General features: G+C 37.8%; 2 protein-coding genes, 1 long non-coding RNA gene and 1 other non-coding gene across 9 annotated transcripts in view; all 4 read right to left on the bottom strand.

Moving 5' to 3' along the window:
* The window catches only part of LOC113880052, a 96,597-nt gene extending 89,911 nt beyond the window's left edge, over positions 1-6,686 (bottom strand). For all 4 annotated transcript variants that reach the window (XR_003507575.1, XR_003507573.1, XR_003507574.1 and 1 more), the window contains exons 1-3: positions 3,997-6,686; positions 3,281-3,519; positions 1-486 (exon numbers count right to left, since the gene is read on the bottom strand). The exon at positions 1-486 is cut by the window's left edge and continues 1,103 nt beyond it. This is a non-coding gene — a long non-coding RNA (uncharacterized LOC113880052). The remainder of the gene's footprint in view (positions 487-3,280; positions 3,520-3,996) is intronic.
* A 9,198-nt stretch (positions 6,687-15,884) lies between these two features.
* On the bottom strand, positions 15,885-15,958 carry LOC113880206. Its single transcript, XR_003507669.1, has one exon. It is a non-coding gene; the product is annotated as a small nucleolar RNA SNORD107 (small nucleolar RNA).
* Positions 15,959-19,319: 3,361 nt separating this feature from the next.
* On the bottom strand, positions 19,320-25,528 carry SNRPN (small nuclear ribonucleoprotein polypeptide N). The gene is made up of 7 exons (XM_027522063.1): positions 25,383-25,528; positions 24,011-24,162; positions 21,268-21,379; positions 20,657-20,809; positions 20,090-20,228; positions 19,597-19,722; positions 19,320-19,490 (listed from the first exon to the last, which is right to left on the bottom strand). The coding sequence occupies exons 1-7, from the start codon at positions 25,383-25,385 to the stop codon at positions 19,453-19,455; spliced, it is 723 nt and encodes a 240-aa protein (XP_027377864.1). The 5' UTR covers positions 25,386-25,528; the 3' UTR covers positions 19,320-19,452.
* SNURF (SNRPN upstream reading frame) lies at positions 19,326-42,754 on the bottom strand. Of its 3 annotated transcripts, XR_003507571.1 has the most exons (8): positions 42,609-42,708; positions 36,654-36,749; positions 33,282-33,407; positions 21,268-21,379; positions 20,657-20,809; positions 20,090-20,228; positions 19,597-19,722; positions 19,326-19,490 (listed from the first exon to the last, which is right to left on the bottom strand). XR_003507571.1 is itself a non-coding variant. In XM_027522064.1 (3 exons), the coding sequence occupies exons 1-3, from the start codon at positions 42,620-42,622 to the stop codon at positions 33,302-33,304; spliced, it is 216 nt and encodes a 71-aa protein (XP_027377865.1). In that variant the 5' UTR covers positions 42,623-42,754; the 3' UTR covers positions 31,231-33,301. The 3 variants fall into 3 exon arrangements, 1 of the variants encoding a protein (XP_027377865.1); XR_003507572.1 differs by lacking the exons at positions 19,326-19,490; positions 19,597-19,722; positions 20,090-20,228; positions 20,657-20,809 and adding exons at positions 24,011-24,162; positions 25,383-25,528 and having other exon boundaries at positions 21,315-21,379; XM_027522064.1 differs by lacking the exons at positions 19,326-19,490; positions 19,597-19,722; positions 20,090-20,228; positions 20,657-20,809; positions 21,268-21,379 and having other exon boundaries at positions 31,231-33,407; positions 42,609-42,754.
* Positions 42,755-72,089: the final 29,335 nt, after the last annotated feature.

The following is a 72,089-nucleotide window of genomic DNA, read 5'->3' as shown; positions in this document are numbered from 1 at the left end:
ACACAGAGGTGGGAGAATCAGAGGAGGAAAAACAGCATTTAAGAAGTAAAATGTTACACTTAAAATTTTCCATATCCTTTGAAATCTTGAAAATTGTGTTTTTTATGAATCAATTTTAAATTTCCCTGTGATAAATGAAAATTTTAAATATATGCACTAATACTTCTGGGAGCAATGAAATGAAGCTTTGACATTACAAAGTCCTGAGCGTCTTTGTGTAACAATGTCTCCATCATTCAAGCTCCTGAGATTCAGTCCAATAGCAACAATGAAAACAGTCCACATGCCTGGTTACAATTCTCTCCAATATCACCCTTTAAATTTGAGCCTTCTCAGCCTGTTTTTATGATCTACAGGGAGTGTCTGTTGCAATACAATAATGAGGAATTGCCATACGTTATGAAGACTATTTTCTGGTTTTATGGAAGATGGTGGCAGAATCAACAGTATCAGTTTTCCTACGTAGTCATCACTTGAGAGGACACACTGGGGAAAAAAATGGGTAAAGGTTAGTAGCACACTTCATTTCATTACATAAAATGAAATGCAATAAATAGCTATTCTAATATGAAAAAACAACAAGTCAATCAAAATTTGCTTTGGAATTCTTTTAACAATGAGAAAGCCAGGTATTGGTAGTCTTATATCTTGCTTCTTATGTTGTCTCCTCACATTGTCTATGCTTCCTTTTTATTACTCTTTCATCTACAGATCACTCACTCATGATATCATGCAATCTACATGGCTTTCTGTATAAGAAACATACCAATACCTAAATATTGCAATGAAAATAACCAAGAAACTTAGTCCATTTGATAAGAAAAATAGTAACTATATTAAAGATATAGAGGCTACAATGGAACTTAGGAAACATTTAGTTCCTAATCCATTACTCTGCTGCTGCATCGCTTCAGTCGTGTCCGACTCTGTGCAACCCCATAGATGGCAGCCCACCAGGCTCCCCCGTCCCTGGGATTCTCCAGGCAAGAACACTGGAGTGGGTTGCCATTTCCTTCTCCAATGCATGAAAGTGAAAAGTGAAAGTGAAGTCGCTCAGTCATGTCCAACTCTAGCGACCCCATGGACTGCAGCCTACCAGGCTCCTCCGTCCATGGGATTTTCCAGGCAAGAGTACTGCAGTGGGGTGCCATTGCCTTCTCCGCCCATTACTCTAGTTCCCATTAAAATGGCTGAGCAGGTACCTCTCAAAAAACCATTAATCTTCTCTTTGAAAAAATGAAAGAAAATGGAAGGACAATGGGTCTGTCATGTCCGACTCTTTGTGACCTCATGGACTATACAGTCCATAGAATTCTCCAGGCCAGAATACTGGAGTGGGTAGCCTCTCTCTCTCCAGAGGATCTTCCCAACCCAGATATCGAACCCAGGTCTCCTGCAATGCAGGCGGATTTTTCACCAGCTAAGCCACAAGGGAAGGCCAAGAATACTGGAGGGGGTAACCTATCCCTTCTCCAGTGCATCTTCTTTACCAACTGAGCTATGAGGGAAGCCTGTAATCTTCTCTTTAGTTATGATTTATGCCTGAGGAAAAAGGCAACATTTTCTGATTAAAACCGTTACTTTCAAGGTTATCCCATGGACAGCAGATGGGCAATAAGGCTTTCTGAGAAAGAATGTTTAACAATTTGTCAGTATTCAGTTCTTGCCCGCCCATCCCATGAAGTAATCTTACAGCAAGGTAGAATGGGAAATGAAGGAAAAGCTCCTGGAGTGTCAAGGGCAGGAATTCCGCATCTGTTACAACATTACTGACTTCATCAACAGCTGTCCCCTCTCATTCTTCCCATAGTTCCACAGCTTCAGGAGTTCTAAGATTCTACATTTCAGTATCTACATACTGGACCTCAATCTTTTCTATTTTGCATTTCCCAAGTGACTAAATCCAAAAATCATGTACTTTTTTTTCTAATTTCTTATCTTTTGCCTAATTAATTCCCCAAATCACAAAACAATTCAGTATGACTTTATGTCAGGCAATGAGTAAGATATTTGCCAAAAATTATCTGCAAGAGATTCTGAGTGTGAGAAAAGTGGAATTGTGAAAATCAAGGACCCCTTCAAAAACAAAACAAAAAACTACTGAAGCTCCACATCTGTAGCTCTTAACCTGTTGTACTGTCTTCAATCTGGTCTTACAAGCTACCTGTGCCTACAGTCACCTTGGCAGTATCCCACCATGCTATGAAATTCTGGTTGGCCATATGATAAGGTTAGCCAACAGAATATGGCAGAAATGATGTTACATGACCTCTGAAACCAGATCAAAAAAGGCCATGCCACTTCAAACACTTATTTTTATGATTGAAGTGAGAACCTGTGTGATGGTTAAAAGCCTTTTAGCTAAGCCCAACCTTCCAAGTCATCTAAAACCAGTGCCAGATTTGAGTGAAGAAGTATCCAGAAGACTCTAGTGGTTTGAATCACTCTCAAGCATTGAACTGGGTCTTCCCAGTTGATTCTAAATACATTCTGGCACTCTCAGAAATCTTCACCCACAGAATCTGTAGAAATAGCACAAGAATGTATTATATATCACCAAATTTAGGATAATTTGTTACCTATATGTTATCTGAACAATGAACACTAGCTGCCACCAAAATTCTATCAAATTTAAGAAAAGCAGAATATCAGTTCCTGTCTAACCAAAGTGCCCTGCCCTGAATCAAATGAGCACTCAGACTGCCCTTACAATCACTATCACCAAGAGGTTTTCCTGAGCCCAGAGATGGGAGTCAAGAAAACCTGGAATGAGCAATAATGCAACTGGTCTGGTGACAACAATTATTGACATTAAAACAAAGATGGCAAAAGTATCTTTTCTTAAACTACTACCTCCCTACAGGGAAAAAGAAGAAACATAGTAAGGTAAAACACACAGCATTCTGACCAAACACTGAAGCAGCAGCTTAAGTGGAGGCTAATGTCGAACTAACACTTAGAAACAGTTCCTCATTAATCAACCCTGTAGCTGATTCAACTCTCCAACTTCAACATGACTTTGCTACTATTATTCTATATTAGCACCTTTTTTAGGCTGCCATCCACCTCTACCATTATACCACCAAACTACACATGCAAAAATAGCTGGTCTATTCCCTAATTTATAATTAGTAAAATATTGATCATCATTTGTTTTGCAATATTAGTTATGTTATTGTATTTGGTGTTGAGTAAATTAATTGAAGGCCGGCCATTGACTACATTATTCATGGACTCCATCTTTAATACAATTATATTTTTAAATAACTGGCTTACTTACTGATTCTCAGGAATATCGGATAATTCCAAGCTGCACAAGAACAAAGTCTGCACCAGTGTTATTTTCCTGAGCCTAGCCAAAATCTTGTCCTAATACAGCATTTCTTGATCCCGAACCTTCTTACTTGTGGTTTACAGTTGAGATTTATAAATTAAGGAACTCCATAGGAAGAATGTTCCTGATGATGTCAGATATCCTCAGATTATCTGCATGTTATGTTTTTCTTTCACCATATTTACCTGAGAAGCAAGAATACAATAAAGCCAAGGTCAGATACAAATAAAACTCCAGGAGACACTAATTATGATAACTTTAGAAGTGACAGGAATAGTGAATGCAAATTGAAAAACTAGCAAATATGACTGGCCCAAACAGAATTTTTTTTTTTTTTTTTACTTACACCTTCTCAGAGTACTTTCAGCATGAATGTTGAGACTACTGAAATTTTTCTTACCAATTCTGAATACTCTAAAAAGCCATAAAAGACCTATGATCAATCCATTTAACAGACTCAAACTACTGTAAAAGACAATAATCCATTCTCCTATTAGGCCCATTAATTAAGAGTAATTCCCAAGCTATTCCAAGAGACTTTCCTTCAACAATTAGCCATAAATATGGCACTGTCTTATAAAATTACCCTTTATAGAAACTTTCAATGACTATTTTTATCATTCATGTGTTTGTCAACCCAAATATAACTGTATAGCACCTACCTCAAATCCCATCTTCTCCCTTCTTTCCGAGGGTAATCAAATTCTCTTTGTTTCACTGTTTAAAACTCTCTGCAGCACTAGTATCTAAGTCACACGTTCTTCATGATCACTCAAAACTATGCGTGACAGTCACTGGGAACATAAAGCTGGATACAACAGCCCAACACTCCCAAAACGTCAACAGGTAACGATGAAGACAAGCACAAACTGGCTGTATCTTTTAAGTTCCTTTGGTTGTTAGATGTTGCTTTTGAAATACATTTAAAAATTTAAAGGCAGTAAATAGCAGCTGTCCCTTTTTTCTGGTATGTTTATATAGTAATGTTAATTTTTTGGTATGATTTCCCAGACAACTTTCTATTCCATAATGCACATTTGCACTTTTACATTGTCATATAGCAACATATGTTTTAGTATTGAACTTACACATGTGCAAAAGTTTCAAAAAGAATGCTAAAATAATCACCATTATAGTTAACACTACTGAGAAAGCATTATTTAACTCTATTATCATGTCAGAATAAACCCATTCCTTAGGAATAGTAACCATTAATATTTCAAATAGAAAAAACAGAGGCATATGGACACATCTCAGCATACACATTTAGTTGTTATCTGTTCAAAAATGACAATTAAAAGAATCAACTTGAAACATTCTTCTATATCAGAATATTTTTTCAGTGTCTGAATGACAGTCAAACAAATAAGCTATCATTACAATTCCTCTTTTAATGATGTATATTTCAGACATTCAAATTATGTTACAATCTGTAACATATTTTCTTCTTTATGAATTTGAGAACAGTAATAGGTAAAATCCCATCAGCAAGTTTTATCATTTCAAAAGTTTTACATATTCAAATTTTGATTGTCACTGCCAAAATTCTACACAAAATAAGATATACTAATGATACCTCTAACAAATTTTCATTATTTACATTATAAGCAACTGAGAATACTCCTGACATTAGTTACTGATTATACTATAAAAATTTAAATACCCACCAGAAAACTTTCAAAAGCTCTCAGAAAAAAACCCTCAAAATCACATAAATTATGTTCTCACAAAAGTATATATGGAAACATTAAAAAAAATACATAGCCACTTAAACATTTTACATAAAAATTAACATTAGTTTAGATATAAATGAAGCAGGTTTCTACACATTTAAGCTTATAACTGAAATTCCATTTTCATTTTTTTCCTAAAAAGAAAAAAAGCAAGGCATGAATAGATGTTTAAAAAGAAATTATCCCTAAAACTAATTTTACATATGTATGTGTATATACATTTACAGTATGTTTGTATATGCATATAAATTCTCAACCAGTATGTGTATATAGTATAGCAAAATAACCATTACTTGATATTAGCTATGAGAATAGCTATGACTTAAATGACAATTCCTTTAATGTCTTCCTTTCTTCCTAAAGATAAAAATAAAATCCTTTGGTCATTTTTCTTTGTTAAAAGTATACAATCTAATCTTTTCCTATGAGAATCTAACAATCTGAAGACATGGAGACAATCTAGGTATCCCTATGCCCAAAAAAATCACTGCATAAACACCAACTGTAATGACAGACCCAAGATGGAAGAGCAGATGGTCAGGTGCTCATCTTCTCAACTCCAAAATTACAACTTGCTGCTGCACAACCACTGATGGGAGAATGAAGGATCCCACCAAAAAAGGAAACTCCACGTCCAAGGGCAAAGGAGAAGCTCCAGCAAGATGGCTGGACTGGCGAAATTGTGTTTAGAATCAAGCCCCATATCCGCCAGAGATGCTCGAAGGTCTCAAACAAAACCTTGGGCTCACCGGGGATGCCAGAGTCTGAGCCAGACCTGCCTTTGCATTTGAGTGTCTCCTGTGGAGGCATGGATCAGCAGGGGCCTACCGCTGGGGCAGGGGCTCTGGATGCAGCAGACCTGGGTATAGCATAAGCACTCCTGGAGAAGGTCACTATTAACCCCACAACAGAGCCGCCAGAACTTACACAGGACTGGGGAAACAGACTCTTGGAGGGCACAAAGAAAACCTTGTGTGCACCGGGACCCAAGAAAAACGACCAGTGGCCCCAAAAGAAACTGACTCAGGCTTGCTGGTGAGTGTCCAGGAGTCTCTGGTGGACGCCTGGGTCAGCAGTGGCCTGCTACAGAGTCGGGGCACTGAGTAAAGCAATGCATACACAGGACCTTTTGAAGGAGGTCGCCATTATCTTCATTACCTCCACCATAGTTTGGCCTCAGATCAAACAACAAAGCGGTAACATAGCCCCACCCATCAACAGAAAATCAGATTAAAGATGTACTGGGTATGGCCCAGCCCATCAGAAGAAGACCCAGTTTCCCCTCAGTCAGTCTCTCGCATCAGGAAGCTTCCATAAGCCTCTTAGCCTTCTCCATAAGAGGGCAAACAGAATGAAAACCACAATCACAGAAAACTAATCACATGGACCACAGCCTTGTCTAACTCAATGAAACCACGAGCCATGCTGTGTAGGGCCACCCAAGATGGACGGGTCATGGTGGAGAGTTATGGAAAAATGTGCTCCACTGGAAAAGTAAAAAGCAACAGTTAGAACTGGACATGGAACAACAGACTGGTTCCAAGTAGGAAAAGGAGTACGTCAAGGCTGTATATTGTCACCCTGCTTATTTAACTTATATGCAGAGTACATCATGAGAAATGCTGGGCTGGAGAAAGCACAAGCTGGAATCAAGATTGCCGGGAGAAATATCAATAACCTCAGATATGCAGATGACACCACCCTTATGACAGAAAGCAAAGAACTAAAGAGCCTCTTGATGAAAGTCAAAGAGGAGAGTCAAAAAGTTGGCTTCAAACTGGACATTCAGAAAATGAAGATCATGGCATCTGGTCCCATCACTTCATGGCAAATATATGGGGAAACAGTGGAAACCAAGCCTGACTTTATTTTTCTGGGCTCCAAATTCACTGCAGATGGTGACTGCAGCCATGAAGTTAAAAGACGCTTGCTCCTTGGAAGAAAAGTTATGACCAACCAAGACAGCATATTGAAAAGCAGAGACACTACTTTGCCAACAAAAGTCCTTTCTAATCAAAGCTATGATTTTTTCCAGTAGTCATGTATGATGTGAGAGTTGGACTATAAAGAAAGCTGAGCGCCAAAGAATTGATGCTTTAGAACTGTGGTGTTCGAGGAGACTCTTAAAGAGTCCCTTGGACTCCAAGGGACCAGTCCATCCTAAAGGAAATCAGTCCTGAACATTCACTGGAAAGACAGATGCTGAAGCTGAAACTCCAATATTTTGGCTACCTGATGCAAAAAACTGACTCATTTAAAAAGACCCTGATGCTGGGAAAGATTGAAGGCAGGAGAAGGGGATTAAAGAGGATGAGATGGTTGGAGGGCCATCACCCACTCAAAGGACATGAGTTTGAGTAAGTTCCAGGAGTTGGTACTTGACAGGGAAGCCTGGCATGCTGCCATGGGGTCGCAAAGAGTCGGACATGACTGAGCAACTGAACACCAAAATATTACACAGTCCTAAAAGCCAATTATGAGTTGTATTCCACTGCTAATACATTCATAGAAGCCACCTCATGATATTGTTATATTTACAAATTTATACTTAGTGAAATCCCATGCACCTAGAAAAACTAGATTTTTTAATGATTCTTTTACTGCTATTTACAATGTTGTCTTGTATGTTGTCATGCATTCCAATTAAATACAACACTGTATAATTCAAAGACAATAAAATCTTATAAGATACAACTTCCTTTGATTAAAATATATAATGCCCTATCAGCAGTACAACTACAAATTATGACTTGACTTTTTTAATGTACAAAAACCTAAGCACTAAACAATGATTAAAATATAAAACTTTCTTTTAGATGAGAATCCAAAAATGAAAAAGTACCATTTTAACTCTTGCTTTTCCATAAATCAGAAAGCAGATCCCTGAACAGGTATATAGCTCAAGAAACCCACAACAGCATCAATTTCACTGCTGAGATTTCTAAAGAAAACAATGGAGCTTTACAATGAATTATTTACAAAATTATACTTTATGAGACTCTATACATCTAGAACGTCTAGATGTTAAAAATTAAAACCTTATATCTGCCTATTTACAAAGCTGTCTTGAATATTGTCATGCAACCAAGGGAACACATACAGAACTGTGTATTGTTCCAAGAGGTAGTATAAAATATCTTTGACAAAGTCATTTTTTAATTTGAATGTTAAGAGGAAAAAAATAAAGATTAAAAAAGATAAGAAGGGTGAGTAGTTAGAGTACAGACGCTTTTTAGGGCCACTACAATATGATGATGATTAATACATGTCATTATACATTTTTCCAAACTCACAGAATGTACAAAAGCAAGAGTTAATCCTAATGTATATAAACTACTGACACTGGGTGATTGTGTCAATGTGGGCTCATCCATTTTAACAAATGTACCACTCTCACAGGGCATTTGATCATGGAGGTGGATTTTCATATGTGTACTAGGTTGATAATGGGGGGAATTATGCAAGTATTCAGGTAGAAGGTACATGGAAAATCTTTTGTGCCTTCCTCTCAAGTTTTCTGTGAACCTGAAACTGCTCTTAATAAAAATAATATAAATGAAATATATCAGGAATCTTGGTTTGAATTAGATATAGCAAAAGAATTTACATGGTGTAAGTTTTAAATATACGTACTTGATACAATGGCCAATTCTTCTACATGAGAACAGGGTAAATGTGTAATCTTGTCAGTGTTTCCACTTAACCACCAATTTGCATAGCTCCAAGGGCCTGTTTGTCAACTTCGTTGCTATGCTGATTTTAAAAGACAACAGTACTAACACATTTACAATGAAATAAAGTTAAACTTTTTAGATTCTCAGTACATTTAGAAATATTACATGTTTAAAACTAAATATTACTTTTGTTCCTTATTTACAAAATTGGTTATTGTCATGTTAGCAAGTGAACACAAACATTTCTATAAAATTTTCTTTAGAAAAATGAATTGCATCAGGAACCTTAGCACATCTGGGAAAATAAGTTACACATACATGTCCCACAATTAGAGGTAAAATTATATAAGAAATGCATGTATCTAGAAAGAACACATGTTTTTAACTGCATATACAGCATTGCTGTATACAGTGACATAAGAGTCACTCAAGAACAGTGAGAGTTAATGTACCATTCCATTTTGACAAGCATAAAGCTTATGTGCTATGAATTTTAGGTAAATATGTATTCAAAATTATGACAGAAATTTGTGAACATCTAGTGATATATGGATAAGAAACAAAAATCTGATCACAGGCACACAACCACCTAATACTGTTCCCCCCATACAGACTAAGTATAAACACATAATGGTCATACAACACTTCTATTCATAATATATATATTTCACCATTAGTTTAACATTAATATATTGATTCCATGTGTGTATGTGCGTGCGTGCGGTTTCAGAACACCTAGGAACTTGTTAAAGAAGAGCTTGCCTGCTAGACAAGTGTGGAATGTGTCCTTACTCTGTTCCAATATTTAAAACTCAAAATTTAGATGGAAATACAAGTCTATGTATTTAAAAATATGAATGATGATTTCTACACTCTAACAAATAATGTCTAATGGAAAAAACCTCAAGAACACAATAAACAGAAAACCATCAAAATTCAAGCCTAATTCATGAAGATGCTCACTCTGCTATATCTAAGATCAAACAATGACTGTAACTTTAAAGTTTCAATGAAAAGGTATTCCAAAATTATTGACAGAAATTAAAAATATTTTATGAAATAGCATGTATCTTCAATATACAAAGCAAAGTAAGAGATCAATCCCTAGCAACCAAAAATATCCCAAATACAAGTAGTTTAGCAATTCGTCAAAACAGTGTTTTAACTTTAGTCTGTCAGTTTGGTACTCACAAAATACATGCCTACCAGGCAAATCCTAAGTAGATGTCATTTTAAAAAACTAACATTTGCTTCCCACATATCTAACAGCCTCACTATATTCTCCAGCAATACATAAAGTTCATAAACTAAAGCCTCCTGTATTATCTGCCCTCAAACAACCCAAAGAACCTAAGACTAAAGCCAAATGATAACTCGCCCCCAAAATATTGCCATTCTATGACTTTTAGTATCACTAGTTTTATACACACATATGTGCATGTATTCATATGTGTTGATATGTATACATGGATATGTATGTAAAAACATCCCTACAAAACATGGACTAAATGTTTAGAGCAAACGACTACATATTCTATTTTATTGACCACCATCTAAAAAAATCCCTTAATTGCCCAATTATTTATTCAGATAGTCTGAAAATAGGCAAAATTTTCACTCTCTGCATAGTTAATATTTTATAAAACCTGCATAAATTATAGCTCATATGCCTAAAAACATATAATAATGCTATTAAATACACATAATATAAAAAAATTCCTTTCATCAGCCCACTATTTAATCAACTTAGGTCTGATATACTATCACTAACATCACCCATAAAAACTTACATATTGTCTATACAACTATAAATAAATACTTTAAAACAATAATTCACTATTTTCATTAAAAGTCAAATGCCACTGGCAAATGAAAACTTTTCTAGCCTATGCTGTTTTATTACCAAATCTGAAGATTTCTCTAAGTTATATAAAGAGTTGTGTTCTTTTTGTATACAAATATATCTGAAAAACATAAAAGCAGTCCAGTGATGTTTCCACCATGATGAATCCTGTCATAAAATGATATATTTACATTAGATACTCCACACTATGTACTCCACACTATGTATTTCTCACAACCTAAAAATTGTGTCTAATGATCCAATGAACATACTGAGAGGGTGGAAGGAACATTTCTTTTGGCAAACAAAAATATTTGTATCCTATTAGGTTGATATGAATTTACAATGATATAGACAATTACAAGTTAAACAAAAAATTTAACATTGCTTGTAACAAACTGTTTAACAACTTTTACCAGAAATGAATTAATATTGGTTGGAAATTAGAATATTGATCAAATATATTTAGATTCCCAACATCTGATCATGGAGCAAAGTCTGGATGCTATTTGAGAACGCTCTTCATGCATATACATATACATACACAATCTTCCAAAAATCCCTATTCTCTGTCTCCTAAATTCAGCTTTTATTTGCCTAAGACAAAGTGGTCTAGAAATACCTCAGTAACCAACATTATATTCTACTAACTGAAATGTCAGCCATCTCTATGCATGACAGGATGGTAAAGAACAGTACTTTTTCTATTATGTACAAAGCAATAAAAAATCCCCACTCAATTCTGATTATGTAAGCATTGAGAAGCTCTTCTCTGGTGCAAAAATTTCATCTTAATAAGGCAATCTCATACCATAAAAAACTGTAACATAAATGTCATTACAGGATAACATCTACATCCAGATAGAGCACCCTTAATAGCATTTCTTAGGTGACAGTTGAATACAAAACAATCTCTCTCATCTCAAAAAGCCATTGCAATAATCCAATCAAATGATTTCAAATGTATACATCATTCAGAGGTATTCTAACAATCCTTATTTCTATAATCATGTATTAAAAATAATTCTTCTATATATATTAACAAACTCTGTTAATATTTGCAACACACTGAGAAATGTCACGAAGCAATTATATTTGGTTATGTCATACATAGTATTTTTAAAATGCATATAAACAATAGCAGTGCCTTCTTTTGCTTTTATGATAGAGTAATATTAGACATTTCCATGTCCTTCTCTTTTTGCCAGCCATAAACAATACAAAATTCTGTACAGCTTACAAAATGTCCTCAGAATCCCTTTCTAAAAGTCTTTTCCAGAAGACACTTTTACCAAATGTATTTTTAGAAACTTTCTTAGGAAACAAGCTGTATTATCTTATATAAAAATAATATATTGATGATTATAAATGTAGACCTATCTACTTCAATATTAGATTCCAAAAGATTAAGCAAAGAAAGAATACAATTAAGCTCTTACATGCTGAATTTCATTCTCTTCACCTCCCAACATTCAATGAACAATTCATCATTCAGAGTATTTTGTATCTCAATACCATTACCCAAACACAATTTTCCTAAGTATTTAAAAACATTCATAAGCTACAAATGTCAAATTAATTAATGGGATTAGATTTAGAGTAAATGCAATTAAGATCTATTTATCATAAATGTACACAAATGCCATATATATAGGGCTTTGACTGGTAACTGTGATAATCCACAGCAAGGCAATTACTATTCCTCACCAATCCAAAGACTGCTAATGAAATATCAATATTTCAGAACCAAGACGAAGTTCAGGCCAGTACTAAACTCTTATTTTGTCTATAATTTGTGTATATGGTAAAGCTTCTAACTGAAATCAAGAAGCACTGTCCTTCCCTTCCTAGCCTCATATTCCTATAGGGTTAGCTTACATGTACTTGATATTGTCCAGACTAGCCAATACTTGGAAGTTTTACCGAGTTGAAATAATTTTCAATTCAGTGGACACCCTTCACATACTTGAATCTTGGAGAGAAATCTGGAATGAGAGTTGCTGTCCTGATGCTGCTGGATCAGGCAAATCAATGCAGAGTTAAAGATCTAGAAAGTATCTATACAGAAGTGCCCCGGCAAAAGACGCTTTAAATTGGCAAGAGGTGTAGAATTCCTTATCAGTCAATAAGTAAAATTGCTCAGAATACTCCAGAAAAATCTGCTCATCTATGTTAATACAAAAAAAAAGTTTCCACAACTACCCTAACACCATCCTGAGTTGCACATTGTATCTTGCTGTGCAAAGTTATCTTGAGACTCTTGTGGACCAAAGGGTAAGAGGAAAGGAGTTTGAAATTTATGAATCCAAATGTTCAGTAACTAGAACTGGAAAATTTCCAATTTTCACAGTGGCAAAAAAATACTCAAAATATTATCAGTTTATATAAACCTTTGTCCTCTTTTCCAATTATTGCTTATTTCTAACACTTCTGAAACATGTCAATTGCAGATTTATGAAGAACACGACGTGGTTTCATCATCTTTCTCAAAGATTGTTCTGGCCAACAGATAAATTACAGAATCTGAAGCTGGAAGTAAGGGGACCAGTTAGAAGTTTCAGTATGAAAAGCAGCTCCAAAACAGCCATCTATGTAACACAGTAGCTACTGTGCAAAAAAGATTCTAAGTTTCTGGATGAAATCCTTGTCCATCTTTCTTAGGCCCCATTCATGTCCATGAATGACAGCCAATCACCTTCAAGTTGACATCATGTTTCAAATCTCTGTAAAATTGATAGTTAAATATATATTACACAATGATTTTAAAAGGATGTTTATGAATTATTTCCTGCTTATTTGCCACTATTTGCTTTGAATTATCTGTACATGTGTTTGCAATTTTAAAAGCAACTATTCAAAGTCTTTTCTTTTACAATGAGTTGTAGAATGATGTTTATGGCACATTATAAAAACCAAGAGAATAATCAATATACTCTGCTAACCTAACAGCCTCCACATGCCTAAAGCCTGAGCTCTGCAACAAGGAAACCACTGCAGTGAGAAGCCCAACCACCACAAGGAGAGCAGCCCCTGCTCGCCACAACTGGAGAAAGCCCACGCACAGCACCAAAAGCCCAGTGCAGCCATAAATAACATCTTTATGTTTTTGTTTTTAGCATTTTTTTAAAAAGCATTTTTTTTTTTAAACACAGAAGTTTTATTCCCCAGTGAGCCAGAATGAAATAGATAAAGGCATTCAGTAAGAGATACACATTTCTCTCTTCACCAAAGCCCCAAATCAAAATTTGGAACTCTCACATAAGTGAGTTTAAGATAGTATAGTATTACCCAGGGAATTCCCTGGCAGTCCAGCGATTGGGAGTCCACACTTTGACTACTGAGGGCCTGGGTTCAATCTCTGGTTTGGGAACTAAGATCCCACAAGCTACAAGGTGCAGAACTGTACTACACAACTCCCTGATCTTAGATTCTGGCTGGCACAATAAATCTTCTTACTTCTTGACTCAATCCTTACAAAAAAACAATCAGAAAATAAACGTTAAACTGAAAGCCAAATTTTGCCTATAAGGCCAACTTTTTGTACTTACCAATAATTAAGACAATAGTGTAACAAAAATTACTATCAAAAACCTATTAGATGCCAATTTTTATTATAGGCTTTGGTGAAAGAAAAGTCATAATGACACCAAGGCCTCCAGTGAACCATTAATGTTTCATTCTAATAAAGGAAGAATATTAGAAAAATCTATCTTTCCAGTATTAGAAATATTTCCAATATTAGAAAAACCATCTTTCCAAAACCTGCCATGTTATAATCTTAGACAACAAAAATATTATTCTGTAACAAGACTTTCATAAGTTTCTTCTTTGTGACTTCAGCAGTTCTGGCGGATGGAATATTTGTATTGTTACTTTGACATCACTTAGGGCCACAATTCACTTAGTCAAAAAAACTGCTCAGTCTATTTAAAATTCAAAGCCAGTGTCCAGCCAAGTTCAACAGACCGGGTAAAGTGAAAGTGAAGTCACTCAGTTGTGTCCCACTCTTTGCGACCCCATGGACTGTAGCCTACCAGGCTCCTCCCTCCATGGGATTCTCCAGGCAAGAGCACTAGAGTGGGTTGCCACTGAAGGTAGAAATTACCATGTCTAAGAAAACATACTACTCACTGAGATTGTTTCTATTCTTAGAAATATTTCTTAAAACACTTACTATTTCTTTGAAATTTTTATTTATTAGTCATTTTTATGACTGAAGGGCAGACGTAACAGAAACAAGACTCTTCATCTACCATTTAAAAAGCTGAATTAAGTATCCTGTAGCAATAAAGGAGCAGCTCCCCTGTACTAACTGCCCCTATGCACTGTTTGCAAAGGTACACTGGCTGTGTGAATATCTGATGCTACTTAACAACATTCAAATCTAGAACAAGCAAAACTAGATTTCAAATACTGCTCTTCTAGTAGAACTTCATCATCTTACTAAGCAACAAAGATATGCTCACTCCTATGAACTCAAATTGCAGGTATTTCCACTTTTGACAAAAAATGACTAAAATGTATCCCTATGAATACCCTGTAAACTTCATGACAAAGTACTTAGGTTCTCTACAATAAATCCTGATATTTACTAAACAGCTATTCCCAGAGAGGAGCCTAACTTAATGACTACTGAGTATTAAGAGTATAACATTAGATATCAGATAGCCCTAGATTCTAATCTGTCACTAATACAAGTTAATATTCACTAATATAAGTATCTAATAACATTTTTAAAAATCAGTAATGGCATCTCTCTTAAACATTTACTGTGATAGGCTCTGATCCCATTGATCAACTGCAGACAACTGAAGAGAAATAAACTGTCCTTAAACACCAACATTCGTGTGACAGCACTTACCACACTCACAGCATTTCATAAAATATATTCCATAAACATTCCTTCTGGACATCACTTAGACACCTAGAACTGGTTTCCAATGTTTGATCCAAGATGTGGTAGTTTCCTTTATTTTGATCTTGTTTCTGTCTTTGTTTCCACCTTGTCACATATGTGCCTTCTGAGATCCAAAGATGAGCTTCCATTTTTGCTTTGAACAGTGTTTGTGGTATACATACATATATATATATATATATGTGTGTGTGCACATATAAAAAAGGAAGAAAAAAAGAAAATAATTACAAAAATCTACAAAAAGAAAACAAGGGATGTCTGAAGAATTGGCACAAAGTGTACTACTACACCTGCCAATTCTAGCTATTCAGCTTTCACATGTCAAGAACAACATTTTTTGCCAAGAATAATGTTGTCTGAAAAGTCTATTGAGGCACATTGACTAGATTTCAGAGTGTCCTTTTAAGCTCAAACTTTGAAATCATCATGTTCAGACAAGGTCCTATGTCATCATAAATCTAGCCAAGGCCTCTGCAATATGATTTTTTTTTAAAAACAAGATTATTTTACCTGGTGTGGTTTGTTCTGTCCTAAAGGTAGTTAAGTAATATTTTTAGCCTGTTGCAACATTACTGGGTAGGATCCACATTGACACATCAGAAAATTCAGTAACCAAATTTTCTCTTCCTTTCAGAGGCATCAATTATGTGGGCAAAAAGGCACTGCATATGACTAAAAAAGTTTCAAGACAAAAAAAAAAAAAAAAGCCATGATGATTTGCTTTATCTAAGAAAATTCAAATTCTGAACATTTTTATATTTATGGCCCATCCCAAAGGAGTTAGAATGTATCTGAACATTTCATAATACAATACAGGTTTGTAACTGACTACTTGCTGAAATGAGTAATAAGTCTTATTTGAAATTAACACAAGCAAGTGTTTTTTTCTGATATTAGCAGGATTTTGAAAATTCTCCCATTTTCACACAATCCCATAAAGTACTCCCATAAGTAAATGAATGAAAAAAATGATTTCATTTACTTATGGGAGTACTTTATGGGATTGTGTGAAAATGGGAGAATTTTCAAAATGCTGCAAATATCAGAAAAAAACGCTTGTGTTAATTTCAAATAAGACTTATTACTCATTTCAGCAAGTAGTCAGTTACAAACCTGTATTGTATTATGAAATGTTCAGATACATGTTGAGTTTTGTTTACAAAAGTTAAAAATTTTTTATCTCACTTAAATGCGGAATCTAAAAAATCTGAAGACTAGAATGGTGATTGTTGCCAGGGGCTTAGGGGGTAGAAGAAATGGGGAGATGCTGATCAAAGATAAAAAACTTTCAATTATATGATGAATAAATTCTAAAGATCTGATGTAGAACATGATGACTACAGTTAATATACGGTACACTTAAAATCTGCTATGACAAATTTTACATATAGATCTTAAATGTTCTTACTACCAAAAAATAACTCCGTAAGGAAATAGATGTGGTAATTCATCTTACTGTGGTAATCTTCTCACAATATATACTTATTACAAGACATCATGCTATGTACTTTAAAATTATACAATGCTATTTATGAATTTAAATTTATGAATTTATTTATTTAAATTTATACAGTGCTATCAATGAAACTGGGAAAAATTACAAGACTTCTAAAATTAGACATGATTACACAAGTGAGTACCAATGAATCTATGGAAGCAGGGAACTATGTCACATCTGACATGCTTCTATACTAAGTCCAGTTTGCCTATTACATAAGCACAGAATACCACAAACAACTCAAAACCAGAAAGGTAGTATAATTATTATATACCAAATTCTTACTTCAATTTTTAAGTCCCAGAATTCTACTGAAAACCACAATAAAAATATACATTGCTATACAATATGTATATCTTTATGGAGCCACAGTGAATGTAATGTGAACATTACAGTAAATTACATTAAATTACAGTAAATGTGAACAGGAAACCAGGAAGTTGTTGTCCCACTACGTTTTAGGTGAAACATGCATTCAAATGCAGGTATGTAGGAGAAACTCTTAGGGACATCAAGTATTTACTTCCATGAGTGTCTAAAAACTGACTATGTTGGTACTAGTATGTGACCGCAAAAGAACCTTGTAGAAGCAGATCTAGCAATCCACAACAAAATACCCATACTTCTCTTACACCTAAGTTTTCTTAGTATGTATTCTACAATGAAGAGTTTCAAAAAAAAAAAAAAAAATTCAAGTTCTAAGCAGAGAAAAATACTATTATCACCAAGTAAAAATAATGGAAGTAAGCTTTTTGCATAATCTAGGGTTCTTGCCATTAACCTCTAACTTGCAAAAGAGGCCATCTTTAATTAGTATTAGAGAACAAGTAGTCTTTAAATATGCATATCTAAAGGCTATGCACACCAGCATATCTATACATGGATGAGTATTTTCTTTCCAAAAACATAAAAAAGTACCACAAATTATTTAAAGCTGATCCAGAGAGCAGCCTTCTTAGAAAATAAAACTCTCTACATACTTTTTCTCTAAAAAATGAGGGTTGTATATCTGTCATATATATCAGGGTCAATTTTCTAAGAGAATGGTTTGCCTGGAGCTCTGTTATCACAAAGATTCTTTGTAACATTCACAAACTCTAAAAAAATGTTATCACATGTATTATAAAATCTCCTAAACCAAGGAAGGCTTTGGCTGCTTTTGTTCCTTACCTGAAAGTAGCCATTAATCTTAAAAATTACTTTGGGATAGACCATATAAAGTTGGGGCCAGCACCTGTAGTCATTTTGAATGCCCCTCTTCTTCCAGAGACTGTAATTTGAAAGGCCATGATTTAAAAGCTGGAAAAGGCGACACAGATACAATCTCTGCTGATAAAATCAAAGCAGAAGACAATTAGTCTACAAGTCTTAAATTACTAAGGAGTTATTACCAGTCTTAAACTGTGGTGTTTTACAAGCTAATTGCTACAATCAATAAGGACTCATTTATTGTCCAGTTGAAACCTTAGCCATAAAACCTAAAACCTCCCACCTCTTCCTTTTAAGAGATTTCACTGTTCCATATCAACTCTAACTAGACCTAGATATTTGGGCATTCATTAATTATTTATTTGGAAGATACTGTCTACTTCTCTGAACTTCCCATACATCACTAAATGATGCAGCTGGATATGACTGTAACTGGTACTTAACAGTCAACTAGGTTCTTCCCCGGTAGTCCAGTGGTTAAGACACCATGCTTCCAACGTAGGGAGTGTGCATCTGATCCTTGGTCAAGGAACTAAGATCCTACATGCTACACAGTGCAGCCTAAAAGTTAAATTTAAAAGAAGTGTCCTGGGACCCATACTCTACCACTCATTTAAAAATTTGTAAATACTTACTCACTGGTAGGAAATGATGATTTACTCCAGGATCATGTCATCTCTCTGACCAGACGGGCACAAGGACACTATGTCCAAAAAGGTCATCAACTGAAGTAAGCTTGCAAGGAAGGAAGAACCTTCCTATTTCAAATACTTTGATTGAAGAAACAAAATCTAATCCAGTATCAGTTTCCTTCTATAAGATGGCCTTACAAGGCATCACATCCCTACTTTCCTTCAAGTATATACGGCATGGTAAAGTAGAGGGGTCAGTATAAAGTTTATTATGTGATACCAGCCAGTGCACAAAGTCAAAGTTGTTAAGCTAAAACAACTATCATAACCGTTTCACCATAAGACATACAAAGACAAAATTATTTAAATGAGTTGGTTAACAGGATTTACCTCATCCATAATAACTTCAAGACCAGAAAAATCCCAATCTTAACTCTGACCTCTAAAAAACATCAAAAGGCAAAAAATGTACAACAGTACCTCACAGTTTAATTGCTCTATGCATTTATTAGCTAATATTAATGGAGCAGAGGGGACAAAAGCTCACAAACATTTCACACATTTCACAAGCTGCATTGCAGGACAAAAAGTGACTAAGAAGGATCAACAGTATCCTAGGGTCTTGGTGGACGCATTCCTGGGGGAGGTGGACCTTGAAAAGAAAAAGCAAAATTCCATGAGATCATAAAAAAATAGACAAACATAAATATTCAGGGGCCTGGCTAGTACCACTGAGAAAATTATTAATACTCACTCACCTCTTATCCCTGGTGGAGGGGGTCTCATTCCTGGAGGGGGCATGCCTATTGGTGTCCCACGAGTAGGAGGAAGCCCAATTGGTGGGCCCATGGGTGGTCTCATACCAGGTGGAGGAGCCATAATTCCTAGAAAGAAAAATGGCAGGAAAAAAAAAAAGCACATAAATCAGCTAAGATGGTAGCATAAAGCACAAGATAATAGTTAAAGAAATAAGCCAGGTACTAAGTAAAGAGTTGAACACATTTCTCCTTGACCATTGCTACGGCAGATCATCCCAATTCAAGAGTCCATAGTTTTCATTAAAAATCAATGGCCAAAAGTGAAAACATATTCCAAGCTCCTAGTTAGGGAGTTAGGCTGGGCCTTAATTTAGTATCTTCTTAAAGAGTGCTTTTGGTCATCATAATTTTATTTCCCAGATCCACATCTGTATCTAAGAACCACATTCTTTTAGAATTCTTTTTAGAACCAAATTCTCCATTGATTCCTTACCTGGAGGTGGGGTTGCTCGACCAACAGGTGTAGGTGCAGTCCCCCGTCCTGGTGGATACTGAGTTGGAGCTCCAGCAATGCTGGCAGTAGCCGCAACTGCAGCAGCTGCTACAGTGCCTCTTCCCTGTGGGGTCATTACCTGAGAAAGAACGCACAGACAGGCTGTAAATATAAACACTTCCTCACATCATTCAAATACAGAAAAGAAAAGGCTGATCATACACTATTTATTAAACACAAAGTAATTATAGCAATTACGCACTTCTCCCATTTTTCTCATTTAAGGCGCACTATCACCACTATCACACTCTCCTTTAAAATGAACATGTCCGCTTTTAACTTCATCAGCCCTTTGCATTCTCAACTCTGGTTTATCCATCCATATTCCTCTTCGCTCATCAGTGCTGAGTTACTGCTATCATGGTGGCTTCATAATGTATATTTGTACCCCTCTTCCCTCTACAGCATATACTGCTTTACACAGTACAGGATGTTCACTCAGTTTTTTCAGTCTCCTCAGTATCAGATTCCAGGTACTTTCTCTCAATAACACTCCTGGTGCCTCACCTGTTGAGATGGCCCCCCAACCCCTCGGACAGGGCCTGCTAATCCAGCAGGAGCCTGGGGAATTGGAACACCAGCTGGAACGCCTCTGCCAGCTGCCCTGCCAACCCCAGGGCCCCCTGCAGCTCCAGCAAGTGGTACCCGAGCAATGCCAGTCTGAAACAAAAAAATACATATATAGCTTGAAATCAAATTTATGAAAGCTATCTATCAATAATCATTCCTAAATAATTACCTCTTTTCAACATTTTACCATATAACCTATCTCATATGAGGTTCTATATTGAAAATAGCATCAAGAGAAGCATCCTACAGACTAGATGTATACTAGTCAAATTGGGAGCCCATATATTTTTCACTTTTTCACGATCCTATCAAGAGAAAATAAATCAGCACTCCTACCCATAACTAGATTGTAGTCAGCACATAGAATAACTCATTAGAATACGCTTAATCTCCCATTATAGACAAACAAGAACTTATATCAAGTGCCAGGCACATTTTGACAAAGGTATAGTGTACTTTGTCTCTGTTGTACACTCATTTAGCAAATAATTCAAATACTATGATTCCCTCCCACATTAATGTTCTGTCCTGTCCTACATCTTTCTTACATCTTTGGGGGGTGGTCCCTCCACAGTCATGGAAACCAAGTTCTCCCCACGCAACAACACCAGACCCAAAACTCGCTTTTCTTCACGCTCTGGCTGCTTAGCATTCTTTGGCCTATAAATGGGAAGAAAATTTTAGTATGGTAAGTTATGGATCGACTCACTAACATTTTTATAGATAATTACATATCAAGACAGTAATCCATGCCCAGATAGTCATGCTCAGTTACTGAGTTGTGACAAAAACAAAGAAAACTAGACTCGATATATAAAGCTGAGCTCTTTTCCTACTATACACCAAACTTCCAGAATATTCCCTCAATGTTGTACTATAGCAAAACTAATTTCTTCTTTGTGAAACACAGATGCAAATAACATTGCTAGGATTCTTTTAATGGTTGTTGCTATTGTTCAACTGCTAAGTCATGCAGACTCTGTGGCCCCAGGAACTGCAGCACAATACTTTGCTATCTTTCAATGTCTCCTAGAGTTTGTTCAAACTCATGCCCATTGAGTCAGTGATACCATCCAATCATCTCATCCTGTCACACTCTTCTCCTGCCCTCAATCTTTTCCAGCATATGGGTCTTTATTGACAGCAAAACTTGGAATTTTATCTTTTTCCTTCCAGTTTTACTGACATATAACTGACAAACCATACTGTGTTAACTTTAAGGTGTATAGCATAATGACTTATTTCATGAAATAACTACCACAATAATTTTAGTGGACCTCCAACATGTCTTACAGATACCAAAAAAAAAAAAGTTTTTCCTTGAAAACTCTTTTAACAACTTTGATATATAACATACAGCACTGTTAATCTCATTTCTCATGCTGTGCATTACATCCCTTGTACCTAATTACCTTAAAAATGGAAGTTCATAATTTTTAACCACTTTCATCCAATTCACCCCACCATGCCCTGCCTCTGGCAGCCACAAATTTGATCTTGTTTTCTGAGTTTGTTTCTGAAGTATAATTGACCTACAATACTGCATTATTTTCTAATACACTACACAGTAATTCAATTATTTCTATTATAAGGAGATCATTATAAAGTGATCAACACTGGCTAAGACTTTGAAGACAGGCAACATTGAAACTTCAAGTTTTCATGTTAAAATGGGAATTAAATCATTTTTAACTAAATAAATACTAACGACAAGACAACTGAAATAAGAGATGAGAACAGCAACAGGCAATAACAGCCTAATAGCAGACACCTGCTTATTCCTAGACTTACCACATACTATATAACCATGGGAAGCGGCTTCCCAGGTGGTGCTAGTGGTAAAGAACCCATCTGTCAATGCAGGAGACATAAAAGACGTAGGTCTGAGTTCTGGAAGATGGCAACCCACTCCAGTGTTCTTGTCAGGAGAATCTCATGGACAGAGCAGCCTGGCAGGCTACAGTCCATAAGGTGGCAAAGAGTCGGACACAATCAAAGTGACTGAGTATGCATGGATATAATCAGGGGAAATCTTTTTGAAAACTTTTTGAACCTCTGTTAGTCTAATTTCCTCATGTGTCAGCAGCAAAAATCATATATGCATACAGCTTCTACCATATAATATAGATAGTGCCTTATTTAGGTGAAATTATCCCTAAAACTTACTGAAGAATGAGACATAAATTAAGGATACACCTAAAGCACTCTCAATTGTCTTTAGTATTTATCAAAGTTGTAATTTTTAAAAATCGTTTTCAGTAAAAATGTAGATTATTTAAACAAAACCTTAACATTGATCATTAACTTAGCATTCATCATCTAGAATTTCTGAAATGATCCAACTTCATATGCAGGAAGAAAATTAAGAATAAATAAAAACAAAAGGACAAGGAATATGTTATGGATTCTATTAAGATTTGAGAACAGATGTGTATAGCAGGCAGGCAAAGCATCATCACCTTTCTCTTCATACAGAAACTTCTAAGTGAATTGGTCAAATTAAATTTTTGGACAATGTATCATCAACTGTGGGAACAGACGATATCAAGCCAATGGTCAATATAAATTCTACCCCTAGATAAAAGCCTGAAACAAAACCATTTTGAACATCTAGAGATATTACTAGCACTAACCCAAATACTCTGAATGGAAAGTCAATTGAGTATAATGGCTCTGGGATCTCCCAAGTGCCACGCTCTTATTGTTACAGGAAGTTCCTCAAACACAGGTGCAAAGAGGATTGTGTCATAGGTAAGGCACAAGCATATTGAAGTTATTTCTGGAGAAAGAGCATGGATAAACCCCCAAAACAAATAAGCAAGGGAGATTAGAGGCTGATGCCAAATCAACACTGACCACGTGAGTTCAGACAAAACAAGGGGCAGGCAAAGAGGCTGGCTGAACAACTGCTAGACCAGGCCTGAACTATTCTATTCTCATTTCAAGTCCTCAACCATGAAGAGTAATTGTGACTCTTACAATTCCTTCGATCTCAATTTTCTAAATAAATATATATTGTTATTCTGAGAGTAGCATACAGCTTTTTTCCTCAGTTTTAGTTCATAATTGTAGTTTCAAAATTAAAATAAAAAATAAAAATAATGAAACAGTAGTGTGGATACAGTGACTCTAATACTGGGAGATTCATCCAATTCAGAGATGACACCAAGACAGGACTGCCATTTTTCCTGTCTCCTTCAGCAGGTGCCCTAACTACTTACTAACTCCTTCACCCTTAACTGTTCTGCCTCTCCCTCAGGACCCCACTGCCCAAACCCAAAGTGGCCTTACTTGATCTTCCTGAACTCATCACAATCACAGAGGATCAAGTTCATATGCTTGTCAAAAGCCTTAAAGGTGCCAATGAATATACGACCATCTTGCAGGATACATCTCATCCTATAGTCAATGTGCTGCAGCATCTTGCTACTCTTTCCCACAGTCTGGAAGGAGTAAGATATGAGTTAGTCATCACTTTGTCTGCAGCTACTTTCTAACCCTTTCCTGTTTCTTCCCCACTCCTGTACCAATCCAAATTTGGCTGCTTTCTTAACAAAAACATCATGCAGTCAATCTTTTCTTACCTTACCTTTAGGATACTAAGTTTGGACCCAGGACCACTTATACTCCTCTATGGAATGGTCTACTTTTCAGAATCCCTATGCAGTTTTCCACTGCCCTAAATATATGATTTCCCCAATAGATTCCCAAACCCAGTTCTCTCTTTTAGCATACCATCATTCTAATCCCTGTCCTTTCCCAATTCGAATCCCAAACCTCACTCTCCTACAGAGTACGTGATCCTGAGGACTATTTCTTTTCCCACTAGACACCTAGACAATTGGTGGGAAATCTCTATCTCCATCAAAAACTTTTCAGTTTCCGTCAACCCAATGTAAACATAATGTATTATTTTTCAGTTCTCTTTTAAAGGCCTCTATCCTAGTTTACACCTCACCTCTTATATCATTCAGAACTTTCATCAGTGTTTCTCAAACTTTTACTTAATTTTTTGTAAAGGTGCCACTAAGGCCCCTTTTAAAAAGATTTTCATCCCAAGTGACCACTCCACTAAAATTTTAATATGCAGAAATACTATTTCCATACTGTGGCCCTCTGGAAGACCCCAAACCACTGTAAAAATCTAAGATTCTTCTCACTCATCAAAAACTAGTTTTCAGTTCCTTTGGATATCCTTCCCATTAATAATGTATGTTCTTGGTTACCTAAACTTAAACAGAGCCACCAAATGGATTAGGATGCTGTATCTCTCTAGACTGCTTTCCTTTGTACCAATCAAGTCTCAAAGACCTCCATTTTTCTTCTCCACTGATTTCAAGCCTGTTCCTCGGCCGTTGTTTTGCTGGACCATCCATTTTCAAAGTAGACTTTTCAATCTATTGAAATCTGACCTCTTGAGTCCCCCATCTGCAGGTGATCCCTCACCACTGTAAATACGACCAAAAATTCTGTCTTTCTTCACAATGCAAGATCTCTATAACAGGACAACATACAGAGGTTTTCTACAGTTTTTATCTAATGCAATGAGGTATCATCACTATAGATTAATTCCCTATTAAGAACCCTGAAACACCTCACACTCTGGAAATCCAATATATTTAGAGAGTAGCTTTTCTCCCCTCTACCTTAATAAACATCTTACCATGATTGCTGTTCCACCAAATTCAATGTCCACAGGAAAGTTTCAGGATCCTTAAGACCTAAGGGAAGGCTACAGATAAAGGTATGACGCAGGTTCTCTTACAAACAATGCAAGCTGAGGCAGAAGCTTCAAATAGTAGATGGAGCCTGCAGAGGAAAGCATGATCAAGCTGCACCACATCTACCATGGTTTAAAACAGGCAGAAAATCTTGTATGAAAAGTACTATTTGAGATACTCAAAATCACTCTATTTCATTCTTATACCCACCAATTAAACACCATATTTCACTATTTGATGACCTTATCTCCCATTTTTTGCACACCTGTAAGTTACCAATTTGTTGAATGTAATTTTACACAGAAATTCTTAAAAGTTTCAAAAATAAACTTAATTTTCTATTAATATCCCCAAAACATAGTATTCTCTTTTTCCATCCTTATTCTAAGGTGTTTGATTCTCTGGTCACAAATTAATACCAAGTAATCTCAACTTCAACATTTTGGTATTCCTAAGTTTCTCCATTTGAATTCCTCCTGAGTTAGCCCAGATTTTGCTCCTTGGCTAAACCACCTAAATGCTTTAAACCACAATGTTACCTCCCCCCACCCAGCCAAAGTCCCTTCAGAATAATGCTAGGAAATATCTCTTCACTATGAATGTAATATATTATCACGTACCTGCTTAAGATGTCCTTTGTCAAAAGGTCACATACAACTACTGAATGCTTACATGTATGTACAGTCAACTTTCTTAGTAATCAAAGAAACAAACATTAGAATACAATCATTTCCCCCCGATTAACTTAAGAAAATGCTTCTAATAAGTATGAACCAAACCTAGCCAAAACTAGTAAGTGCTCTCAAACTGCTAATTATGTTTAAAAAGCAAACATACACATTATGTTCTTTATGAATGGGAATTTGGTTTTACATAGATGTTCCTGGTGGCTCAGACGGTAAAGTGTCTGCCTGCGATGTGGGAGACCAGGGTTCGATTCCTGGGTCGGGAAGATCCCCTGGAGAAGGAAATGGCAATCCACTACAGCACTCTTGCCTGGAAAATCCCATGACGGAGGAGCCTGATAGGCTACAGTCCATGGGGTCGCAAAGAGTCGGACACGACTGAGCGACTTCACTTTCACTTTGGTTTTACATAAAAGTAACTCAGTATCATAAACAAAATCTAGTTTAATTGTACTTTCAACAATGCAAACATTTCAAGTAAGATTGTTGTCTCCATTGTTTTCAATAGAGAAGATTTACAAACAGTAACCTGGTTAAGTAATTTACAATCATCTATTTTCTTATGTGAAAATAAAATCATTTAAATAGTGGTTAAGATCTATGACATAATAAAAAAAAAGAATGGTGTGTAAAACCATAATAGATTAGAAGAGAGTTTAATGAAGTTATACAAATAGTTCAGTAAGAATGGTAAAATGTAGAGGCAGTATTTCCCTACAATTAGCAAAATTTCATGTCAGTTCATTACATTTTAAAGAGAACTTGGAGGGTATTAGGTTTTCTAAAAAAAAAATAATAAAATGACCATTACTCAGAATCTCTCTCCCAAGCTTTGTTCTCCACATGCAAACTACCATGCATCCTTTGTGCAGCTTTTTCTGTAAGTCAATCCTACCATCAATAAATGTAGTTTTTTCTTTTCCAATCTGGATTCCTTTTATTTCTTTTTCTTCTCAGACTGCTAAGGCTAGGACTTTCAAAACTATGTTGAATGATAATGATAAGAGTGGTAAGAGTGGACTCATCTTATTCCCGACTTTAAAGGAAATGCTTTCAGTTTTTCACCAGTGAGGATAACGTTTGCTCTGAGTTGGTCTTTATTGGCCTTTATTATGTTGAGGTATGTTCCTTCTACGCCTACTCTCTGGTGAGTTTTAATCATAAATGGGTGTTTAATTTCGTAAAAGGCTTTCTCTGCATGTACTGAGATGATCATGTGATTTTTATCTTTCAATTTGTTAATATGGTGAATCATATTGACTAATTTGTGTATACTGAAGAATCCTTGCATCCCTGGATAAAGCCCACTGTTGGATTCAGTTTGCTAGCATTTAGTTGAGGATTTTTTCATCCATGTTCATCATTAATTGGCCTGTAATTTCCTTTTTTATGGCATCTTTGTCTGATTTTGGTAACAGGGTGACATGGTAGGGGACTTAAAATATCCCACTCACACCAATGGACAGATGATCCAGACAGAAAATCAATAAGGAAACACAAGTTTTAACTGATACAATGGATCAGTTAGACCTAATTGAGATCTACAGGGTATTTCCTCCAAAAAAATAGACTTCACTTTTTTCTCAAGTGCACATGGAACATTCTCCAGGATAGATCACATCTGGGCCAGAAATCAAACCCTTGGTAAATTTTTAAAAGTTGAAATCATTTCAAGCATCTTTTCTGATAAGGCTGTAAGATTAGGTATCAACTACATGAAAAGTACTATAAAAAACACAAACCCATGGGGGTTAAACAACAGGCTTCTGAATAACCAACAGATCACTAAAGAAATCAAAAAGGAAATCAAAAAACATCTAGAAACAAATGACAATGAAAGCACAACTCAAAATCTATTGGACGCAATAAAAGCAGTGCTAAGAGGGAAATTTATATACAAGCCTACTTCAAGAAAAAAGAGACATCAAATAAACAACCTAATGTTACACCTAAAGTCAACTAGAAAAAGAATAACAACAACAAAAAAAACTCAAAGCTAGTAGAAGGAAAGAAATCACAAAGATCAGAGAAGAAACAAATGAAAAAGAAATGGAAACTACAGCAAAATTCATTGCAAAGCTGGTTCTGTGAGAAGATAAAACTGATGATCCCATCAAGAACAAAAGGGAGAAGATTCAAGTCAATAAAATGAAAAATGAAAAAGGAGAAGTTACAACAGACAACACAGAAATACAAAGGGTCATAAGAGAATAGTACGAGCAATTACATGCCAATAATATGGACAAGTTGGAAGAAATGGAATCAATTTTTGGAAAAGTATAACCTTCCAAACCCGAACCAAGAAGAAACAGAAAATATGAACAGACCAATCACAAGCATGCAAATTGAAACTGTAATAAAAAATCTTCCAACAAACAAAAGCCCAAGGCCAGATGGCCTCACAGACAAATTCTATCAAAAGTTTAGAGAACACCTATCCTGCTCAAACTCTTCCAGAAAATTGCAGAGGAAGAAAAACTCCCCAAATAAATGTAATTTTAATCCAAATCCACATGAAAGTTTCAGGCCTATAATTTAAATGTTCTGAATTCTGACAGGATTCTCTATAAAAGAGTAGTCTGTAAACTCAGGAAACCTTGGTATATGTTTGAACCACTAGCAATTTCCACTTTTATGATAGTATATCTAAGACGTAAGATCTTCAGCAATCCATGGAGACATTAAGTTAAGTGGTTATCTGAAATAGGGGGTGGAGTTGGGGAATGAATTAAATGGCACAAAGGGATCTTACTCAGGCAACAGAAAACCCTAAAAGGACATGTGGCAATGGCTGTAATGGCAATCAGCTTATAACTGGGCAAATTTTATGATATATAAAACATACACCAATTAAGCTGTTCTTATACAGTAAATTATCTGAACCGTCAAATAATCTTCAAAGTTGCTAAGATTACATTTAATATTGCCACTAGTGCCTCCAAAGAACAAAAGCAGCTGAATGTTCAATAAGACAGTATTCCTGGCCCTTATTCCCAAATGGAGACATGCTACTAGACAATGAGCCACAGACAGTGATTACCAGGGGAAAAAAAGAGGGCTGGATATGGATTTTCAAAATTTCACTTAAAGGAAAGAAATGTAATCACAGAAAGGTTTCTGAAATAAAGATTAACATAATAGGCTTCCCTAGTGGATCAGACAGTAAAGAATCTGCCTGCAATGCAGGAGGCCTGAGTTCGATCCCGGCATCAGGAAGATCCCCTAAGAAGGGAATCGCTACCCATTCCAGTATTCTTGCCTGAAGAATTCCATGGATATAGCAGCCCAGTGGGCAATAGTCCATGAGGTCGCAGAGTCCGACGTGACTGAGTGACTAACACTTTCACTTTTCGGTGGGAATCAGTATCAAATGAGCATTTAAGGTGGAAATTTGTAGTCAGTCACCTCCCCAATGAAATTTTATAATTCAGAGTCAGGGATTTTACCTTCAAGTGCCAAAAGATTTCAGAGTCCAGATTTCCCAATCAAACCCATTTCAAATGTTTTATCCTGCTTGGCATTTCAGTGAACACAGACCAAACCAGGTTCATACAGCTTAGCTATTAAGAGATCAACAAATGCAAACAAAGATTTCCTGGTATAGTAGATCAGAACACAAAAGAAAGCCAGTCAGGCCTATCTATCCATCTAACCTGTTTGAGGTTCCAAACTCCTCCCACAACCACTATGTTATTACCATGTATAGAAATGCATCTGGGGATTTGAGTCATGGACTAAAGCAATGGAGACCTACAGAACTGGGGACATAAATATGTATTATGTATAAAATAATCCATATAAATAGGAGATAACATTTCACTCAGAATAGGGTTTGACTAATTGGAGAGGTTAAGAATGGGCTTCTCTTAAAGAGATGGACTTGAACTTTAGAAAGCTATACCTCATTCTAAATTCAGCATACTCTAATCACGAATCCTTGTGAGAGAAAGGAGATGTATTACTTTGTAGAGTGATCAAATGTTATCTCCACAGCAAAGAAGAACAAAATGCTTTAAGAGGAAAAAAAACAAGAGCAGCAATATTACACTGCACTAAGGAATTAGCAGTTATAATAAATTTCCTGATGAAAGCAGACATAAACAACTAAATGGTCCAGGTGGCCTGACTACATCCTGGGACTCCTCAGAAAGAGGAGTTCTCAAACTTTTGAAAAGGTGGACTTTGAAATGATTAAACTACATAAATATGTAAAGCTTCCTTAAATCAAAAGATCTGATGGTCAGACTTGGCCAATTAACACACAAAAAATGAGAAAGTCACAGAACAATGGTATAGTATTAGTTCCCATTCACCTGATAAAATAGACTCTTCACAGAAAAAAAAAAATGCACAAAATTCTAATGTGAGAAACACAGCTAAGTGGAAACTATTAATCCACAAAGCAATGCCAGTTAAACCAGAGGAAAACAATCTTTCCATTTTGGAAAGTGTTTGTCAAAGGGGAAAAAAGAGACATCAAAGGTGGTACTAAGAAATTATCACTGTAGTAATTATTCTTGAACTTTTGAACTGTGGTGTCGGAGAAGACTCCTGAGAGTTCCCTGGACTGCAAGGAGATCCACCAGTCAATCCTAAAGGAAATCAGTCCTGAATATTCACTGGAAGGACTGACACTGAAGCTGAAACTCCAATACTTTGGCCACCTGATGCGAAGAACTGACTGATTAGAAAAGACCCTCATACTGGGAAAGATTGAAGGCAGAAGGAGAAGGGAAAAACAGAGGATGAGATGGTTGGATGGCATTACTGACTCAATAGTCATGAGTTTGAGTGGACTCCGGAAGTTGGTGATGGACAGGTAAGCCTGGTGTGCTGCAATCCGCGGAGTCGCAAAGAGTCAAAACATGACTGAGTGACTGAACTGACTGAGTTATTCTTGATGGTAAATAATGCTTATGATGTTATTAAAAAGCAACATAACAAAACATTTAAGAACTTACTAATTTTTATACCCTGCATACCCAAACTGAATCCTCATCCTAATAAATTTAAAATACCTAATATACAGTATTTTTAAAATGCAGAATATTCATAATAGCATGGAAAACTAGGGGAAAAAAAAAACACAAGTACAAAGGAAAAGTAAATCATGAAGGGACCATCATTTATTCATTACAAATGATATTGAGGATTATGTAATAAAATGAAGGAACATTAATGATATACATAAGTAGGGTAGTTTAAAAGCATGATTACAACTATGTTTTCAAAAGAAAAGCAAATGGGTAAAATGAAAGAAAAAAAAAAATCCCACTATGGTTGAAACATGGCTATTTAAAATCTGTGGTTTACTTTCCCATTTTTCTTGGCTATCACTCATGCTTTACATTTTTATAATGAAAAAGAAAACATTATCAATTGTTTAAATGTCTTTACCCATTTACATGTATAGCAGACTTTAAGAAGACCCTTATGGCCAAATTCATCTGATTCTCTACTCTGCAATGTTTACTTCATCTACTCTCCTTACAATACCTTTCCCTTTACCACATTCTATAGTACCAACACTCCCCTACTGGCTCCACCTTATGTTTTCATCTTTGAAAGTGGTTCTCTAAGAGACTAGCAGACTTTTTCTTTTAAAGGGAAAGATAATAAATATTGTAGGCCTTGCCTGCCATTCAATCTGTCATGAATACTCCCATCTGCCACTGTACTGTCAATAATATTCACAGGCTGTATGTAAATAAATGGATATGGCTGTGATAACAAAATTTTTATTTATAAAAACAGGCAATAAATGAGTCAGATACTTTACCAACTCTTGCTGTAAAATAATTCTAGTAACTAGTACTATTTAGATGAAACTAGCAATTAAAACTTGGAAAATTACTCTACTTGCAGATCATAATTATGATTTAAATAATACTATACAGGAACTTGCAACAGTATCTAAACTATACTAAAGGGCCAAAGAATTCTTGGTTAAAAAATCAATTATGCACACTTATTCATGTAAAAATGTTCTTATTTTGGGGGACAGCTGAGGACAATTACCAGATTCCACTGTCTGAAATCAATGCTACTGTCTTGCAATCAAGTCCAGGCAATTACTGCAGAATGCTGGGTAAAGAATTTAGTAGGGGAGGATTTTTCCTTTTGAAATGATGGCCATAAACAAGCCTAATTAATTTGAGTTGTGGGGTTATACTCTGAAATAGAAATAAAGAAAATCTAGAAGAAAACTCATCTATAAACTTCTTTCCTCTCTTAGTTTCTGAAAAGCACATATTAAACCCTTTGAATTTAGGTCATTCAAATCTTAAACTTAAGAAAGGAAAAATAATCAAAATTAATTGCAATTTTCTAAAAATCTAAGCAACTAACACAAAAAGACACTGTAAATAAATCTACATAACACTGACAAATCATGGGTTAATAGTTTTCTTACACGTCAGATGATCCAAAAAATGGGTAACAAAATATGAGAAAAGAAAACAAAAAATAACTAGTAAATAAGCCTGGGAAAATATTTAGCTTCTCATCTGCTAATGGATGTGATGTGTATTTCTAATCTAACAGAAATAAATTATATGTAATTGACATAATTAATGCAGATGAAAGTGTACCTGGCACTATACTTTCTCATGGCAATAAAGACTAGTAATTGATAATATAATTTAGAACATGAATCTTCATTTCAAATTCCTTGATTTATTTTTACATCTGCATATCCAAGGAAATGATCCTATCTAATGTTTTCCAAAAAGCAAATTACTGAAGCTTCATTTCAAACTATCAGCAGAAAAAATAAAATTCTCACAGAAAGGAATTATAAAACATATTAGCAGGATATTCAGCAACTATTCATAATGAAATGCTTTTCTTACATTAAGGTGAAAAGCAGTACAAGCTAAATATGAATAAAACTACCTAAAAAGAAAAGACTACATTGTCTAGAAAGTAACTCATGACAAAAGTCTTTCAGGGTGAGAGCATTAAGGTACTGCTTTTACTATTTAAAACTTTCTGCTATGTGTTTATATTTGTATGAAGCCTTTAAAGAAAAGAAATTGAATATATCCCAAATAATTAAATGACCTCCAAACATCCTACCCTTTAATTAGTTGTTTAATCCTGATCATGATTTCATCAGCTATAACCTGTTTTTATTTTTCTCTTGAAATCATCTACCTTGGTGTTCCAATACTGCTTTAACCACCTCTTGGTGTCTCAGCTAAGAATGCCTGTCTCAGTTCTGCCTGGAAATCCACCACAGGTACTTGCTGCTGCTGAGATCGCCTCAGGTACACGTGACACCTAAGACAAGAGCACAAAACACATAAATGAAAAGACATTTGCCTATGTAGTTAACAATGCAAATATGAAAAGACCCTTACATTTAATCCTCAAGGTTCAGAGCATACCATTACATTATGAACAAATTATAAAAGAAGAGACTCTCTGAAAAAACGAAGGTACAAGAACTGATGGATACTTACCCTCTTTGGTGATATTACCAAGGAACTTAAAAAAAGGAAAAAAAGAGCTCTTTTGGTTTAAAATGCCCTATAAAAGAACCAAGAGTATAATAACCATTTCTAATCTGGAAACAACTCTTTAACCCCTAGGGAGGTAGGGTATTGGTTAAGGTATTTCCAATGAGACATTTTAAGATAGTTATTTATGCTGACAAGAAATTACTAACTGAAACAAAGAACTTCCAAGCTACTTAGGCTCTCAGACTATGTAAATCTACCATCCTTTAGTTATCAGGGAATTCTGGAAAAATACTCAACATATTCCTACCTATGAATAGGACTCTATCTGGCTGTGAATCTGATCCTGAGGATAAGAGATACAGGAAATTACACAGGTTGCTGGCTAACAAGACAAGCATAAATAAATCACCAGCCAACAAACTGCCCTCATTGTAAGTATGTGCTTGTATACTAAGTCACTTTAGTTGTGTCTAACTTTTTGTGACCCTGTGGACCTTAGCCCGCCAGGCTCCTCTCTTCATGGGATTCTCCAGGCGAGAATACTGGAGAGGGTTGCCGTGTCCTCCTCCAAGGGATCTTCCCAGGGATGGAACCCATTTCTCTTACTTCCTGCACTAGCAGGCAGTTGATAAGTACATATGTATGAAAATAGTCAGTAACAGCTAGAATTGAAAATGGGACTGTGATAAATGGTTTTCCACTATTTCTATACTTTTAAAATAAGATTTTTAACTGCAGTTCACGGGGTCACAAAGAGTGGGACATGACTAAGCAACTGAACAACAACATAAAGAATTAGCCTGGACTTTGTCCATGGTTCCTAGAAGGTAATCTCTAATCCTTTGAGTTTAACAAGTGATAGGAGTGTCTTTGTTATTCCTGGTGGGCCTCAGGGATCACACCAGAGTTAAAGCTAACTAGATGGCTCAGGTTAAAAGCTGGGCTTAGAGAACAGAATATTTATACTGCTTACCTGTTTCTATAATCCACCTATTATCAAAGTGGACAAAGGTGGTTGGGGAAATTATATTATTTTTCCAATGCAAAATTACCCTCAGATTCTAGTTCAGCACCTCCTAGTATTTATACGTAACATATACAACAGACATCAGGAAAATGAAGTTGTCTCTTCTTCAAAAGCAATGAAGTATTTCCATAGGTATGGACAAATGAGTGAAACCTAAAGCAGGCTTTTAGAAGATTACCATATGACCACCTATTATACTGATGATTCACACTAATGTTACACTGGATAAAGGCTCTAATAAAATATAACAAATGTAACAGAACCTTCACTCACTAACAAAGATCCTCTCCCAAGAAATCTCCTCCACCCATATCTCTGCCGCAATCTCTAATTTACCTCAAGTTATTTCTAGAGATTCTGGAGAGGAAAAAAATGGCATTACCATGTAAAAGAAAACAGGCAAATGCCTATCATAAATTATATAAAATATTCACTCAAAGTATTCCTTTTCAAAGTTTAATAAAGGAAAGAATAACGAAGTCTGAAGAATAAATAAAACACATGGAAAAATGGAGAAATCTTTTTGCCTTGCCAATAATTTTAAATATGCAAAATACTGAAATTTCCCCACATATTAAACGAGCAAATAACAAAAATAAGATACAAAATGCTACCCATGTTGTATAATAATTTCTGTAAAAAACTTCATATTTGAAGAAGTGAAATAAAATACAAATAAATATTAATAACAGTTGACCCTTAAACAAAAGTCTGAATTGTGTGGGTCTACTTATATGTGTTTTTTCCCCCAATAAATATATTGGGGATTTGTTTTTTTTTTTTTGGAAATTTTTGACATTTTGAAAAACTTTACAGACAAACCAGAGCCTAGAAACATCAAAAAAAGAAAGGTATGTCATGAACACGTAAAATGTATATAGACATACATTTAACATAAAAATGTTGTTCAGTCAACTGTCTATATTATCAGTAACGCTTCTAGTCAACAAGAGGCCATTTACAGTTCAATTTGGGGGGACTCAAAAGATATATGGGGATTTTTGCCTATGTGGGGGACTGCAACCCAACTCCCTCATTATTCAAAAGACAACTGTAATATTAATTTTCAGATTGACTGCTCCTTTATTCACTGCAAAAACTAAGAAATGCAAACAACCTAAATATCCATTAGTAAGATAATGATAATGTTATTATAGAACACCTGACATGGAAAGACTCCCAAGGCATATTGTTACAGAATAAATCTTCTGTATATAAACAAACATGCCTAGACACACAAACACACACACACTCCATATGTGTATACATGAATGCATATTAAAAGGTCTGAAATGATAAGAGATCAAACTACGTGAGGATTTATCTCTGGGGAGAATGGACAGGGAGGGGAATGGACTAGTGATATTTGATACTGTGTTATCTCAAAATTACATGTTTTATAAGAAAATTATATTCCTGTATTAGTAACAGCAATACAATTTGAAAAGTAACAGCTTTAGGAAAGAAAAACAATTTTACCACTGATAACTATCAAGATTTGTCGTAATAACAAAGTGCACAAGACCCAATGTAGATTCAGTATGTATCATGTCATTGTTATTGTTTTAGCTGCTAAGTTGTGACTCTTTAGAAATATTAATATAGTTTTAATTGAAATGCTCCTTCTAGAAACACATTCATATCCTAAATTGAGAAAAATGTATACATTTTAAATTCACTAACTAAAAAATTCTAAAGACTGCAGAGCAAACATGAATACATAAATTTACATCTCTTCAAAGCACAGAACATTTGGCAAGCACAACAGAAGTGTAACAAATAATAAAGCAGAAACAACTTTAATATAAGTATGCTGAAGGAGGTAGAACTTTATGAACATACCATGTTACCTACACATTAGCAAAAGTCAAGTTAGGACAACATGGTTATGGATGATTTAATTGTTTTTTTACTGTATCAATATAACATGCACAAGCTTCTTTCATTAATTAAATTCATTTAAATTCCCTGTGGCAGCATACTTTGTTCCACTTTGAAAATGCCCTAAATTGGTTCTCAGGGCCTGACTGTACTCACTCCTGGTTGCTCAGTGAGGCTGTCCTTCTACGTTTGACTTGGACTTCCACCTCTGGTACGTGCTGTTCTGTAGTCCGTCTCAAGTGTAAACGGTCCCTGAGGTAGAAAGGGGATTTGTTTTATAGACCTCATCAATTTCTGAAATAACCACTTACTTAAAGATTATACATGTATCTAGTAAAATGGAATTTTTAAACTCCATCTAATCTAATTAAAGCAAGGTATGGTGATATATACCAATTACAAATCAATACAACTGACAAAGGTAGAATTAAATATTAGAAGATCTTTATCCATCAATGGTCAGAATCTAGCCCAAAACTACTTTATCCCTTTAGATTCCCCTTGACAGCAGAAAACGTCAAAGTAAAAATATCAAAAAATTAAGCAAAACTGTGTATTTCTACATATACTCACATATACAGATATAACACTATATATTTAGATATATTTACACAAAAATAAATGTACATACATCTGAAAAAGTGGCAACATTGATTCCAAAAATGATTTGAAAAATATTTTATTATGATAGATCCTCTGTATAGTGGAATAAAGTATAAAATTTAAATTACGAAATGTCTAAGCAATCTCTTGTGTGAATGCTTCCTTCTTAGAATTTGAGAAACAAGAAATTTTAAAAATGCTTAAAGAAAAAAAAAAACATAGCCACTGACAGTATAATCCGCAGAATAGCTCACAAAATGGCTGCTCAAAGGATCTGAACAGGAAATCTGTTCAGCACTTGGGTCACAGACTACAAACTACAGGAACTGAAATTTTAAAATGTCCAACTCAAAACAGAGATAAGGAAAGGCATTTTACACAAGTCATGCAATGTAGTATTTCACAGGCAGATTTCAAAGGACACATTCCAAAAGACAATTTCCTGAACCCATGCTATTTTAGGTTTCATATTAGATTACGCAAAATAAACAAAAGAGTTTAACAATAACCCCGGATTTGCTTCAAAAACTTTAATGTTCTAATCAAGCAGTAGGAAAGATCATTAAAAAAAAAAAACCTTTGCTAATCTCCTTGATTTTTGGACCTTTGATTAGGTAATGCTTTCTTAGATTATGACACCTAAAGTACCTAACAGAAACAGAAATCCATAGGATTTCACCAAAAGTGAAAAATCTTTGATTCAAAAGACACTTAGAAAAACAATTAGAAGCATGGGAGAAAATATATGCAAATTATACATGGGATTAAAGTCTTTTATCCAGAATATATATAGTATTAATATTAGTCGCTCAGTCGTGTCCAACTTTTTGCGACCCCATGGACTACATGTAGCCCGCCAGGCTCCTCTGTCCATGGGATTCTCTAGGCAAAAATACTGGAGTGGGCTGCCATTTCCTCCTCCAGATATAAAGAACTCTAATTTAGAAAGAGATAAAGATCTCTTACAACTCAATAATATAGTAACAAAACTCAATTTTAAAATGAGTAAAGGGGGCTTCCCTGATGGCTCAGTGGTAAAGAATCCACCTGCCAAAGCAGAAGACACAAGTTCCATACTTGGTATGGGAAGATCCCACATACAGACCATGAAGCTGCTAAATCCCTACACCACAACTTTTGAGCCTGTGCTTTAGAGCTCAGGAACAGAAAAAACTGAAGCCCACATGCCCTAGTGCTGGCCTGCACAAGAGAAGACACAGAAGAGAAGACCTTGCACTCCAACTTAAAGAGAATAGCCCCAGCTCACCACAACTAGAGAAAAGCCTGTGCAACAACGAAGACCCAGCACAGCTATGAAATAAATAAATTACAAAAAATAAAATGAATAAAGGATTCAAACAGATTGCTTTCCAAAAGCATAAAAATTTCCCTTAACAGAAGAAAAGACGCTCAATATGAGGGTCGTTAGGAAAACACAAATCAAAACCACAAACACCACTTTACACCACAGGAGTAGGATGTGGAGAAACTGGAGAAATGAAAAATGACACAACTCTGGCATTTCTTAAAAATGTTGAGCATATTAACATGTGACCCAGTATTTCCACTCCAAGCTTGGAGTGAAACAAAAACTCAAACTTGAACATGAAAGTTCCTAGCAGTGTTAGTTGTAATAGCCAAAAATAGAAATAACCCAAAGTATAAATGATGAATGCATAAACAAAATACGGTGTGGTACGGTATATATCCATACAATGGAATGTCATTCAGTCACAAAAAAGGATGAAATACTGATACATAAGATGGTAGTTTCAAACATATTTACTAATACATTAATACAGTAAAAGGAATTATAAACCTCTGCTTTACTGTAGACTTCTGCTTTGTCATAGACCACCCATTATGATTAATCAAAGCTTAACTGAGAGTACCCCATTATCCATCCCACCCCTCAGAAAAAATCTTCAGTTCCTTTATGTAACCTGAAGGTCTGTGTTCAATTGAGAAAACAATCAGTATATAAAGGTATCTTTTTCATTTTCAAAGATTTTTAAAGCTACTTGCTAAATCAGTGATGAGCAGCTTTATTTTGAACTTTGTTCTAAATACACATATGTACATTTGTAATGTCCCTAACTGCATTTCCAACCCAGAAGCCAACATTTCAGAAAATTCAGCATTTAAGGAGAAAAAAAAATGCTACATGTACACAATGGTAATTTTTCACTCCAAAATCCCTTTCATTAAAAAATTAATACTAATCTGGAAATATGGGCTTCTCAGATGGCTCCACGGTAAAGAAGCCACCTGCCAAACAGGAGACTCCAGTTCAATCCCTGAGAAGATCCCCAGGAGAAGAAAATGGCAACCCACTCCAGTATTCTTGCCTAATAAATCCCATGGACAGAGGAGCCTGGCTATCATCCATGGAGTCCCAAAAAAGTCAAGACACGAGTTAGCAACTAAAACAACAACAAATTTGAAAATATACCGAAAAAGCCAAAGATGATGAGATATGACAGGGTTTTTTCCTAATAGTCTATCAAATATTCAGGATTCCTTACACGCCCCTCCCCCCAAAAGTAATAACTCAATGACTAAAATCTCAAGAATGAGAAATAAAAATTAAAAAACACAAAGATAATGTGAGGTAATCCCAGGGTGTGATCTCCCCACTAATATGTAAATCAGTGTCTCCAAAAACAAAACCTTTAGAATCAAAGAGAATTCTGAGCCAGCCAGCACCCAGGAACCAGAAAATAAAACTTCTTTGCCCACTCGTACTAGCGAAGGATGATGCCTTAACCATCAACAACTCATGTTCAAAGTACCTTGCCTTAGAAAGCAACACACAGTCCTTGCTCTAAACTTCAGACAGGGCTCATATTCCTTTCCCATTCTCAAAAAGCTGTGGTACTATGCCAAATATTCACAAGGCAGGACAGAGACCTTCAAACTTCAGGTCTTTCCACAGGGTCCGCCATATTGAGGTCCTAAGTCAGAGGGCAAGACTACAAAATGGCGGACCAGGATGATGCACTCTCATCTCGCAAAGGGCCAAATGATCAGATGTTCATATTTGAAGCAGTATCTTCCTACAAGCAGAAAAAGAAAATGCAAATCATAAGTATCACAAAATACCAGAGTCCTATTTTTCGAGCTACTAGAAAATAATTCCAGAACAAAGCTTCCAAAGCTTAATTTACATTTCCCTTAATTACATTCTAATGGGGCACACAAGCAGGCGTACTGTTTGTGATAAATGAGTATAAAAGGCAAGCACATCAAAATTCTGCAAGGAAAACCCTTAAAAATGTCCCCCCAAATCAAAGTATGGGAATAGTAATACAATAACCATAGTATTTTCTTAATTACCCCTTCTCAGCGAATATTCATAGCAGCTCCAACTTCAAAAATAATGGAACAAAAATAATAATTAAAAAATCAAGAGGAAGGGGATATGTACACACATAGCTGAACACATTAGCAACTGTGAAGTTGCTGTACAGCAGAAACTAACACAATATCGTAAAGCAAATATATTCCAAATTTTTTAAAAAGTCCAATTAAGGGCAACAATTCACTAATCCCAGATACACCCAGGACTCACATTCTACATTTTTCTCTGCTGTTCTCCTTGAACAAACAATTCATAGACCTCAGTTCCCAAGAGTCCTAGAGAAGTCTTGATCCCCTGATTTAAGGATATTATAAAGGTAACATCACCAATGGATTATCTAGCAATCAAGAAATAGGACAGACAGGTCAGGGAAATGTAGCTATAGAATTATGTAATCTGGGAAACTGAAATCAGAGATTAAAGGGATGAGAGTTGTCTAAAAGGCTAACTTAATCCACTTAATACAGCAAACAATTAAGACTGCTCACAGTACCACCTAAGGCAAATGAACAAAACTGAAAAAGCTCCTGCACCAGTGATGGAGGCTGTCTTTTAAGTAGAGTAGTGAATCCCAGAATGCACTCACCTCTCTTGGCCTCCAAGCCCGCACCTCTCCCTTAAAAAGGTAAGAGAAGGCCAGGGGCACAGTGCAGCTGCCCTGACATTTCAGGCAGGCACAGGATGGAAAAATCGTGCAACTCTCTGGCCTACCTGCTCCATTCTACCATGGCACTGCAGGGAAGAGGTGACTTATAAGGCAGAGGCTGCCCAAACCTGTGCCCTTCCTCCCCTAAGCCCACTCCAGCAGAGCAGGGAAGAGACAGGGACAGGGGACGTAGATGTAGAGGGTAGCGGGCCACCCCACACAGCGGAAGCTGCACAAATCCCCTCCCCCAGTGCACAGCAGAGGTGGTGTCATCACTGACGCGCCTGCGCACCCCGAGCCCACACCTTCCCTACTGCAGCACCAGGGTTTGGCAGCCTCCCCTCCCCCCCCCCCCCCGCCCCCCCCACTCCGCCTCTCCCGCTTTGCGCACGGCTCTCCGGAGGGCGCGGCCGACTCCCCGCCTGCAGGCCGCAGGACCGCCCCTCCCACACTGCGGCACCATGGGGAGGGCCGCGCCCCCACTCCGCGCCTGCGCAGAGCCGCACAGCTGCGGTGGCCGCCATCTTCACAGAGCCGCACAAAGGTTGTGATGCCACACCGACCCCCACACTCCTGAGCTGGCCTTCGAAACTCTCGTTCCAAACGCAGGGAAAATGCATGCGAACAATAAACTCCTCTGGCTGTCACATCCCAGAACCTGGCAGGTCCCATGCATTAGATGGGCTGTGAATACCACATCCCTCCTCTTACACCAAGCTCACAAATGGGAGATATCTAAAGGCATCAAGTATATAATGACCAGACATTTTTGCAGCCACCCCTTCAATTTAGGGACAGAGTAGTTTTGCTGCACTATTCAAACTCTAAGACCACTGCCGGTGACGAGAACACTGAACAGTTCTCTCTTTTCTTCAAACAGATGGCCTCCTCCACCCGCATGCCCCCACCCACTCACCTCTTGCGGCCATGTCGCACGACTTCTTTGTCATGCCCCCACCATTGCCGGCACCCCACCACCCCCACATACCGAGGCCACAGAGGGACCCCACCACGCTCCCTCTGCCCCCTACACCCCCCACGGGCAGCGCGGTCTCTCGGCCGCCCCCTCAATAAGCCGCCACCATGGCCACCGCGACCACTCCGTCGCCCCTTCCTCATCAATGCCGCGGGGACCACCACAACCACTCCCTCCCGCTGCTGCCACACATCAGCACCTCCGTAGACACGGCAGCTGTGGACGCCGCTAACCGCGCCCTCCCCCGACTGTTGCATCGTGGCCAGCCGCGGTCGCGGCCTCAACCACCGGAACAAAGAATCAGAGAATCTTAGGGGGTGCAACATGACGGTGCAGATACCCCCAAGACCTGACAAAACACGGTCGGGAGAGTCAGTCCAACCCCAAGCCTCCAGAAGTTGTTCCGTCCGGCTACCGAACAAAGAACTTGAGAGCCCAGATCCCCAGTAAATACCGAAATACTTCTAGTTCTGGAAGCTCAGGATGATTAAAAAAAAAAAAAATGTTGCCCACCACACGGCTGACCTGGCCCGCTCCATCGCGCCGCTGGCCGCTCCTCAGAACACAACGTCACGCATCTCCGGCTGGCAGACCACGCTGCGCTGCTCCACCGCCACGGCACCACTCCGCAGACTCCGCCTGAGCATGCGCGGCAAGCCGCCCCGCTCCTGGCGACCAGACTCTGCCGCGCCTGCGCAGTCTGTTTGCCGCAGTGGCGAGGCGCTGCGGCACTGCTGGTGACGCGCGCTCTCTCAGGCAGGGAAACCGGGGATGGTGTCTACCCCACCCCGGTGGTCAAAGTCCTACGGCCTTTGGGGTCGGGGAGCGCTAGGGACCACCGTGAGCCAGCAGTTAATGGCTCTTAGAATTGCACCAAATGTTAACAGTTGTACTTCAACCCAGAGTGGTACCTCCCAGTGGAGTGGGAATTGGGTATTTCCTTTTTGTTAACATTCAAAAGTCTGTACCTTATTCAGGTTTCCTCAGGCTTTCCACTGGTGACCTTATCCTGTTGCAGGGTAACACAGATATTATGTTACATTTATATGTTTTATATACACATATAAAGCAAGTCATGATTTCGTTAAACTTCTTTACTGTGACATTTTAGGTTTTAATCTATTGAAAATTTTTTACCATGTTTGTATTTTTACAGTAATGATTGCTTTCAGAATTAAAGTATTATTAACATGAAACAAAATTAATTCTAAGCTCTAATGTACTTGCTGTCAATTTCCTTGACCCATCTTCACCCTTTTCTAGCCTGCTCTTTCTGCCAGTCTGCCCAGACTCCTAGTTTCGTGGCTGCTCAATATTCCTTGGTGACTAAGACGGTAAAGAATCTGCCTACAATGCTGGAGACCTGGGTTTGATCCCTGGGTTGGGAGGTTCCCCTGGAGGAGGGCATACAACCCACTCCAGTATTCTTGCCTGGAGGATCCCATGGACAGAGAGCCTAGCGGGATACAGTCCATGGGAGTCACAAACAGTCAGACACGACTGAGCAACTAAGTACTATAGTTAAGAAGCTGGCTTTGGATGGCGGGAAAGGCATGATAGGATCCCGGCATTACAAGTGACACAGAGAGAGTGGCCATTTTGGCTCACTCATTTATTGAAAGAGAATAAATTCCGTTTGTAGGGGTGAGCATATCCTGCAATTAGCAAGTGAATATACAGAAAAGAAGACTTCCCAGCAAAATGATATCGCCCAACCATTCTTTTTTTTTTTTTTAATGTAGGCATCACAATTCAAACACTCAGAGATATGAGTTTAAAAGACATTAAATCTAGACTATAATTATTCTCTATGCAACTGAAACTGGAGTCTGCAGAAAGTGATCAGAGCTCCTACATCACACAATATACAAAAATTAACTCAAAATGGATATGGATGACAGTTCGTTTGTAAGAGTAAAATGCAAATCTCTTAGGAAACAAAGACGTAAATCTGTGTGATTCTGACTGAAGGAATGGTTTCTTAGATACACCAATGCACAAGCAACCAAAATAAATAAATAAATTGGACTGTATCACAAGTACATTAAGTTTTTGCTTGAACGATTACTTAAATAAATGAAAAGACAGCCAGCATAATAGTATAAAAATTTGCAAATCATAATGCTATCTGATAAAGGAAGACTTACAATTAAAAACTAAAAAGACAAAAAATTTAATGGGCAAAGGATTTGAATTTGATAATTCACCCCAAACTGGCAAACAAATGGACAATCACCACATGAAAGGATGCTCAGCATCATTAATTCTTAGAGAAATGCAAATGAATGGCTTCATGAAATACGAATTCACACTCATTAGGAGGGCTACAATCAGAAAGACAATAACAAGTGTTAAGGAGGATGTGGAGAAATTGGAACCTTTCAACACAGCTCATAGGAATGTAAAATAGTGTAGTCATTTAGGAAGAGTTTGGGAGTACCTAAAAATTTAACCATTACGTTACCATATGTTCCCTCCTAGAGTTCTATTCCTAAGTATGTAACCCAAAATAAATGAAAACACACATCTGCAAAAAGTTGTACATGAATTTTCATAGCAACCCTCCTATAATAGTCAGAAGTGGAAATAACCCAAATTTCTATCAACTGGTGAATGGATAAGCAAAATATATGGTATGGTGTAACTACAATAGAATAGCATTTGGCCATTAAAAGGAATGAAGTATTGATTCATGCTACAAAATGGATGAACCCTGAAAATGTTAAGTGAAAGGCTATATTCTTTTATGTGTCCATTAAATGATTGTTCAAAATAGGTAAATCCATAGAGTTGGAAAACTGATTAGTGATTGTCAGGAAATGAAAGAAAGAAAAAATGGAGATGGACTGCTAATTGTTAAAGTGTTTCTTTACAGAATGATGAAATGTTCTGGATTTGGATACTTGGGAGGGTTGTAAAACATTGTGAATACATTAAAAAGCACTGAATTGTGCAGTTTTTAAAAGATTTTCTTGTATATGCATTATAAGTTAATTTCTTTTTAATCCCAATTGAGGGACATTCTACAAAATACCTGACGAGTAATTGCCAAAACTGTCAAGAACATCAAAAATAAAGGCTGAGAAACTTTCTGAGTCTTATCATAACCAAGAAGAGCCTTGAGACAGGAGTACTAAATGTAATATATCATCCTGAATGAGATCTTGGACATTATGGAAAAACTGAGGACATCTGAATAAACCATAAACTTCCGTTAATAATAATGTACCAATATTGGTTCATTATTGTAATGGGTGTACCATACAAATGTAACATTGATAATAGGGGAATATATGTATGAGATATAGGGGAACTCTCTGTACTACCTTCAAAATAATTGTGTAAATATAAAAGTATTCTGAAGATAAATTTGGTTAAGGGAATAAACCTGAATCAGAAAATTATATGCAAAAATATTCCAACATGGTCACCTATAAAGGAGAAGAAGGCTCACATACAAGGGAAGAAGTATTTTTCACATACTGAAAAAAAAAATCTAATTTGAAAGATTTTTGTCTGTAACTTGAATTTATGAACTATATGAAGTAAAAAGTAAAGGGAACAGAAAAAGTTGTTCAAGGAAACTTGTCTGGCAAAAGACAATAAAGTTAAAAGGGAAAACACAAGAGAACTCATTTGCTATATACTTAGATAATGAGTTATCATTAATTCTGTATCATTAATGAATCATTAATTGTCATTAATTATCACTACAGCCAGAATGTATAGAAATCAATAAGGAAAAGGGAACCTCAAAGAAAAAAGTGCAAGGATGCCCAATCATTATGAAGTATCTTCCAGGTACTTTAACACTAGTTCAAATAACAACCATATGACTTATTTCGAATCTCCATCTCTTTTACAGGTTAGGAAATTGAGACACAGAGAAGTAAAAATCCACACTCAGAGTCACACAGATCATAGGTGGTTGAGCTCAGATTCAAGCCCAGCACCCTGGCTCCAATACCCCCGCTCTTAACCACTACTCTTAACCATCTGTAATGGCCTAACCATCTTGTAGGGTAATGACTCTGTTCATTATAATTTTAATTCCACAACTGATGTGCACAAATCCACATATGAGAACCCAAGCAGAAAGCTGGGTGAAAAGAGAAAACAACACAAAAACCCAAAACTGCCCCCTTATTCTCCTTACTTAAGTCACTGGGAGGGAGGCCTGGTGTGCTGCAGTCCATGGGGTCGCAAAGAGTTGGATATGACTGAGCAACTGAACTGAACTGAACTGAAGGGGACAACAGAGGATGAAATGGTTGGATGGCATCACCAACGTAATGGACATGAGTTTGAGTAGGCTCCAGGAGTTGGTGATGGACACGGAAGCCTGGCGTGCTGCAGTCCATGGGGTCACAAAGAATGGGACACGACTGAGCGACTGAACTGAACTGAAGGCACTGGGTGGCAGTCTTTCACTACAGGCACAATTGGTTCACAAGAAGCTCAACAGGAGAGAGAAATATTTGCTGCAGGCCCCCTCCCCCACCTTGGGAACAGCAGGAGGGAGATTCTCCTATTTAGCAGCCTTCTTGGAAAGTCCCAGGACCAACTCAGGAAGAGGCTGATCAGGGGAAGAAAGTACCTACTTGTTTAGAAACAAAACACACGCAATAAAAAGATACTCTTCCACCCACAGATTCTATATACATTCTCACTATGTCTCCAGATTTGGGGGCAAGAATTCTCTAAACGGGTCAAACGACCACATCACATCCCACCTACAACTTATGCATTTTTTAATGGTTGGGAAGGAATCAAAAGAAAGAATATTTTGTAATACAAAAATTATATGAAGTTCAAATTTCAGTATCTAGGAGTAAAGTGCATGTAGAACATAGCTGAATAGAAAAACCCAGACTTTTCCCAAGTAAGGAAAAATCCAGGTCCCAAACTGCTGTGTGTTTCTCCTTTAGCCTTACACAATTATCACACTCACATAGAATACTTCACTTCTGACATTTCCATCACCAAATATGTGTTGGGTTTTCTCTAAACCAAGTAATTATCCATTACACCAGCTGGATGTCTTACAATTTAACTCAATTCTAATATTATCTACCTGGATATAGTATCAGATAACACAGGTCAGATCCCACAGCCCAGTTCTACAAGACTACTCCTACTCTGCATCAGATGCCAAGTGCAAGGAATACTCCCCAGGTTACCCATAACTTCTGCAGACAAAGAATGTAGCCTGCCATAGCAGTAAACAAAGGATGTTGCCACCATCAAGCCATCACACTCTGCAGCCACCCCCAGCTATGCACCCTGAGGGGATTCAGGATGGAGAAAAACAGGATGTTGACCCTATATGGTTAAGGTGCACATCAAAGGAATGATTTCAGTGAGCCCAGACTCTTGCATCCTCCCAAACATAGAAAAAGTGTGTTAAGTTCATTAACTTGAAATATCTGGTTTTCCTCTAATTAACAGCAGACTTTAATGTTCCCACCACCTGGCTGTGGGGTGGGGGGTTGGTTGGTTATTTTTTGCAAAAGCTCCTAAATATCTTGGCTCCTTTTTTAACTCTGGGAAACAGTCCCTCAGGACCGAAGGATTATCTTATGGGCTTCAGTCCTCAGAAAATCTGCCAAATAAAACTGAATTATCAACTTTTAGGTTGTGCTTTTTTTCCCCCCAGTCAACACTTCTGTGGTTTGGAGGCTCCTATGATCTCCTCAATTTATTTGCTATAGCAACTCACAGAATTTAGGGAAAACTTTACTTACGTTTCCTAGTTTATTAAAGGATATGATAAATGATACAGCTGAACAGCCTGAAGAGATACTTAGGGTGAGGTCTGGGAGGGTTGTCCTGTGAACCTGGTGCATCAATGTCCTCCCAGTACACAGATAGTTCACCAACCTACAATTTTCCCAAACATCATACTTTGGGAATTTTTGTGGAGCCTTCCTCATATAGGCATGTTCATTTATTAACTCCATTTACAGCCCCTCTCTCCTCTCTAGAGAAGTGAGGGGTGGGACTGAAAAATTCCAGGCTTCTAAGCATGGCTTGGTCTTTCTGATGTTCAAGAGTCACCCAGTAGCCCACCCAGTCACCTCATTAGAACAGAAGATGCTCCAAATATTCTTCTCACTTAGCAGCTTACAAAAGATTTAGGAGCCCTGTGTCAAGGATGAGATCAAAGACAAATATTAGAACCAGAGGTGTCCCTAGTGTTCTTATTGTTCAGTCACTCAGTTGTGTTCAACTCTTTGAGACCCCATGGACTGCAGTACACCAGGCTTCCCTGTCCTTGTCCATCGAGTTGGTGATGCCATCCCACCATCTTATCCTCTGTCGTCCCCCTTCTCCTCCTGTCTTCAATCTTTCCCAGGATCAGGGTCTTTACCAATGAGTGAGTTCTTCACATAAGGTGGCCAAAGTTTTGGAGCTTCAGCATCAGTCCTTCTAGTGAATGTTCAGGGTTGATTTCCTTTAGGATTGACTGGTTTGATCTGCTTGCAGTCCAAGGGACTCTCAAGAGTCTTCTCCAAAACCACAGTTCAAAAGTGTCAATTCCTTGGCACTCAGCCTTCTTCATAGTCCAATTCTCACATTTATACATGACTACTGGAAAAACCATAGCTTTGACTAGATGGACCTTTGTTGGCAAAGTAATGTCTCTGCTTTTTAATATACTGTCTAGTTTGGTCAAAGCTTTTCTTCCAAGGAGGAAGCATGTTTTAATTTCATGGCTGCAGTCACCATCTGCAGTGATTCTGGATCCCAAGAGAATAAAGTCTGTCACTGTTTCCACTGTTTCCCCATCTATTTGCCATGAAGTGATGGGACTGGGTGTCATGATCTTAGTTTTTCGAATGTTGAGTTTTAAGACAAGTGTTCTTATTACTTAGGAATTTATAAGGTTTTAGGAGCTCTGTGGCAGGAACTGGGAGCAGAGACTGGCATTTAATTTTTTTTCTGTTATCTCACAATAGCTTTGTACATTTAATTACATATTACCTATGGTTACAACTGCAGAGCTGAGCAGTTACAACTGATGGGGTTAAAGGCATACTGCCTCTGGTGGCTCAGACGGTAAAGAATCTTCCTGCAAGGTGGGAGGCCTGGGTTCATTCAATCCCTAGGTTGGGATCATCCCTTGGAAAAAGGAATGGTGACTCATTCCAGTATTCTTGCCTGGAAATCCCAAGGACAGAGGTGCCTGGTGGGCTACAGTCCATCAGGTCGAAAAGAGTCACACACTACTGAGGGACTAACACACATATCCCCAACACAGGGGCTTCCCCAGTGACTCAGGTGGTGAAGAACTCCCCTACCAATATAGGAGACTCAAGAGATATGTGTTCCATCCCTAACTCAGGAAGATCCCCTGGAGAAGAAAATGGCAAACTGCGCCAGTATTCTTGCCTGAGAATTTCATGGACACAGGAGCCTGGCAAGCTACAGTCCATGAGGTCACAAAGGAGTCGGACAGGACTGAGCACACCCGCACGCACTCATGCATGCACCCCAACATATGCTTCATTGAATATTTTAAGCTGACGGTTCGGAGAAAATAGAAGAAGCAGGAAGGTCACTGTGATCTTCTCCCAACCCTCCTCTGAGATGAGTCATAAAAGTCTCCTGTGAGAGGTGCCCATCCTATACCCAGGGGGAAGGATCATTTTTATTTCCAAAGACAAAAGGATGCCCAGAGGAATAAGAAAAATACGTTTTAATAAATTTCATCCAGTTTTATTCACTAACCTCATCCTCTCTGACATTTCTGTACAAACTTGGCATAAAAATAATCAAGGTCTGTTTCTATAGAATTTAAAATTCTAACTATAGAATTTAGGAATTCTATACTAATTTTCCTTAGGAATGAGGGCTCCTATGTCACATTAAATAAATTTGCATGGGGAATTCCTCAGTGGTCCAGTGGTTAGGACTCCATTCAGGACTCCATGTGTTCACTGCTGAGGATCCAGGGTATGATCCTTGGTTGAGGAACTAGGACCCCACCAGCCACCCAGAGCTGGCAAAAGAAAAGGGTCATAAATAAATTTGTTTGTCTTTGTAAGTTTAATTTTCAAATCGTGCCAGGACAGGGTTGAGGAGAGCTTTTTCCTGCACTAAACAGCAGAAACTATTTTTAAAAAAGCCAAAAATATTTACTATCTGACTGTGATGGTAATTTTATGTGTCAAATTGACTAGGACATGTTGCTGCTGCTGCTAAATCACTTCAGTCGTGTCCGACTCTATGTGACCCCATAGATGGCAGCCCACCGGGCTCCGCCATCCCTGGGATTCTCCAGGCAAGAACACTAGAGTGGCTTGCCATTTCCTTCTCCAATGCATGAAAGTGAAAAGTGAAAGTGAAGTCGTTAAAGCTTGTCTTGACTCTTAGTGACCCCATGGACTGCAGCCTACAGGCTCCTCCATCCATGGGATTTTCCAGGCTAGAGTACTGGAGTGGGTTGCCATTGCCTTCTCCCAACTAGGACATAGTACTCAGATATTTGGTCAAACATCATCTGTTGCTGTGGAGATATTCTTCAGATGGGATTAACATTTAAATCAGTAGACTTAGAGCAAAGCAGATTACTCCCATAATGTAGGTAAGTCTCATTCAATCAGTTGAAGGTCTTAAGCAAAAGCAGACTGAGGTCCCCAAAGAAAGATAGAATTCTCCCAGCAGATAGTCTTTGGAGTCTTGCTGTACATTCAACACTTCCCTGGGTTCCCAACCTGCTGGCTTACCCTGCAGATTTTGGATTTGCCATTGACTCACATGAGTCAATTTCTAAAAATAAATTTTTATTTGTCCAACAAATTGGCCCTTTAGAGAAAAAGTTTGCTGATCTTTATCTTAGTCACTTTTATCACAAAAGTTGTCAGGAATTCCTAGTCAGAATAGTGTGATTAACAATCTTCCTTTTACAATATATGTAAATGAAACCATCAGGCTGATATATAGCAACAACATGGATGAAATTTCAGGGCATTATGTGAATGAACTATGGCAGACAGCAAAGGACAAATATTATATGATTCTACTTACACGAGATACCTGGAGTAGTCAGATTCATAGAGACATAAAGTAGAATGGTCATTGGTAGGGGCTGGGAATAGGGAGAAATGGGGAACTGTTGTTTAGTGGGTACTCTTTCAGTTAGTCAAAATGAAATGAGTTCTGGAGATGTATGGTTGATAGTTGCAGAACAGTGTGACACACAATGCCTGCCATTGAGCTATACATTTTAAATGGCAAATTTTATTTAACATGAATTTTATCACAGTTAAAAAAATAGTACAAAGCACTATGATGAGTAAGCAAATTATTAGATTCATGAAAAGAAAGCCCAGATGCAAATTAAAAAAAAAAAAATACTCAAAATGTCTATACATTATAGTTTTCCAGGGAAGTTGTTTTGGTTCTGTTAATTGCTTTACAAGTTACTTGCAAAATATATTTAAATAATTTTTACATCAACAATAAATTCTGTTGATAATTTAAAGTAAGTAAAATATTTCTTTGGTCTCCACTACTGTGGCACCAACCATCATTACTCCATTGGTCCAAATTTGTACTATCAGCAAATTTATCTCCCCTCCATTGAGACACTGACTCCCAACACCTTCACATTTTCAGCACCACATTCTTACCAGATATCAAGAATCAGAGTTCCTGAAAGTTTGTGCTGGGCTGTGCTAAGTAACTTTAGTCATGTCTGACTCTTTGCGACCCTGTGGACCATAGCCTGCCAGGTTCCTCTGTCCGTGGGATTCTTCAGGAAAGAATACTGGAGTGGGCGTCCATCCCTTCCTCCAGGGGTCTAGTTTATAAAGCACCAAACTTGGTCTCCCAGATCTTGATGCCAAAAGGCATATTAAGCTGTACCTAATTCTTAGAGACATTTTACACAAAATCATAGAATATAAGTAAATGTATCTTTCAGCAAGTGGTTCGTTAATTACACAACTTAGAGGCCACTGATGAGAATCTTGAATGGGAAAGAGCAGGAAGAGTGCAAAAGGGAAAAAGAATATAAGCCACACAATTTATAATATATCTTTGCCTTAGTCCCAAAGAGTGAATATCCATAGTATACTTTTCTCAAAAGCAAAATGAGCTTTCTAACACCTAACCTTATTTGGGGGCAAATTTTCAGATACCATTGCATTGAACCAGAGATCAAATTGCCAACATTCGTTGGATCATAGAAAAACCAAGAGAGTTCCAGAGAAACATCTACTTCTGTTTTATTGACTATGCCAAAGCCTTTGACTCTGTGGATCACAACAAATTCTGGAAAATTCTGAAAGAGATGGGAATACCAGACCACCTGACATGCCTCTTGACAAATCTGTATGCAGGTCAAGAAGCAACAGTTAGAACTAGACATGGAACAACAGACTGGTTCCAAATTGGGAAAGGAGTACATCAAGGCAGTATATTGTCACCCTCTCCAGGAAAGAACACTGGAGTGGGTTGCCATTTCCTTCTCCAATGAATGAAAGTGAAAAGTGAAAGTGAAGTCGCTTAGTCCTGTCTGACTCTTAGTGACCCCATGGACTGCAGCCCACCAGGCTCCTCTGTCCATGGGATTTTCCAGGCAAGAGTACTGGAGTGGGGTGCCATTGCCTTCTCCGTTATTTAACTTACATGCAGAGTACATCATGAGAAATGCCAGGTTGGATGAAGTGCAAGCTGGAATCAAGATTGCCAGGAGAAATATCAATAACATCACATATACAGATGACACCACCTTTATGGCAGAAAATGAAGAACTAAAGAACCTCTTGATGAAAGTGAAAGAGGAGAGTGAAAAAGTTGGCTTAAAACTCAACATTCAGAAAACTAAGATCATGGCATCTGGTCCCATCTCTTCATGACAAATAGATGGGGAAACAATGGAAACAGTGACAGACTTTATTTATTTTTGGCTCCAAAATCTTTGCAGGTGGTGACTACAGCTGTGAATTCAAAAGATGCTTGCTCCTTAGAAGAAAAGCTATGACCAACCTAGACAGCATATTAAAAAGCAGAGACATCACTCTTCCAACAAAGGTTCATCTAGTCAAAGCTTTGGTTTTTCCAGTAGTCATGTTTGGATGTGAGAGTTGAACTATAAAGAAAGCTGAGCACCAAAGAATTGATGCTTCTGAACTGTGGTGTTGGAGAAGACTCCTGAGAGTTCCTTGAATTGCAAGGAGATCCAAACAGTCCATCCTAAAGATCAGTCCTGAATATTCATTGGAAGGACTGATGCTGAAGCTGAAACTTCAATAATTTGGCCACCTGATGCAAAGACGTGACTCACTGGAAAAGACCCTGCTGCTGCTGCTAAGTTGCTTCAGTCATGTCCGACTCTGTGTGACCCCATAGATGGCAGCCCACCAGGTTCCCTCATCCCTGGGATTCTCCAGGCAAGAACACTAGAGTGGGTTGCCATTTCCTTCTCCAATGCATGAAAGTGAAAAGTGAAAGTGAAGTCGCTCAGTCGTGTCTGAATCTTAGCGACCCCATGGGCTGCAGCCTACGAGGCTCCCCCATCCATGGGATTTTCCAAGCAAGAGTACTGGAGTGGGGTGCCATTGCCTTGTCAGCTGGAAAACATTAAAAGCAGGAGGAGAAGGGGATGACAGAGGATAGGATGGTTGGATGGCATCACTGACTCAATGAACATGAGTTGAGCAAGCTCCGGGAGTTGGTGATGGACAGGGAAACCTGGCGTGCTGCAGTCCATGGAGTCACAAAGAGTCAGACACGACTGTGCAGCTGAACTGACTGATATCTAGAAAAGCACTAATTCTCTTCATGGTAATATCAGATCCTTGTGACTAGCAGAAAAACTTTTGTAAAATGAGGCCTTAATTGTATTGAACTCCACCTTCACCAAAACCTTATATATTGACTTTCTTTCCATTGCCTCTTTGAAGCAGTCTCTCAGAGCTATCTGAGGTGTTGCCTCCTAGGCTGCGGTCCTCATTTTGGCCCAAACAAAGCTTAACACAATTTTCTGATGGTATCTGTAGGTTTTTCTAAGTAACATATCATGTCATCTGCAAATAGTGAGAGTTATACTTCTTCCTTTTCAATATGGATTCCTCTTATTTCTTTCTCTTTGATTGCCACAGCTAGGACTTCCAAAACTATATTAAATAATAGTGGTGAGAGTGGGTACCCTTGTCTTATTCCTGATCTTAGAGGGAATCCTTTTCAGTTTTTTCACCATTTAGAGTAATGTTTGCTCTGGGCTTGTGGTATATGGCTTTTATTATGTTAAAGTAGGTTCCTTCTATGCCAATTTTTTGAAGAGCTTTTATCATAAATGGGTGCTGAATTTTTTCAAAAGCTTTTTCTGCACCTATTGAAATTATAGTATGGTTTTTAGCTTTCAAGTTGTTAATATGGTGTATAACACTGATTGATCTGCATTTATTAAAGAATCCTAGCACCAGACAGAATGGCCATAGCCAAAAAATCCACAAACAACAAGTGCTGGAGAGGGTATGGAGAAAAGGGAACACTCCTACACTGCTGGTGGGAATGTAAATTGATATAGTCACTGTGGAAGATAGTATGGAGATTCCTTCAGTTCAGTCACTCAGTCGTGTCTGACTCTTTGTGACCCCATGAATCGCAGCACACCAGGCCTCCCTGTCCATCACCAACACCTGGAATTCACTCAGACTCACGTGCATCGAGTCAGTGATGCCATCCAGCCATCTCATCCTCTATCGTCCCCTTCTCCTCCTGCCCCCAGTAGCTCCCAGCATCAGAGTCTTTTCCAATGAGTCAACTCTTCACATGAGGTGGCTGAAGTACTGGAGTTTCAGCTTCAGCATCATCCCTTCCAAAGAAATCCGAGGGCTGATCTCCTTCAGAATGGAGATTCTTTAAAAAACTATAAATAAAACCATACGACCCAGCAATTCCACTTCTAGGCATATACCCTGAAGAAACCAAAACTGAAAAAGATACATCGGAGTATCTTTGCAATACTATTTAGAATTGCAACACTATTTAGAATAGCCAAGGCCTGGAAGATGAATGGATAAAGAAGATGTGGTACATATACACAATGAAATAGTACTCAGCCATAAAAATGAACACATTTGAGTCAGTTCTAATGAGGTAGATGAGCCTACAGCCTATTACACAGAGTGAAGTAAGTCAGAAAGAGAAAAGAAGTATAATATATTAATGCATGTATGTGGAATCCAGACCGATGTTACTGACTAAACTTTTCAGAGAGCAGCAATGGAGACAAAGACATAGAGAACAGACTTATGGACAGGGGTGGGGGAAATGAGGGAGAGGTTGAAACAAATGAAGAGAATAGCATGGATGCATATATACTAACATATGTAAATAGATAGCAAATGGGAATTTGCTATATGCCTCGGAGAACTCAAACTGGGACTCTATAGTAACCTAGAGGGCTGGGAATGGGTGGGACGTGGGAGGGATATTCAAGAGGGAGGGGACATATATACACCTATGATTAATTCATATTGATGTATAACAGAAATCAAAGCAATATTGTGAAGCAATCAATAAAAATAAATATTAAAACAAAACTTGCAACTTTCATATTGTGCATCACTGATCTGATCTGATCTGATCTGATAAAAGGCCAAAAAGTGGATTAGTTCAGTTCAGTCACTCAGTCGTGTCCGACTCTTTGCGACCCCATGAATCACAGCATGCCAGGCCTCCCTGTCCATCACCAACTCCAGGAGTTCACTCAGACTCATGTCCATCAAATCAGTGATGCCATCCAGCCATCTCATCCTCTGTCGTCCCCTTCTCCTCCTGCCCCCAATCCCTCCCGGCATCAGAGTCTTTTCCAATGAGTCAACTCTTCGCATGAGGTGGCCAAAGTACTGGAGTTTCAGCTTTAGCATCATTCCTTCCAAAGAAATCCCAGGGCTGATCTCCTTCAGAATGGACTGGTTGGATCTCCTTGCATTCCAAGGGATTCTCAAGAGTCTTCTCCAAAACCACAGTTCAAAAGCATCAATTCTTCAGTGCTCAGCCTTCTTCACAGTCCAACTCTCACATCCATACATGACCACAGGAAAAACCATAGCCTTGACTAGACGGACCTTTGTTGGCAAAGTAATGTCTCTGCTTTTCAATATGCTGTCTAGGTTGGTCATAACTTTCCTTCCAAGGAGTAAGCGTCTTTGAATTTCATGGCTGCAGTCACCATCTGCAGTGATTTTTGAGCCCCCCAAAATAAAGTCTGACACTGTTTCCACTGATTCCCCATCTATTTCCCATGAAGTGATGGGACCAGATGCCATGATCTTCGTTTTCTTTAGCTTTTTTTCTTCGTTCAGCTTTAAGCCAACTTTTTCACTCTCCACTTTCACTTTCATCAAGAGGCTTTTTAGTTCTTCTTCACTTTCTGCCATAAGGGTGGTGTCATCTGCATATCTGTGGTTATTGATATTTCTCCCGGCAATCTTGATTCCAGCTTGTGCTTCTTCCAGTCCAGCGTTTCTCATGATGTACTCTGCATATAAGTAAAATAAACAGGGTGACAATATACAGCCTTGCTGTACTCCTTTTCTTATTTGGAACCAGTCTGTTGTTCCATGTCCAGTTCTAACTGTTGCTTCCTGACCTGCATACAGATTTCTCAAGAGGCAGGTCAGGTGGTCTGGTATTCCCATCTCTTTCAGAATTTTCCAGAATTTGTTGTGATCCACAGAGTCAAAGGCTTTGGCATAGTCAATAAAGCAGAGATGTTTTTCTGGAACTCTCTTGCTTTTTCTATTGTCCAGCAGGTGTTGGCAATTTGATCTCTGGTTCCTCTGCCTTTTCTAAATCCAGCTTGAACATCAGGAAGTTCACGGTTCATGTATTGCTGAAGCCTGGCTTGGAGAATTTTGAGCATTACTTTACTAGCATGTGAGATGAGTGCAACTGTGTGGTAGTTTGAGCATTCTTTGGCAGTGCCTTTCTTTGGGATTGGAATGAAAACTGACCTTTTCCAGTCCTGTGGCCACTGTTGAGTTTTCCAAATTGGCTGGCATACTGAGTGCAGCACTTTCACAGCATCATCTTTCAGAATTTGAAAGAGCTCAACTGGAATTCCATCACCTCCACTAGCTTTGTTCATAGTGATGCTTTCTAAGGCCCATTTGACTTAACATTCCAGGATGTCTGGCTCTAGGTCAGTGATCACACCATCGTGATTATCTGGGTCGTGAAGATCTTTTTTGTATAGTTCTTCTGTGTATTCTTGCCATCTCTTCTTAATATCTTCTGCTTCTGTTAGGTCCATACCATTTCTGTCCTTTATGGAGCCCATCTTTGCATGAAATGTTCCCTTGGTATCTCTAATTTTCTTGAAGAGATCTCTAGTCTTTCCCATTCTGTTGTTTTCCTCTATTTCTTTGCATTGATCGCTAAGAAAGGCTTTTTATCTCTTTTTATTCTCTGAAACTCTGCATTCAGATGCTTACATCTTTCCTTTTCTCCTTTGCTTTTCACTTCTCTTTTCACAGGTATTTGTAAAGCCTCCCCAGACAGCCATTTTGCTTTTTTACATTTCTTTTCCATGGGGATGGTCTTGATCCCTGTCTCCTGTACAATGTCATTAACCTCATTCCATAGTTCATCAGGCACTCTGTCTATCAGATCTAGGCCCTTAAATCTATTTCTCACTTCCACTGTATAATCATAAGGGATTTGATTTAGGTCATACCTGAATGGTCTAGTGGTTTTCCCTACTTTCTTCAATTTAAGTCTGAATTTGGTAATAAGGAGTTCATGATCTGAGCCACGGTCAGCTCCCAGTCTTGTTTTTGTTGACTGTATAGAGCTTCTCCATCCCCAGTTTCTAGAAACCCCCATCCCTTTCGCAAATAGTTAGGATAATCCTTTTACTCATTAGCCTATACACTTACCCAATCCTATAAAAACTAATAGCCCCATAACGCCATACCCTGGTGACCCTTGCCTTTGAAGATGGTCCACACTCTGTCTATGGAGTGTTTATCTCCCTGAATAAATCTTCTTTCCCCCTACTGTGGCTCACTCTTGAATTCTTTCCTGTAAGGAGCCCAGAACCCACATTTGGCAGCTGTCCCAGGGACTCAGACACAACCTGGGATGTAATCATGCTCTCTAGTCCTACTCTCTTTCCTGCAACACTAGGGAATTGGATACTTGTGATATTGCAACTTAGAATAAGATATCTCCCTTTTCCTGGCGCAGAGCTCCTATAAAACCCTTGCAATTTCTTGTGCTGAGAGTAAAAATGGTGTTTTTTGTTATGCTAATAAGGTGATTTTAGAAGGTAGGGAAGAATGAGGGCTGGCTTGGTTGCCAAGATAAGCAAGTGATAAGGGAGGTGGCACTTTCAATACCATCCCCTGACCTCTGAGGAGGAGAGAGGGCTGAAAATGGAATCAGTCTTCAGTGGCCAGTGATTTAATTAACCATACATAGGTAATGAAGATTCCATTAAAAACAAAAGGATGGGTTTGGAGAACTTCTAGGTTTGTGAACTAGAAATATTTCATACACCACAGTGATGGGCCCACTCTCCACAGGGACAGAGTCCCTTTGATCAGGACCTTGCACGTGGTATCTGTTCCTGTAGCTGCTGATTCCTAACTTTTAATGTGCTTTGTAATAAACTGGTAATATAGTGAGTAAAACAGTTTTATAAGTCCTGTGAGCCTTTCTAACAAATTAATTGAATCCAAGTGGTCATAGGAAGCTCTGATTTTTAGCCAGTTGGTGAGAGACACTGGAGATAACCTGAACTTGCAATTGGTATCTGAAGCAGGAGGGGCAGTTTGTAGGGCTGAGCCCTTAACCTGTGAAATCTGATACTATCTCTAGTTAGATAACATCAGATTTGAATTGAATTTCAGTGTCTGGTGTCAGACAATTGCTATCTGGTGTCAGACAACTGCTTGATGGCTGTAGGGGAAATTTTCCCACATGTTGGAATTGCATATACAAACCTTAATACTCAAATTCCAGCCAGGCCTCAAGTGCCATTCTTTTTTTCCCCAAGTGCCATTCTTCTATAGCTCCTGCATCAATGACAGCTCCAAAACCCCTCTGGTTGGGAGGGCAAGACAAAGGGGTGTGGAACTCAGGAAACCAATTAACTTGAAGGCTTACCTTCAAGTACCATTTATTCTCTAGCACATTCTCTGAATAGAGTGATAACAAAACTGATGCTCAGATGTTTGAAGGACTTCCTCAAGATCTCAGACCTTTTTAAAATTATCATAAAATTAAGAAAATCACAAGCACAAGGCACTGAATCAACAAGATATAGATACAGACTGTACTATAGATGTGCAGTGGGTTGCCCACCTCAGTATTCTTGCCTGAGGATACCAAGGACAGGAGTCATGGGGTTTCAAAGAGTCAGACATGACTGAGTGACTAAGCACACAGATGTGGAAGATACTACAGATGCTGAAGAACTTATTAAAGAATGTGAAGAAATAAATAATATGGGAAAACGTCCGAATAAACTATCACTTGTTGGAACTGAGACATTCACTGATTCAAATGCTCAGTTATTACAAATTATGTAAGTGAAATGTTTCACCACCACTGGATTTAGTCAATGTCAGAAAGAAAGTCCTGTTTATTCCACTGAATGAAGCTGTTCTGCCTGGTAATATTAGGAAGAATTCCAAAAATTAAGGCATGATATAGCAATGGTACTGTCTACTATTCAAAAAATGAAAAGATAAAAGTTAAAACAGTGATCGGATATACAGAAACAGATACTGGAATCTCTTAATTAACTCAACAATGAAACATCACATAGTGACATATTTTTCTGAGTTGAGAAAATTTAATAAGCTGAAAACATTTAATATAAAGGAATATAAAGAAAAACTCTTAATTACCTTGCGTGAGTTTCTAGAAGACCATTTTCTTATAATTGATAGAAGATTGAAAAAGACAAGAGAAAAATCAAGTAAATAACCTAACTTTACACCTCAAGCAAATACAAAAAGAAGAAATGAAGAACCCCAGGGTTAGTAGAAGGAAAGAAATTATAAAAATTTGGGCAGAAGTAAATGAAAAAGAAACAAAGGAAACTATAGCAAAAATCAACAAAACTAAAAGCTGGCTCTTTGAGTATATAAAAAAACAGACAAACCATTAGCCAGACTAATCAAGAAAAAAAGGCAGAAGAACAAAATCAACAAAATTAGAAATGTAAATGGAGAAATCACAACAGACAACACAGAAAAACAAAGGATCATAAGAGACTATTATCAGCAACTATATGCCAATAAAATGGACAACTTGGAAGAAATGGACGAATTCTTAGAAGAGTATAAGTTTCCAAAACTGAACCAGGATGAAACAGAAAATCTTAATAGACCCATCACAAGCATGGAAATTGAAACTGTAATCAAAAATCTTCCAGCAAACAAAAGCCCAGGTCCAGACGGCTTCACAGCTGAATTCTACCAAAAATTTAGAGAAGAGCTAACACCTATCCTACTCAAATTCTTCCAGAAAATTTCAGAGGAAGGTAAACTGCCAAACACATTCTATGAGGCCACCATCACCCTAATACCAAAACCTGACAAAGATGCCACAAAAAAGAAAACTACAGGCCAATATCACTGATGAACATAGATGCAAAAATCTTGACAAAATTCTAGCAAACAGAATCCAACAACATATTGAAAACATCATACATCATGACCAAGTGGGCTTTATCTCAGGGATGCAAGGATTCTTGAACATCTGCAAATCAATCAACATAATATACCACATTAACATGAAAAATAAAAACCATATGATTATCTCAATAGATACAGAGAAAGCCTTTGACAAAATTCAACATCCATTTAGGATAAAAACCTTCCAGAAAGCAGGCATAGAAGGAACATACCTCAACATAATAAAAGCCATATATGATAAACCCACAACAAACATTATCCTCAATGGTGAAAAATTGAAAGCATTTCCCCTAAAGTCAGAAACAAGACAAGGCTGCCCACTCTCACCACCACTATTCAACACAGTTTTGGAAATTTTAGCCACAGCCATCAGAGCAGAAAAAGAAATAACAGGAATCCAGATTGGAAAAGAAGAAGTAAAACTCTCATTGTTTGCAGATGACATGATACTCTACATAGAAAACCCTAAAGACACCGCCAGAAAATAACTAGAGCTAATCAATGACTATAGTAAATTTGCAGGATATAAAATTAACACATAGAAATCCCTTACATTCCTATACACTAACAATGAGAAAATAGAGAAATTAAGGAAACAATTCCATTCACCATTGCAATGAAAAGAATAAAATATTTAGGAATATATCTAAAGAAACAAAAGACCTATATATCGAACACTATAAAACACTGGTGAAAGAAGTCAAAGAGGACACAAATAGATGGAGAAATATACCATGTTCATGGATCAGAAGAATCAATATAGTGAAAATGAGTATATACCCAAAGCAAACCACAGATTCAATGCAATCCCTATCAAGCTACCAATGGTACTTTTCACAGAACTAGAACAAATAATTCCACAATTTATATGGAAATACAAAAAATCTGGAATAGCCAAAGCAATCTTGAGAAAGAAGAATGGAACTGGAGGAATCAACCTGCCTGACTTCAGGCTCTACCAGAAAGCTACGGTCATTAAGACAGTATGGTACTGGCACAAAGACAGAAATATAGATCAATGGAACAAAATAGAGAGCCCAGAGATAAATCCACACACCTATGGACACCTTATCTTTGACACAGGAAGGAAGAATATACAATGGAGAAAAGACAATCTCTTTAACAAGTGGTGCTGGGAAAACTGGTTAACCACTTGTAAAAGAATGAAACTAGAACACTTTCTAACACCAAACACAAAAATAAACTCAAAATGAATTAAAGATCTAAACATAAGACCACAAACTATAAAACTCCTAGAGGAAAACATAGGCAAAACACTCTCCGACATAAATCACAACAGGATCCTCTATGACCCACCTCCCAGAGTAATGGAAATAAAAGCAAAAATAAACAAATGGGACCTAATTAAACTTAAAAGCTCTTGCACAACGAAGGAAACTATATGCAAGGTGGAAAGACAGCCTTCAGAATGGGAGAAAATAATAGCAAATGAAGCAACTGACAAAGAATTAATCTCAAAAATACACAAGCAACTCCTGCAGCTCAATTCCAGAAAAATAAACAACCAATCAAAAAATGGGCCAAAGAACTAAACAGACATTTGTCCTAAGAAGACACACAGATGGCTAACAAACACATGAAAAGATGCTCAACATTACTCATTATCAGAGAAATGCAAATCAAAACCACAATGAGGTACCATCTCATGCCAGTCAGAGTGGCTGCTATCAAAAAGTCTACAAACAATAAATGCTGGAGAGGGTGTGCAGAAAAGGGAACCCTCTTACACTGTTGGTGGGAATGCAAACTAGTACAGCCACTATGGAGAACAGTGTGGAGACTCCTTAAACAACTGGAAATAGAACTGCCATATGACCCAGAAATCCCACTGCTGGGCATACACTGAGGAAACCAGAATTGAGAGACATGTATACACCAATGTTCATTGCAGAACTGTTTACAATAGCCAGGACATGGAAGCAACCTAGATATCCACTGACAGACAAATGTATAAGAAAGCTGTGGTACATATACACAATGGAGTATTACTCAGCTATTAAAAAGAATGCATTTGAATCAATCCTAATGAGGTGGATGAAACTGGAGCCTATTATACAGAGTGAGGTAAGTCAGAAAGAAAAACACCAATACAGTATATTAGCACATACATATGGAATTTAGAAAGATGGTAACAATGACCCTATATGTGAGACAGCAAAAGAGACACAGATGTAAAGAACAGACTGTTGGACTCTGTGGGAGAAGGCGAGGGTGGGATGATTTGAGAGAATAGCACTGAAACATGCATATTACCATATGTGAAACAGATCACCAGTCCAGGTTCAATGCATGAGACAAGGTGCTCAGGACTTTGCACCGAGATGACCCTGAGGGATGGGATGGGGAGGGAGTTAGGAGTGGGGTTCAGGATGGGGAACACATTTACACCCGCTGATTTCATGTCAATGTATGGCAAAAACCACTACAATATTGTCAAGTAATTAGCCTCTAATTAAAATAAATAAGTTCCATTCAGTTCAGTCACTCAGTCGTGTCTGACTCTTTGCGATCCCATGAACTGCAGCATGCCAGGCCTCCCTGTCCATCACCAATTCCCAGAGCCCACCCAAACCCATGTCCATCGAGTTGGTGATGCCATCCAGCCATTTCATCCTCTGTCGTCCACTTCTCCTCCTGCCCCTAATCCCTCCCAGCATCAGGGTCTTTTGACCTGAGTCAGTTCTTTGCATCAGGTGGCCAAAGTACTGGAGTTTCAGCTTCAACATCAATCCTTCCAATGAACACCCAGGACTGATATCCTTTAGGATGGACTGGTTGGATCTCCTTGCAGTCCAAGGGCCTCTCAAGAGTCTTCTCCAACACCACAGTTCAAAAGCATCAGTTCTTTGGTGCTCAGCTTTTTTTATAGTCCAACTCTCACATCCATACATGACCACTGGAAAAACCATAGCCTTGACTAGACAGAACTTTGTTGACAAAGTAATGTCTCTGCTTTTTAATATGCTGTCTAGGTTGGTAATAACTTTCTTTCCAAGGAGTAAGCGTCTTTTAATTTCATAGCTGCAATCACTATCTGCAGTGGTTTTGGAACCCAGAAAAAAAATTGAAAAAGAGAAACATTGTCCATTCATGCCTCCTTTGTCATATATTAATTGACCATAAGTGCCTGGGTTTATTTCTGGGCTCTCTATTCTGTTCCATTGAACTATGCATTGGTTTTTGTGCCAGTACCACACTGTTTTGATTACTGTAGCTTCATAGTATAGGATGAAGTCAGGGAACTTGATTCCTCCAGCTCTGTTCTTTCTCAATATTGTTTTGGTTACTTGGGGTCTTTTGTGTTTCTATATATATTTTAAAATTATTGGGAGGAGGAGCTAAGATGGTGGAGGAATAGGATGGGGAGACCACTTTATCCCCTACAAATTCATCAAAAGAACATTTAAACGCCGAGTAAATTCCACAAAACAACTTCTGAATTCTGGCAGAGGACATCAGGCACCCAGAAAAGCAGCCCATTCTCTTCGAAAGGAGGTAGGAAAAAATATAAAAGACAAAAAAAGAGGCAAAAGAGGGAGGGACGGAGCTCCGTCCTGGGAAGGGAGTCTTAAAAAGAGAGAAGTTTCCAAACACTAGGAAACACTCTCACTGCTGAATCTGTGCCAAGCCTTGGAAGCACAGAGGGCAACATAACAGGGAGGAAAAATAAGTAAAGAATTAAAACCCACAGATTATGAGCCCAATGGTAACTCCCCCAGTGGAGAAGCAGCGCAGACACCCGCACCTGCCACTAGCAAGTGGGGGCTGGGCAGGGAGGCACACAGCAGGCTGCATCGCTCAGAGTAAGGATCTGGCCTGAATGCCCTGAGCACTATCTGAGTGAACTAATTTGGGCTAGCAAACCAGATTGTGGGATATCTACCACGTGAAAAGCCAGCCCTAACTTAAGACACCACCAGGCCCGCACACGGAACAAAAGACTGAACAGAGATAGCCGGCTGCAGACCATCCCCCTCCGGTGACAGGCAGTCAGATCCGGAAGGGGGCAATCGCAGCCCCAGAGAGACATTATCTACAAACTGTAAGCAGGCTTCTTTGCTAACTAAGACTTCTTGGGGTTCTGGACGGTCAACATCCGCCTGAGAAGGTGTGCTGGTTGTATACCCAGAAAACCGAGTGGCGGGGAGGCAATAAGTTGCAGCAACCATGCTCACCAAACACCTCATCACCTGAGCTGCTCGGACCTGGGAAGGGCACAAAACGCAGGCCCAATCGAGTCTGCACCTCTGAGGACTACCTGAGTGCCGGAACCTGAGCTGCTTAGACCTGGGAGGTGCAGGCACCACAGGGCCGGCCTCGGATGGTTCCCGGCAGAGCAACCTAGAGCCTGAGCAGAGCGGGCAGGGACGCTACACGCGCCGTGAGTGGGGGCAGGCCCAGTGTGAATGAGGCACTGCGAGCACACGCCAGTGTTGTTTGTTTGCAGGGTCCCTCCCTCCCCACAGGGCGACTGAACAAGTGAGCCTAAAAAAAAAAAAAAGCGGAAATCAGACACTGAAGAGACCAGCAAACAGAAGAAGCTATAACAGAGGGAAGTGACAGGCAATAGATTAAAACCCTGTCGTTAGTACCAACTACATAGGAAGGGACCTATAGATCTTGAGAAATATAAGTCGGACCAAGGAACTAGCCAAAAATGAACTGACCCCACAATACCCACAACACCAGAGAAAGACCTAGATATATTTTAACTATTTTTATGATCATTCTTTCTTTTTTTTTTAATTTTTAAAAAAAATTTTAAGTCCTCTATTACTCCTTTAATTTTCACTTTTATAACCTACTATTACTTTGCAAAAAAAAAAAAAAAAAAAGACCCTATTTTTTTAAAAAAGCAAACTTCATATATATTTTTTTATAATTTTTGTGACCTTGTTTTTTTTTCTTTTTCTCTTTCTTTTTTTTTCTTCTTCTTTTCTTTAACATTGTATTTTTGAAATTCCAAACTCTACTGTAGCTTTTTAATTTTAGCTTTTTAGTATTTGTTATCAATTTTGTACCTTTTTTTAAAAAAATAATTTTTGAGACTTTTTTTTCTCTCTTTCTCTTCTTCTTTTCTTTAACATTGTATTTCTGAAATTCCAAACTTTACACTAGATTTTTAATTTTTGCTTTTAGGTATTTGTTACCAATTTTGTACCCTTAAGAACCCAATCTTCAATATCTATTTTGTACTTGGGAGCGAGATTACTGGCTTGACTGCTCTCTCACCCTTTGGACTCTCCTTTTTCTCCACCAGGTCACCTGTGTCTCCTCCCTAACCCCTCTCTACTCTACCCAACTCTGTGAATTTCTGTGTGTTCCAGAAGGTGAAGAACACTTAGGGAACTGAGTACTGGCTGGATCTGTCTCTCTCCTTTTCATTCCCCCTTTTTATCCTCCTGGCCACCTCTGTCTCCTTCCTCCCTCTTCTCTTCTCTGTATAACTCCATGAACATCTCTGAGCGGTCCAGTTGTGGAGTGCACATAAGGAAGTGATTACTGGCTAGCCCGCTCTCTCCTCTATGGATTCCACCTCATCTCATTTGGGTCACATCTAACTCCCTCGTCCCTCTTCTCTTCTCCATGTAACGCTGTGGAACTCTCTGGGTGACCCTCATGCTGGAGAAACTTTTCATCTTTAACCTAGATGTTTTATCAATGGTGCTGTATAGAAGGAGAAGTTTTGAGACTACTGTAAAATTAAGACTGATAACTGGAAGCAGGAGGCTTAAGTCCAAACCCTGACTCCAGGGAACTCCTGACTCCAGGGAACATTAATTGACAGGAGCTCATCAAACGCCTCCATACCTACACTGAAACCAAGCACCACACAAGGGCCAACAAGTTCCAGAGCAAGACATACCACACAAATTCTCCAGCAACACAAGAACACAGCCCTGAGCTCTAATGTACAGGCTGCCCAAAGTTACTCCAAATCCATAGACATCTCATAACTCATTACTGGACACTTCATTGCACTCCAGAGCGAAGAAATCCAGCTCCACCCACCAGAACACTGACACAAGCTTCCCTAACCAAGAAACCTTGACAAGCCACCTGTACAAACCCACACACAGCGAGGAAACGCCACAATAAAGAGAACTCCACAAACTGCCAGAATACAGAAAGGACACCCCAAACTCAGCAATATAAACAAGATGAAGAGACAGAGGAATACCCAGCAGGCAAAGGAACAGGGTAAATGCCCACCAAACCAAACAAAAGAGGAAGAGATAGGGAATCTACCTGATAAAGAATTCCAAATAATGATAGTGAAATTGATCCAAAATCTTGAAATCAAAATGGAATCACAGATAAATAGCCTGGAGACAAGGATTGAGAAGATGCAAGAAAGGTTTAACAAGGACCTAGAAGAAATAAAAAAGGGTCAATTTATAATGAATAATGCAATAAATGAGATCAAAAACACTCTGGAGGCAACAAATAATAGAATAACAGAGGCAGAAGATAGGATTAGTGAATTAGAAGATAGAATGGTAGAAATAAATGAACCAGAGAGGAAAAAAGAAAAACGAATGAAAAGAAATGAGGACAATCTCAGAGACCTCCAGGACAATATTAAATGATACAACATTCGAATCATAGGAGTCCCAGAAGAAGAAGACAAAAAGAAAGACCATGAGAAAATACTTGAGGAGATAATAGTTGAAAACTTCCCTAAAATGGGAAGGAAATAATCACTCAAGTCCAAGAAACCCAGAGAGTCCCAAACAGGATAAACCCAAGGCAAAACACCCCAAGACACATATTAATCAAATTAACAAAGGTCAGACACAAAGAACAAATATTAAAAGCAGCAAGGGAAAAATAACAAATAACACACAAGGGAATTCCCATAAGGATAACAGCTGATCTTTCAATAGAAACTCTTCAAGCCAGGAGGGAATGGCAAGACATACTTAAAATGATGAAAGAAAATAACCTACAGCCCAGATTATTGTACCCAGCAAGGATCTCATTCAAATATGAAGGAGAAATCAAAAGCTTTAAAGACAAGCAAAAGCTGAGAGAATTCAGCACTACCAAAGCAGCTCTCCAACAAATACTAAAGGATATTCTCTAGACAGGAAACACAAAAAGGGTGTATAAATTCGAACCCCAAACAATAAAGTAAATGGCAATGGGATCATACTTATCAATAATTACCTTAAATGTAAATGGGTTGAATGCCTCAACCAAAAGACAAAGACTGGCTGAATGGATACAAAAACAAGACCCCTACATACGTTGTCTACAAGAGACTCACCTCAAAACAGGGGACATATACAGACTGAAAGTGAAGGGCTGGAAAAAGATTTTCCATGCAAATAGGGACCAAAATAAAGCAGGAGTAGCAATACTCATATCAGATAAAAAATAGACTTTAAAACAAAGGCTGTGAAAAGAGACAAAGAAGGTCACTACATAATGATCAAAGGATCAATCCAAGAAGAAGATATAACAATTATAAATATATATGCACCCAACATAGGAGCACCACAATATGTAAGACAAATGCCAACAAGTATGAAAGGATAAATTAACAATAACACAATAATAGTGGGAGACTTTAATACCCCACTCACACCTATGCATAGATCAAGTAAACAGAAAATTAACAAGGAAACACAAACTTTAAACAATACAATAGAACAGTTAGACCTAATTGATATCTATAGAACATTTCATCCCAAAACAATGAATTTCACCTTTTTCTCAAGCGCACACAGAACCTTCTCCAGGATAGATCACATCCTGGGCAATAAATCTAGCCTTGGTAAATTCAAAAAAATTGAAATCATTCCAACCATCTTTTCTGACCACAATGCAGTAAGATTAGATCTCAATTACAGGAGAAAAACTATTTAAAATTCCAACATATGGAGGCTGAACAACACGCTGCTGAATAACCAACAAATCACAGAAGAAATAAAAAAAGAAATCAAAATTTGCATAGAAACAAATGAAAATGAAAACACAACAACCCAAAACCTGTGGGACACTGCAAAAGCAGTCCTAAGGGGAAAGTTCATAGCAATACAGGCATACCTCAAGAAACAAGAAAAAAGTCAAATAAATAACCTAACTCTACACCTAAAGCAACTAGAAAAGGAAGAAATGAAGAACCTCAGGGTTAGTAGAAGGAAATAACTCTTAAAAATTAGGGCAGAAATAAATGCAAAAGAAACAAAAGAGACCATAGCAAAAATCAACAAAGCCAAAAGCTGGTTCTTTGAAAGGGTAAATAAAATTGACAAACCATTAGCCAGATTCATCAAGAAACAAAGGGAGAAAAATCAAATCAATAAAATTAGAAATGAAAATGGAGACATCACAACAGACAACACAGAAATTCAAAGGATCATAAGAGACTACTATCAGCAATTATATGCCAATAAAATGGACAACTTGGAAGAAATGGACGAATTCTTAGAAAAGTACAACTTTCCAAAACTTGACCAGGAAGAAATAGAAAATCTTAACAGACCCATCACAAGCACAGAAATTGAAACTGTAATCAGAAATCTTCCAGGAAACAAAAGCCCAGGTCCAGACGGCTTCACAGCTGAATTCTACCAAAAATTTAGAGAAGAGCTAACACCTATCCTACTCAAACTCTTCCAGAAAATTGCACAGGAAGGTAAACTTCCAAACTCATTCTATGAGGCTACCATCACCCTAATACCAAAACCTGACAAAGATGCCACAAAAAAAGAAAACTACAGGCCAATATCACTGATGAACATAAATGCAAAAATCCTTAACAAAATTCTAGCAATCAGAATCCAACAACACATTAAAAAGATCATACACCATGACCAAGTGCACTTTATCCCAGGGATGCTAGGATTCTTCAATATCCGCAAATCAATCAATGTAATACATCACATTAACAAATTGAAAAATAAAACCCATATGATTATCTCAATAGATGCAGAGAAAGCCTTTGACAAAATTCAACATCCATTTAGGATAAAAACTCTCCAGAAAGCAGGAATAGAAGGAACATACCTCAACATAATAAAAGCTATATATGACAAACCCACAGCAAACATTATCCTCAATGGTGAAAAATTGAAAGCATTTCCTCTAAAGTCAGGAACAAGACAAGGGTGCCCACTTTCACCATTACTATTCAATATAGCTTTGGAAGTTTCAGCCACAGCAATCAGAGCAGAAAAAGAAATAAAAGGAATCCAAATTGGAAAAGAAGAAGTAAAACTCTCACTGTTTGCAGATGACATGATCCTCTACATTGAAAACCCTAAAGACTCCACCAGAAAATTACTAGAACTAATCAATGACTATAGTAAAGTTGCAGGATATAAAATCAACACACAGAAATCCCTTGCATTCCTATACACTAATAATGAGAAAATAGACAGAGAAATTAAGGAAACAACTCCATTCACCATTGCAACAAAAAGAATAAAATACTTAGGAATATATCTACCTAAAGAAACTAAAGACCTATATATATATAAAACTATAAAACACTGGTGAAAGAAATCAAAGAGGACACTAATAGATGAAGAAATATACCCTGTTCATGGATTGGAAGAATCAATATATTTAAAATGAGTATACTACCCAAAGCAATTTACAGATTCAATGCAATCCCTATCAAGCTACCAACGGTATTCTTCACAGAGCTAGAACAAATAATTTCACAATTTGTATGGAAATACAAAAAATCTGGAATAGCCAAAGCAATCTTGAGAAAGAAGAATGGAACTGGAGGAATCAACCTGTATGACTTCAGGCTCTACTACAAAGCCACAGTCATCAAGACAGTATGGTACTGGCACAAAGACAGAAATATAGATCAATGGAACAAAATAGAAAGCCCAGAGATAAATCCACGCACATATAGACACCTTATCTTTGACAAAGGAGGCAAGAATATACAAAGGATTAAAGATAATCTCTTTAACAAGTGGTGCTGGGAAAACTGGTCAACCACTTGTAAAAGGATGAAACTAGAACACTTTCTAACACCATACACGAAATTAAACTCAAAATGGATTAAAGATCTTAATGTAAGACCAGAAACTATAAAACTCCTAGAGGAGAACATAGGCAAAACACTCTCCAACATAAATCACAGCAGGATCCTCTACGACCCACCTCCCAGAATATTGGAAATAAAGGCAAAAATAAACAAATGGGACCTAATTAAACTTAAAAGCTTCTGCACAACAAAGGAAATTATAAGCCAGGTGAAAAGACAGCCTTCAGAATAGGAGAAAATAATAGCAAATGAAGCAACTGACAAACAACTAATCTCAAAAATATACAAGCAACTCCTACAGCTCAATTCCAGAAACATAAATGACCCAATCAAAAAATGGGCCAAAGAACTAAATAGACATTTCTTCAAAGAAGACATACAGATGGCTAACAAACACATGAAAAGATGCTCAACATCACTCATTATCAGAGAAATGCAAATCAAAACCACTATGAGGTACCTTTTCACTCCAGTCAAAATGGTTGCGATCCAAAAGTCTACAAGCAATAAATGCTGGAGAGGGTGTGCAGAAAAGGGAACCCTCTTACACTGTTGGTGGGAATGCAAACTAGTACAGCCACTATGGAGAACAGAGTGGAGATTCCTTTAAAAACTGGAAATAGAACTGCCTTATGACCCAGCAATCCCACTGCTGGGCATACACACTGAGGAAACCAGAATTGAAAGAGACACGTGTACCCCAATGTTCATCGCAGCACTGTTTATAATAGCCAGGACATGGAAGCAACTTAGATGTCCATCAGCAGATGAACGGATAAGAAAGCTTGGTACATATACACAATGGAGTATTACTCAGCCATTAAAAAGAAGACATTTAAATCAGTTCTAATGAGGTGGGTGAAACTGGAGCCTATTATACAGAGTGAAGTAAGTCAGAAAGAAAAACATGAATACAGTATACTAACGCATATATATGGAATTTAGAAAGATGGTAACAATAACCCTGTATACGAGACAGCAAAAGAGACACTGATGTATAGAACAGTCTTTTGGACTCTAGGAGAGGGAGAGGTTGGGATGATTTGGGAGAATGGCATTGAAACATGTAAAATATCATATATGAAATGACTCACCAGTCCAGGTTTGATGCATGATACTGGATGCATGGGGCTGGTGCACTGGGACGACCCAGAGGGATGGTATGGGGAGGGAGGAGGGAGGAGGGTTCAGGATGGGGAACACATGTATACCTGTGGCGGATTCATTTTGATGTATGGCAAACCAATACAATATTGTAAAGTTTAAAAATAAAATTAAATTAAAAAAAGAAAAAAAGAAAAAGAA

Source organism: Bos indicus x Bos taurus, chromosome 21 (genome assembly GCF_003369695.1).
Source record: "Bos indicus x Bos taurus breed Angus x Brahman F1 hybrid chromosome 21, Bos_hybrid_MaternalHap_v2.0, whole genome shotgun sequence".
Classification (NCBI taxonomy): Eukaryota; Metazoa; Chordata; class Mammalia; order Artiodactyla; family Bovidae; genus Bos; species Bos indicus x Bos taurus.
Note: the sequence above shows the minus strand (reverse complement) of the source record. Positions and strands in the feature narration are given on the sequence as shown.

What these genes read in the sequence shown, in the direction of transcription:
- SNRPN (XM_027522063.1), bottom strand. An exon ending in TTGGGGGGCCATCTCAACAG is followed by an intron (nt 20,229 to 20,656) that starts GTGAGGCACCAG and finishes GTTCTTTCTCAG; the next exon opens with GTAATGACCCCACAGGGAAG. An exon ending in CCCTCCACCAGGGATAAGAG is followed by an intron (nt 19,491 to 19,596) that starts GTGAGTGAGTAT and finishes TTTCTTTTCAAG; the next exon opens with GTCCACCTCCCCCAGGAATG.
- SNURF (XM_027522064.1), bottom strand. An exon ending in GCCTCACTGAGCAACCAGGA is followed by an intron (nt 33,408 to 36,653) that starts GTGAGTACAGTC and finishes CTCTTGTCTTAG; the next exon opens with GTGTCACGTGTACCTGAGGC.